This window comes from Carex rostrata, chromosome 8 (genome assembly GCF_964058835.1).
Source record: "Carex rostrata chromosome 8, lpCarRost1.2, whole genome shotgun sequence".
Lineage (NCBI taxonomy): Eukaryota > Viridiplantae > Streptophyta > Magnoliopsida > Poales > Cyperaceae > Carex > Carex rostrata.
Genome location: NC_135925.1, coordinates 858,580 through 919,527, shown reverse-complemented (window position 1 = coordinate 919,527; position 60,948 = coordinate 858,580). Strand labels below are relative to the sequence as shown.

Sequence of the window (60,948 nt, the reverse complement as noted above, 5' to 3'; positions counted from 1 at the left end):
AGTATAATAGATTCATTCTTTTTTGCAATTTAAAAGTTAATTATAATATTAATTAAAGACTAATTTATAGTATTTACAGACTGCGGGTATAATAATTATTAATTAAAAATTAAACTGAAAATAATTAAATAAAAAATAAAATACCTGTAGCAATCGCCTCTAAATCGTCTAAAATCGCTTCAAAATCGCCAAAATCGCTCTCTCTTTCTTCTCTGTGGTTTAACAAATGAATACACTGTGTGCTGGAGAGAGAAAGCATGTGTATAAGACAGCTAGTGGACCGCCAGGGACACCAGCGGTCTGGTCCCTAGTAGACCGCCCAGGTTCCTGGCGGTCTGCTATGGAACAGGACCGCCCGTAATCCTGGCGGTTTGGTTATTTTTCGAAAAATTCTGATTTTGTGGTTATTTTGGTAAATACCTTTTTTTTTTTTTTTGGGTTATTAATAAAAATGGCCGTCCTCCAAACATCCATTTCTGAGCAGTTCTTCAACTAATTCAACTCCTAAATTGTTTTTGTTCTTAATTTGTCTCAAAAAAAAAATTCCTTTAATTGAAATAGGTGTGAACGAGTGCGGTATAGGTCGGGTGGAAATATTTTCATACATGTACCTGTTATGATAACGAAAAAAAAATCTTTATCTTTATCTGTCTTTTCGAATAGAGTACGAGTCAGGTAAATTGATCAAAAAGTGTCATTGACATCTTAATTTGTATTTTCAATATAATATTTTTTAAAACAAGAAAAAAAAATAATAAATACAACTAATTTATATTATGAAAATTTAATAAAATACAAAATTTTATTGTATCATGTATCATCTTCATACAAATATATATTTATCTTATACAATAACGGACGAAAAAAATCATTATTCTTATTCGTACCCAATAAAATAATAAAAAAAAGTCTTATTTTTATTTGTATTTACCCGATAAACTAATAAGAAAAAATCTTACCTTTATTCGTATTTTCAAATACGATATAAATCGGATAAACAAATAAAAAAATATCATTGACACCTCTACATAAAAACAATGCGTGCGAAATACGGAGATGTGAATTTAGGAAACTAGAGTGGATATGTGGGAAATTTTTTTTTGATAGAAATTAATAAAAATGTTGAGAGAGAAATAGAAAGAGTACATGTGTTATAATATTGATAGAAAGATCGGTACAAATTTTACCGATCTTAAAATCAAAAGAGTTTAAATTGGTAAGAATTCCACCGGTCTAAACAATCTCTTTTCTTATATTAAAATATTGTCTGTTGTCAGAGGTACGAAACTTTTTCATGCATAGTTATTGGCCGAAACTTTCTCTTTTGTTATATTAAAATATTGTTTTGTATTAAAATAATGATTGTTACATTTTAAATGTCTCGTGCCGGTCAAAACAATCTCATGCATAGTTTCACCATGGACCAATTAGAATGTTTGAGTGTTTGAATGTTCACACGAAAAGCCTTTCACATGAGTAAAGCATTTCATTTCGACACAAAATGTTTGATGTTTAGATCGATGCAATTCTTACCAATCTAAACTCTTTTGATTTTAGGATCGGTAAAATTTGTACCGATCTTTCTATCAATATTACAACTTTTGTACTCTTTCTGTTTCTCTCTGAACTTTTTTATTAATTTCTATCAAAATTTTTTTTCCGGATATGTGACCACTAGAAAAAGGTTTTATGTGCCGTCTGACTCGAAGTTTGACTTCAAAAGTCTAGAACCGATAAGTGCCGCATAAACAACATGAGAAATAATTTTTTACTAGATTATCTTTAGTTGGTGGATTTGTAAAGTTTCAAATTCAGGAATTAAATACTCACAAATTAAAATTAAAGTTAAATTATAAATCACGTTGATAACTAAAGAATTAGTATCCCCTGCATTAACGGAATGTGCGTTAATAGATCTAGACCGTCTGATTGAGATCTGCACTAAAATTAAAGGGCTCCATGTTTATATATGTGAACCAGATTAACTCTAATTCTGATTAGACAGTCGAGTTGTAGTTAACTCAAAAGATTCGCATCAAGATTCACACAAACAAATCATTGGATATCTAATAAAATTCTATAATATATCGTTTCCTACGGCTACGGCTGCTTGAGAATTATTAGCAAAAATAGTTAGTTAACAACTTAATTGCCCACATAATTCCGGCTTCAAAAGAGGACAGAAAGCCTGCTTTAAACCTTCTTACAGAGTTTTCAAGTTAAAGCCCTTTACCAAAGTTCCTGACTCTTTTTATTCTCGGCCTAGGAAGCCCATTATCAATTTATCCTTTTCTCCTTTATTTTGTGCAAAAGTGAAGTGAAATGTAGAGCAAGTCGAGCAATTTCGGGAATTTATTTATTTATTTTTGCACCAATTAACTGAACTGAGGATAGGTGAGAGAGATAGGGACTACACGTCAGCTTGTGTCAGCTCTGTTAGGTTGTGGTTGTGGTTGTGGCGCATGTTGCTACAGATCTGCTGTGAATAATTCTATTGGTCAACCCATCATGGATTGTCTGTCACTAATTCGTTCGCTCTATTTCTAGCCCGTTACAACTGTTGTGCATAGTCAGCGTTATATAAGATCTTATGGAAGTTCATTTAACTTCTGTACAAAAATTAGAGGAAAAAAGTCTGCTGCTAATAAAAGAATGCTTTTTTTTTTTCCAAAGACAATAAACACGTGTCATTTCATTTTCTAACAATGCGCCTTCTTTTCTCCGAAAGAAATTCAAACGCATGTTCTTATCCTACCAATTCCTATTTCAATGGCAATTTTCACATGGGCATGGTGAAACTATAGAATAAAGAATAAATGAATATTCTATTTTATTCGTAAGAATGTGGAAGAAACTTTGGATCATTCGCAAGATATAATGTTTTTTTAGTTTGATTATTGAAATACGCATGTCCGAGATAAATTTTCGAAAAATAAGGGAAAAAGTGGAATTTACTTATTGATATTATATAAATATTTTGTTTTTCATTCACTCTCCTATATTGATCATCAAATAAATCGTTCTTTTCCATTGGAGGCAAAACAAAGAAAAAATATACATATATCATAAGAAAGGCCGAATTTGATAAAAGAAAGTAAAATTTAGCAAGATATAATTATGAAAAAAATATATTAACTGCACTAATTAAATTAATTCTACATAATAAAAGGATAAACTATACAAATATGCAATGAGTAAGGCTTGGGGTGCTATAGATAGCATAAGGTCATCCCTGCTACGGGCTCAAAAACCTATCGTATAAACTTCAAACTTCGGTTTAAGTAGCTCAATAAATTAGTTATACAATAAACATGTAGAATACTAATTTTTACTATTTTTGAATTTTTTTTCTTACTATTTTTTATGATTTATGTGAAAGATATGTGTTTTAAAAGTTATATTTTTTGTAATGATTTATGTCTTGTTCATGATTTTGAATATTATTATTATGTATTCATGTTCCTTGAGATTAATATGTTATATTTTAGAAGTGTTCAAGAAGATGCACTTGGTCTTGAACCATAGAACTCTTAAAAATGAGAAACATATAATCCTAAAAAAATATGTTCACAATCGTGGTAATTAAGAAGGAACATTAATTACCGTGAAAGATTATCATGTCGATTAAAAGTACATTGTAGTTCTATAAATGTTGATAAGAAATTATCATTTAATGACATGAATATATAAAATGTGTATTTTATATATTGAACATGACCTAATTGAATGAAATATTATATGGATTGTGTTTTGTGTCATTAATGTTTCCATCGTGTCTTTTGAATCTTAGATATGAGATATATAGATTTTTCACATGAGAAGTATATAATGTGATTACTGTTCAAAACTATCTTATGATAGGAATAAAATAGTAATTCATTTTATATAAATTGTGCGGGAGAAATTTATATGTCAACATTATCATTGTCCCTCGATTATGTGAGTTATGATATTACTGGGCCCCTTGATAAAGTGAAATTATATCGCATGCAATATAACTGATGTAGTTATAAATATAATTCACTTGAGAGACCAAGAAAATGAATATAATGCAAAAATGACATGATTCTATTGTGCATATTATTCATAACATCATATAACAGTGATAAACACAAATTAAATAGATCAAGTAAATAATTAGTATGTCGTTTGGATAACTATAATGTAATGATAGAACATTTTATAGTCAATAATATAAAATTTTATATTATTGCCAAGATGACATAGATTCTCTATACGGTCACACCAATTGAATAGAAACAACGAGTATTTTACATTTTGTATGATGTATTTAATCTCATGGAATATGAGATAAAATACATGAGATCCCCTCATTGAGCAACCACGTTTTTCTCTTTTTCCTTGGCCAAAATTTGTGAGGATTGCTTCTAGGCTGAAAATTGTGAACTCTCATCTCTCATCTCATCTTGTTAGGTTTAGCCACCAAGAAATCAAATAGTTTATTGATTTGAAGATCAAGAGGTGGTTGGATCTAAGCTTTGAACTTCACATCCATCTATCTAAAAGGTATGTTAGTTCGTTGTTTAGGTTCAAGGTGAATCAAGATGTGCTTCCAAGAATAACAAGAGATCTAGAAGGGAAACCGGCTTGTCTCCATCAAGAGGTTTGACAATCTTTTTAGGTAAAAGATCTCTATCATCTCTAACAATAAGTTATATGAGATTTATTTATTTTATTTAGTGCACATTAGGTGTTTGATGAAACTCTTAAGAGATAATCTTGCTTGCGATTGTCATATAAATAAAGTCATTTGTGTATTGAGGCAAGTGGTGATAGGAAAAATTTTAAATTCTCACCATATAGGCATACACATGAAATCCTACATTATGAAAGATGACAAAAAAATAGCCTAAAATATTAACATTTTTCTTTTATTTTTAGATCATTTTTGGCCATCTTTTATAAATCATTAAAAGTAGTAAAAAAAAAAATCCAAAAATGATAAAAATTAATATTTTACAAGTTTATTATATAAACAATTTATTAAGCTACTTAAATCGAAGTTTGAAGTTTATACGATAGGTTTTTGAGACCGTAGCACAAATGATCCTATGTTATCCATAGCACCCAAACCTTACTCATATACAATATATTAAAAATAAAAAAAAGTACAACTTGTTATATCATAAAGAGGACAGTAAGCCCTTGCCTCCTTAAAGATTATTGTATGAAAAATGTGGTCGCAGACTACTTGTACTCTTCAAGTTTGTCGCAAACTAATACAAATATTGTCGCAGACTAATTGCACCGTTCAAGTTTGTTTGTGCCAGACTCTTTGAATATTTACGCATTTGACATACAACTTTTCAAACTCGAGGCAGACTCTTTGAATATTATGCATTTGACATTCAAATTTTCTGGAGGACCACATCAATTAAAGATTTTAGCTGAGCATGCTCTGACCCTTCCAACTTGCTTGAAGGCTTGAAGCTACCTACCTTAAGACTTAGAGTCAATTGATTTAGCGTTCCATATGTTTTATGACACCGCATCGTCTCCATTAACTCAAAAGAGATCTTTTGAGTTAACAGATATCCGCTGTCTAATTGTAAATGAAGTTCATCTGGCTTCTGCCTAAAACATAGGGGGTTTTTTATATTAGTGCGGATCTAATTTGCATGGATTTTAAAATTTATTGGACGGTTCATATGCATTTAACTCAAAAGATTCCCTTTTTAGTTAATGCAGAGGATACAAATTCCTATTTTATTGCTAAAATATATTCACGCTCACTGGGTTGCTAGAAGAATAGGATATAAATATGTTGTTATTTCAAAGAGATCACTGGACTATGTTATTCTCATATCAACCATTCAAAGGATTTTATGTGCGAATCTCAAGAAAAAAAGTTTTCCGAATCCAAATCTCGACAGAGGTGGACAATTGGGATTGGAATAACAGGGTCCTGTTATCCCTTTAGAATAACAATAGATTTATTTCCAAAATAATATCGTCTTATTAGCATGTTTACCATGTACAGAGGTTTGTGTGTATTCCGCTTTGTGGTTCCACACAGCGCGTGACATTTGAATTATGAAAAAAAAAAAAAGATCACCAGTGCTCTACTATCCTATCTCGGACCCGTAATTTTTATTGATAAGAAAAAAAATATTAAAAATATTAAAAATAAGAAGTGTTGCGGAGAAATTTTAAAAACAGGAAGGCAGTATCGTGTCATGGCGTCCCTGCGGGATGCCATGCCATACTTTGGTTCTGCGGAAAAAAAAAACCAATTAATTTGCTAGGGAGACGCCATGCGCTACATCAACCCAACAAACAAACAAAAAAAACAAAAACAAAAAAACTGGAACGTCATGCCCTACATCAACCAAAAAAAAAACAAAAAAGAAAGGGACGCCATGCCCTACTCTAGACCTCGAATTTTCTAGAAAAAGTTTGAAAATAATAGTGGCCCTAGTCGTAAATTAAATGAAGTATAAATGAATTAGGATACCTACGTACATATATGTTTAGTTATATTTGTTCATAATTTATACACTAAATGTTTCAATTCTCTGCAATATTTTTTTTTTTTGAGAAACAAGCAGAGGCTGCTAGTTTTATTAGAATGAAAGTATTTACAAGTAAGCATCAACTATGCTTTAAATGCTATGTTTTCTTTCCCTATACACAGCTAAACCCATCTCTGCAATATTAATGGCGCTATAAATTAAGCTGGTATATCCACCTTTAAATCAAACTTCTCATATTATTAGGAACACCAATTAACAACCATAAATCCTTCTGACCAACAATTCTCCAAAAAATATATTAAATAAAATGAATACAAATAATTAAAAAGTAAAAAAAATGCAATAGAGTACGTACGAAATTGTAAATTATTCCAACCAAAATTACTAATCAAATAACTCTTTATTACAAATAAAATGAGGGCCACTATAATTTACAACATTTTTTTTTTGGGTCTAGAGTAGGGCATGGCGTCCCTTTTTTTTTGTTTTTTTTTTGGGTTGATGTAGGACATGGCGTCCCATTTTTTTTTTTTTTTTTTTTTTGTTTGTTGGGTTGATGTAGCGCATGGCGTCCCTAGCAAATTAATTGGTTTTTTTTTTTTCCCCAGAACCAAAATATGGCATGGCGTCCCGCAGGGACGCCATGGCACGATACTGCCTTCCTGTTTTTAAAATTTATCCGCAACGCTTCTTATTTTTAATATTTTTAATATTTTTTTTCTTATCAATAAAAATTACGGATCTCGGACGGACCAAAAGAAATTCAATGCTTATTGTAAATATAGGATGTTTGTTTTGAGATTCATGTAAGAGTGAAAGAACGATCTGAATTTTCTAACTGTACTCTCATGTTAGAGCATACAAATTCATCTTTACTTGATTGCTTGCCACATATAAAGATAAGTATCTCTTAAGGCAGAGACAGTCTAAACAGGGTCAATTGACCTCATTTAATTATTTAAAAAAATTGTATTATCAATGAATTTTTATATAAAATTAGTACAAAATACTATAGAACTATCAAATTGACTCCCATTTCTGCATAAAAATTTTATATACTTTATCTCTATTTACATTTTATCCTCATAGTTTGACTATAATTTGAAGGTCTGAGTCCGCTGTACAGATCGGCTGCACATTACCCTTCAATATTTATGCTAATACGAATTCAACGGTCCGAATTCGTGGTGCATATGATACAAATTTCTTAATCTGCCCCTGTTTTCAATTGGTGTCTTCTATGCGGAGGGCATGGCGATATTGACGCAGCGTGATTGCGGTGCTCAAATTTGTTTGTGCTAGACTGTTTGCATAGCTATGCATTTTGACATTCAATTTTTCTGAACCCCTACACCAATTAAATATTTTTGACTTCATAGTTTATAGCAGCCAACTAAATATTTTTCTCAAACTCTGACCTTTCCGACTTCCTTTTTGTGTTTTTACTTTTTAGTGACCCTTCCGATCGAGTTGCTTGAAGCACGAGACATCCATATGGTAATATTTTTAAAGTCAAACAGTTTATTTTAATTATTTATTACGATATCCATATGGTAATTCTTTTCTTTTCCTAAAAAAATAAATAACCCAATAGTACTGATCTCAGGATAACAATATAATAGAGGTACACAATTATTGTATTAATTAATTAATACATGTGATGGGTTTTGATACAACAAGTGGTACTGTTACGTAACAATCTCGATCATATTCAAACTTTCCATGTTTGTTGGGTGTCTGTTGGTATATGTAATATGTCACACTGTACCAATAACTTGTTAATTATATCAAGCGTGCGCTGGACTTTCTTAATTATAAATTAATTATTAATTAATTTAGATCACCAAATGCTTAATTAGTAATTATCAATTAATTCCTTATATAATTTTTCCTCTTACACGAATAATATCCATAATTTGATACATGATTTTGTTAATCCATTCTTTTGTTGTAATCATGGATTTCTATAATAACCATGAAACAAATGTATTGTTAATTTTGTAAAATTTACTTCATTTTTTTTCCTTCTTCAAGTATCTTAAATATATGTTTATTAAATTAACATATTTTCTTATTTATTGTATTGATTATAATGTGCTAGATTGTTTTAACAATACATAATTACTTACAAAAAAACATTTAATAATAAAAGAGAATAAAATAATGTGAGCTGTCAATTCCTGAAAAAAAAAAAAAACTGTTGTGGAGGATCAGAACCAAAATCTGTTTTAGAGGATCCGAACCAAAATCTGCGGTCTTACTCTATCCCAATTTATTTATTAGTCCAACTAGCGCCTTTTTGAATTAATTGTATCATAAATCATAAATTCTCTATGTTGATTGTCAACTACATTTCGATCTATCTACCACCGCAACTTTAATAATAGTTTTGTGACTTTTGTCGTGCATACAGATTTTAGCTGCTATAAATTATAAAATAAAATGTAAAATTTCCATGGTCATTTAATTCAGTCTCACGGTGCAAAAGAAAATAAAAATGAAAGTCCTAATGAAAATTATCCGCCACTATTATATTAATAGAAAGTTCAAGAAAAAAACAAGGTGCATACAAATACGGCTGATCTAGTAAGGACCAGGGGCAATATATTGTTCTTTTCTGAATTTTAAATTTTATAGAATTTACAAGTTATGACCAACTTTCTCCTCCCTCTTTGGAATTTTCATTTGTCTCATTTCTGAAATTTTGATTTATAATTAGAGTTAAAATCTAAATAAATTTCTTGAATTCTAATTGATAATTAAAATTAATTAAAAGTTCAAACATTGAAAATTAAAAGTTAATTTTTTTTTTTTTTATCCAGTACTCGATTCAATTTGCTATTTTTTTTAATAAAATTTCTAGATTTGCCACCTTATAATTTTTGATTTTTTTTTTATTTTGGATTCTATATAAAATAGAAACGATGATTCTAGTAGACCTCTAAGAATATTTACACACTTCAGAAAAAATAAAAATAAATAGACAGTTGTAGAAACAAAGATTCTATCATTTTTTTACTTAATTATAACAAACTATTTTGACTTTTGAGTAAAGAGTGGATGTGAAGTAACTCAACTATTTAATATCTATAAATAATTATTTTTTCTGAATTTCAAACTTATAAGCTCTCATACAGAGAACATTGTCTTTATGGATAGGCTGATTCTTAATTGTAACAAACTTTGCAGAGGATCCGAACGTACTCTATCCTGATTAATTTAGTGGTCAGGTCTAGCTCCAGCCAGCACCTTTTTCTATTAATTGTATCATAAATGCTTTATGTTGATATTTTTGTCCATTTCCACCTACATTTCGATACCAAATTTTATTTTACTAGATCTTATGCAGTTTTCTTTAGTAGTTTTGGTGTTGATCGATCGGGCAACACGAAAATATTAGGTAAATATACACCTGAAATATTTTATTTTGTTTTTCGATTTTAAAATAGAAACATGAATTTTAGTATATTTCTAAGATTATTCACACAGTTCAGAAAAAAAAAAGAAGAAAGAATATACAGTTTTATATTAGTTTCTTTGCTTGACAATTAACATTTTTTGTCTCATTTTTTAACAAGTAAAGACCAATACAAAATATAAAAAAATGTGAATAAAATAACAAAATTGCTCGAACTCGTAGGATTAAGAATGAAGTTTTAATGTGAATATAATATATATTATAGATGCAAATACCAAATTACCCTTTACAGTAATATTATATTGTTGTCATTTACCGTTCACATTCCTAAATCCTAGTTGGTTCCGACTGGTACGAGCGATTCACCTTAAATTAGCAACCGATATTAATCTCACATTAGAAATGATTTTGAGTCTCTAAATTAGCAGTTGAGGTGAATCATTTTACACAACAAAAAATTTCAAGCTAACTCAACAACTCAATGATTCAAGAGGAATGCAAGCCTCAGTTGAATTCACAATCAACAATACAAATAAAACTTGCCCCTACACTTTTTAATCAAATCAGAGTATACATGAATAGGAGCTGTGAATCAAATATATCCAACAGTTTCAAAGCATACTGCAAGAGAAAAGTCAAAGTGTCCAACTATGCATGCCATTTTTCCCAATTGATTCATTCAGCGGTTCAACATAGAGCATTTCAAATTTAATTGACGGGCCCCATAGCTTCCTAGCCGACGACTCTTACGCACAAATTCTCCTTCTCCGAAATTTCCTGTCGTATGGAACTAACTATTCAAGAGACAACCTTATGCGGGTGCCAGCAAGCACAATGCACATATCATATCAAGCACTAGCTAGCAATTAGCATTTCCTTGTCAATATTCAACGAGGACTTTCTGTCTTTCTTCTCAACCTTCCCCTGCACACCTACGCACTATGGCTATAAATACCCCCCTACGCACCTTGCACATGCTCTCATAACTCATCCTAAGTTTGAACACTTCAACATCTCCACAATTAAGCATACAAACTAGCAACTGATCAGTGACACTGGGTCTATGGGTTACCAATCGATGAGGGGAAACAACAGCCAGCTTCTCTCTCGCATTGCAGCCGGTGATGGTCACGGCGAGAATTCGTCGTATTTCGACGGGTGGAAGGCCTATGACAGCAATCCCTTCAATCCTTCTAGTAATCTAGACGGCGTGATTCAAATGGGTCTTGCTGAAAACCTGGTAGGTTGCTTTCCCCACCATAGATCAACTCAATTCTATAGGAAATTAAATTATCTCTATATTTATTAATAGATTGTGCTAACATCGTGGTTTTATAATTTTTAAATTTTTTGTAGCTTTGCTTGGATATGATTAAAGATTGGATTAAAAAACACCAGGAAGCCTCCATTTGCACAGAGCAAGGTCTGACTGATTTTGAAGCTGTTGCAAATTTTCAAGATTATCACGGGCTACCTGCTTTTAGACAGGTAATTATTAATTATATAATACCCAATAGCGTTCTCTATTCTAAGTTCTAACTACCCAAAATAATGTAACGTGTCTGATGGCAACAGATTTTGGTAACAATTTGATGTCTAATTAATTGTCTAAATGTACAGGCTCTAGCCAAGTTCATGGGGAAAGCTAGAGGTGGAAAGGTCAAATTTGATCCCGATCGCATTGTAATGAGCGGTGGAGGTACCGGCGCGCAAGAGACGCTTGCCTTCTGTCTTGCTAACCCTGGCGATGCCTTCCTTGTCCCGACACCATACTATCCAGCGTACGTATCATGATACCATCATTACATACCTCATCAGTCTTCATTTTTCTAAATTTTAGTCTTAATGTCAATAAAGCAGAGTCAACATTATCCACATGATCTCTTCAGAAAAGTTTTGCGCCAAAGTTGAAAAATATGGAAATGTAATAAAGAAAAGTATACACAAGCAAGGTCCCTTTCATGCTATTTAATTAAATGACTGTTGTTGTACTTTAGTTAATTACGATCTGTATTGTATTAGGAGGCAATAAGGAACTTTGCTTTTTAAGTTTTACTGGGTCAAATCTCTTTGGTCTTTTCCTAAAATAATTTTAGCTAATAGAATTATTTATATTTTATATTACAGATTTGATAGAGACTTTTGCTGGAGAACAGGGGCCAGGCTACTACCAATCAACTGCTACAGTTCTGACAATTTCAAGCTGACCAAAGCCGAACTCGAGTTGGCTTACGAGAATGCTCAAAGAGATAACATTACAGTTAAAGGTGTGCTCATGACGAACCCATCTAATCCACTCGGCACAACCATGGACCGGGACACTTTTAAGACCCTCCTTTCATTTGTTAATCAGAAAAGAATTCATCTAATCTGTGATGAAATCTTCTCTGGAAGTGTTTTCAACCAATCCGAATTCCTCAGTGTCAGCGAATTGCTCGAAGAAGAACCAAGCTACGACAGGAGTCTATTCCACATCGCATATAGCCTCTCGAAGGATATGGGGCTTCCTGGATTCCGGGTCGGCGTAATCTACTCATACAATGATGCAGTTGTGAGATGTGCCCGAAGAATGTCAAGTTTTGGACTCGTGTCGTCACAAACACAACACTTGTTATCTCACATGCTAAGCGATGATGATTTCACCTCCGAATACCTGGCCGAAAACAAGAGAAGGTTAAATAAAAGACACGGGGAGTTCACATCAGGTCTAGAGAAATTGGGCATCAAGTGCTTACCGAGCACTGCGGGGTTATTTGTCTGGATGGATTTGAGACAATTCCTGAAGGAGAGTACCGAAAACGGAGAGCTTGAGCTGTGGCATGTCATAATAAACGATGTCAAATTGAATGTCTCCCCTGGTTCATCGTTTCGTTGTACTGAACCCGGGTGGTTTCGGGTTTGTTTCGCGAATATGGATGATGCGACTATGCACATCGCTCTGAGAAGGATTGGAGACTTTGCTGACAAGTTGAAGGAGGATACAGCACAGATGCAGAACAAGAAGAGATTTAATAAGAAACTGAGATTGAGTTTTTGCCGTTTGAATGACGGGGCAATCGCACAACATTTGATGTCACCTCATTTATTATCGCCGCGATCCCCTCTAGTTAAAGCTTCCAACTGAGATATTTGTTAGCATGTCCAGGCCTGAGCTAACAGGCGATGTACTGATAAAGTTCATTTTTTGGTTCTTGTTGAGAATAATTGAATAATAGAAGAGTAGAAATGTAAAATAGAAAAAATGATAAAAGTGTAAATTAGAAGAATTAAGTGAAGTTACTGTTAGGTGCTAATATTGAGTACCAACGGTACAATAGTAAATAGAATATATAAAAGAGTCAATCTTCTCTCTCGTAAGATACACAATATAAAAATATAAAGAAAATTATCTCCTCAGATTTGCATCTCATTACAAAAATCAACATGGTATCAGAGCACTAAGTTCTGTGACCGCGAAAAATCATTGTGTACTTGTGAACTGGTATCCACAAAAAAAAAAAAAAACCCATAAATCGAAAAATCAGCAAAGAGCAAATGACTCAAGAGGGGCAACACAAGACTACCAACAATACCTCCAAGTTTACAAATACTTTGCTCAATGGAAGAAATTATCTCACATGGGCAAAGGCTGCAGCGAGAGCGCTCAACAGTCGAGAGATGCGAGAATACATCACGGAAGACAATAAAGATCCCGAAGTCGCAAATCTGCTTTCACTGACTGAAGCGGAAAAAAAGGCAATGCGAAAATGCAGAACTCAAAATGACAAAATCACAACTTGGTTCACGAATTTCATAAAGCCATCCGTTTGAGAGCTATTTCTCCTTGCCGACACAGCTTTTGAAGGGCCTCATGAATATTACCTGGAGCCGGATTCTAATTGAATGGTCCGGATCTAAACTCACATTTTGAGTTACTTTAGCGATCTGAATCTCAATAGTTCTGCATAATAAATGATTAACTGAACCCTTTACCATCTCATACCAGCAGGCATGAACAATCTTATCAGCTGTAATTCAACAAACAAATAAAAAAAGAGAAAATTTCTGGTGTGCCCATACAGAATTTTGAAATAGCCAATATACCCATAAATCCATTATAATTTAGCATTCTTATTTCTATCCTCTTTTAATTATTTAACATTTTATTTAATTGTTTTATAAACTAAACTGGCCAATATATCCTTTGTTTTAAAATGAAGACTTGTGTTTTTTCCTAAAAGATTTAATCTGCCATGATATCAAGACGGTTCTCTCTAAATAGACTCCAGCTTGAATCTGGCTGACGTTCTGTACTATCTGCCCTCTCTTTCTCGTAACTTCCGTAGTTCCAACATTCTCCTTTATGAATTCAGAAATTAGGATAGATATGGCAGAATCATCTCATTCGAGAGGAAAGAAATTAATTAAAATCATTTAATACCAATTGGATAGAGATTGGCGGAATCATCTTATCCAATTATTGAATTGAGATTGTAACATTTGTATGACTATTAGGCACATAAGCTAAGCTTCTAGATAAGCACTTAAGAAAGAATCTCCAGGTTGTCAGGATGCTGAACCAGCACGTCAATCAGAATTGTTCAAAAAATTGAAACAAAAATTGAATAAAAGAATCTTCTCTGTTCCCTTTATTCCCTGTGGGCTATGGCACACCTATAATTGCAACCTCCCTTTCTCGGACATAAGATGGATTCAATTTTGATGCATCATGAATGTTGATCAGATTTAAATATTGTATTGTGCAAAACAAGAGCTAGACCAACATTCTACCTGGAGAGGAGACTGACAAGAAATCATAGAAAGCCTATATCTTTGCATTTAGTTTGTTCTTATATACAAGCTAGTGTTGATTTTTTTTAGATTGGTTGTTTGTGTAATCAAGAATGAAAAAAAAAAAAATATTTCTGTTAGATTTGTTCCCCATGGACCTGGTGCTGGCAGGGACGAAAAAGATTTTTCTTTTGGGGTTTTTGTGCTGATGAGTTTTTTTTTTTTTTTTTTTGAAAATCTTCGCAGAAGCTACGAAGTCGTGAGGGGGAATCGAACTCTCGACTTTTGAATACAACAACTCTAAGACTTTTTCTTATTTCGCAAATTGCCGTATTGGCATTTAAATACCTTTTCTTGCCTATTGAATGATATAATTGTACCATCTCTATCCTAATTTCAGAATTTGAGAGAGGGGATTTGGGACTACGGAATCTTTGAGTGAGAAAGAAGGCAGATAGGTGCGAAACTTAGAAAGATTCACAGCCTATTTAGAAATTCTAAAGAGATTTTTTTTTTTTATCGTGCCAGATTAAAACGAAGGAAAAAACAGAAGCCTTCATTTTAAAACAAAGGATATATTGGTCATTTAGTTTATAAAACAATTAAATAAAATGTTAAATAATTAAGAGGGGATAAAGAATGTTTAATTTTGATGAGATTATTGGATATTATGATGGTTTTATGAGAATATTGGCTATTTTAAAATTTTATATGAGCACACCGAAAATTTTCCCTAAAAAAAAGGCCTATTAAAGATAAAAACACAGCTCAGATTAGGAAGTGAGTAATAATGTAACGGTTCAAAATATTTTGGCACTTGATCGGTGACTGACAATATTGTGTAATTATAGTAAATTTGTGATATACAACAAATGTGAAATACAAAACCATATCGATAATTTTATTTTTATTATTTTATTAAGTGTGACAGTTGTCTATATGCCTTTCCTCAGCACGACTTGCACTTCGATTGGGCTGAAGTAGCTGATTGGGTCGGATTCACGCAGCGCAAAATGAGATGTCTGATGGGCCCCAATTTGTCTTCATCGGGCCGGGTCGGGTAAGTAAGAATCCACATATCACCAAGCACTTCTTCTCTCACGGAGTCACGGCTAAATACATTGACAGAGCTTTTATGGATTAACGCAGCGCACGACTTATAGAGAGGAAACAAACTAAAATATGACTGGTGTCGTGGTGCGCTGCGAAAAAAAAAAATAACTCTGTTGATATCTTTACCCTGACACTCACCGTCTTCAATTCTCCAACCTCTCTCTGGCTTACTGCTTTCGCTCTTAGCAAAATCCACCTCGCGCAAGTCGGCAGCAATGTTAACCTCTCTCTCACTCCATTCTTCCATCCTCCCCTGCTTCCCTTTCTACTCAGTCTCCAGCCAATGCTTAGGTAGTCACCGTCTCTCCACAGGCCACCTCAGTCTCACTACGAGAATAGACAAGACCGTACGAACTCGAGCACAGAGACACCGATGCCACGCAAATTTGCTTGCGGACTTCGCTCCCACCGCCTCCGCCGCCTATGGAACACTCCTCCTTGGAGGCGGCCTATTTGCCTGTTCGTATTTTTAATTTGATTTTCTTATTCTGTTCATTGCTTTTGTATCATCAGTTTCACCTAATGTATCTTTTATTTTTCTCAGATTTGAGATCGGGGAGTAAAGGCTCCATTTTCGGAGGACTTTCTGGTGGTGCTCTTATGGCTGCTGTAAGTACAACAAACTGTGACTTCTGTGATTGAAATTAGGAGAACCCAAACTCGTACGCTTGAATGTATTAATTGGATTTGGACCTCATTATTTGTCCCTTGAGGTAGGTGAATGCTTTAGGTGGATGCAATTAGATGGATTTTGTAATTCGAGGTTTTAGGTAAAAAGTTTTGAGGTCTTACTCTGTCTGAAATATTACAATTTTTCCCCTGAACACTTTGAATAGTGTTATCATTGCAATGCAAGATGCTGGTAACTAAATTGGGTGGTAAACAATATATTGGACCTCAAGCTATATGCTCTCTTATTTTGGGTTTGTAGCTATGTAATTTACTTTCCTACATTTGTTTCACTTAGCACTGAGTTTCAAATTATACATGGGAGACTAAAGAGTGATATTACTGAAGACTCTACATCAAACATCACCTAGCTGATTGACTTGTTGAATTTATATTTTCATGCAATTACGAATCATGGATCTTAATAACTTCGGCTAACTAACTCATAGCTTGTGTGTTGTAATATTAATATATAATAGTAGTACTAATGGATAGATGTAATGTACAGAATGCTTTTTTTCTGGTTATTAATACAAATGTCAATGAGCTATTTGCTCACTGATCTATACTCCTAGCTTGTGTTTATTTAATATTGCTTAAGATAGAATATTTTATTGGTTTACTTGAAGACATTATCTAATCCAATCGGCTGAAACAAAGGGTATTATATTTTTATGCAATTATAAATCATCGATCTTAATCTGATTTACTGAACTTCTAGCTTATGTTTATTTTTTTCTGCTTGAGATGAAATCTTTTGTTGCTTTAATTGAAGGCATATTATCTAATCCAATCAGCGGAAACAAAGGGAGCTGGTGATGCCATTGGATTCGGCTCTGCTTTCCTCTTTGCTTGTGTTTTTGGTATGTGGTTGTCTAAAGTATTCCATCTACTGTCATCTGAAACTAGATTATAGAAGTTATTCTTTTGTGTAGGTATTCGGTTGTATAATACAAAAAAATTGGTACCATCTGGACTTCTCTTGGCACTCTCTATTGGTGCTTTGACGGTGTTCTTCTCTGCTTATATGCAAGATAAGATCTGATAGATGGTAAGTGGTGTAGATTTTAGTTGTAATAATTTTGGATGCTTATTAGTTTAGGTGAGATTGTCCTTTTGAGTTGTTTAAATTGTAGACCAGATTTCCATATTTTCAAGAGGCACGCTAAATAAATGTATTTTACTTCCTTTTTGAAAAATGTTTGCGCTTCTTTTTTCTCTACTTGATGAACATTCGCCATAAAGAAAATATGTCTATTAACACATAAAAACACACAAACTAATTGTAAAGCATTAATTGTAGCTGTGACTATCTTATGAAATGTATGGTTAGAAAGAAATAGAGTTATTTTTAATAATAATACTACTCCTATTTCTGCTAAATCATTAGGGTTTAAGATAATCTCTTTAGCTACTTTTTGGTGTAAGTCTAGATCTAATAATTCATACTTGAAATTAAGTCTAATGCTTCTATGTGATGTTAAGGACTTTTCATATCAGATACTGGAGAAGGAAGAGGAGTCCACCCAAGCTCTTGGAGCCGGTAACCCCCCAGATCATATGTCTGGAGACGAGATGTCGGATGAGGATTTATTGGATTACTAGTCTCCTAGGACATGATTGTTTTTTGAGACTTTTTACTTAGCTTAGTATTCATTTTGTTTTCAATTTAGCTTTTGCTGCGGTACTATCTCTACTACTTGTATGCTTTTATATTTGTTGATGGTGACTTGATGTAAGACTTTTCATATTTGATTTTGATACCTATTTTAGATACCATATCAGATATGCTTGATTTCTATGAAATCGGTGGTAATACCACTATTTTTCAAAAATTGTAGATGTAACTATAAAGCATCTCACAGAAGATCCATTCTGTACAATCAAAATACAAGAATTTAATTTATAGTCTACAAAAGAAAATCAAGTATTCTAATACAGTTCCAAGAGCAATTTTTTTGTCTAATATATTAGCTAAGAATCCATATTTTTTGCACAAAAAATAAAAGAAAAACAGTTAGTGTTGGCTTTGCTGACGTGAATTCTGCTGAGCTTCTTATCGTGTTTCTTTGCTTATCAGAACCTGCATAAGATTCGAGTTAATTATTTGTTTTCAACTTTTTTTGACTGAAATCATTTAGATTGCAAATTTGCAAGTGCCACATGGATATTAGAATGACCAATGTTTTAAAATGTGATTTTTATGTGGTATGCAGAAGACCACCGCATATGCAGATTTTTATGCGAACTTATATATGCAGATTTTAAATAAAAATTTATATGTATATAAACAAGTATGTAGTAACATGTGATATCTTACATAGTTTCTATTCAGATTGCAACCGAATAAGAAGATGTGGCCGCATAGACCGAATTTTAATACATTGAGAATGACAATAAATTCATTAAGTGTACAAATTTGTAATGAAAAGGCAAAAAATTCAGCTGGACATTAAAATGAGCAATGCAAGAAAATTCTTGCTCTCCTATAGGAAAAAAAAAATATGGTTTCTGGCTGAATTGGCTAGGTTTTCTTGTTACTCTACTAGTATGGTTCATCAAAGGGTGGAACCAATAAATAAGTGTTTTGTAATTTTATTTTATAAGAGAGACTAATAATATATTTTTTTGTAGAATATAAAATTCTTAAAAGACAAAACTAAAAAGTTTCAATTTATTATAAGCACCCCTTTCCCTCTATCTACTTCAGCCCCTATTCATCATTCTAAAAACTTGAAACTATTCTTATGGAGACCATGACACTAGCTAGGTTGATGAATCCACTACTGAACAATTTGATTTATTGACTCTAGCATTGTTTTTTTCTCTTTTGGACAAGAATGGGCAATCACTGCATGTGCAGCTGCTTGAGATTTGAGACTTACGTTTGCACAAGCCGGCGTCCACTTTTTCCCCACACCTTTTGGGAAGCTGGAGGGCCTGGTTTGCATTGGCACCAGCCTGTTTTGTCACAGTAGTGCCACTGAGTAAGCTACAGAGGCATCCCGGGTCCGAATTAATCAGTGACCTCAGTGGGGTGCAACAACTGCTTGACGGGATATGCGATGAATTTATGTACTGCAAACACGGTACTAACTGGTTCAAACAAGCTGTATCCTGCTGGCCTTTTGAAACTGAAACCAGCACATACAAACAACTAAAAATGATAAACTTTCTAAGTACTTTCTCCATGATACCACTTTTTTGATGTGCTATTTGACTAGGATGTTATATTTATACCACTTTGCTTAGTCGATTTTCTTAGTTTGATGACATAATCTAAGGTTAGGGTTGGTGATCAGAAAAGAGTGGGGTTTGGCTGTCCCATGGATAGATTGAAAAAATATTCAGGGATTGTTGAATCATTGTTGTAGTATATCACCTAATTGGAGTCCGCATCGTCTGCATTAACTCAAAAGAGCATCTTTTGAGTTAATACATATCGGTCGTCCGATTGTAAACGGAGCCCATCCGGCTCCCACCTAAAACATAGGGGTGTCTTTAACATTAGTGTGGATCTAATTCGCACAAATCTTGAAGCTGATCGAATGATCCATATGCATTAACTCAAAAGATTTATTTTTGAGTTAATGCAGATACGAATACACCTAATTGGGGATGATTTCAAGCTGCTTATATTATTCAGATCAGCAAGGTGTTTATTTAAATTATCTGAAAGTTTTTTTGTTCCTAACAGCATGACCAAAATTTGTAGCTGGTTTATTATTTACTTGCCATACCATTGCTATATTAAATTATTACTTGCCATACCAGTGCAGTGCTATATTAAATTACAGGTGCATTGGATTAGAGGGGAAGCTGTTCTCACTCTACAGTTAATTGGGAAAAATGCCAGGAATCACTGGCCTCAGGGGTGGGCCCGATTTTATGGGTGAGTGGGTCTAATTTTTTTTTTTTTTTTATCTGAAATATGGGCACTGTTTAGACACAGCCACATTTCTAAAATCTGAAAAGAGAACAAAAGTGGTCCTTAACCTACTATCTCCTGGTCTGATCCACAAGTTGCAAAACTAATTTTGGTTTCTGTTGTACCATATACTCAATACCTTACCATCATATCTTATTCAAGAAAAGTGAACTAATGCATTTTTCTTTTCTTCATCTTAATGCAAACAAGCAAGCTCTACTCTATGATCAGAAGAATGCAATATAGAGTCCAAATTTATTACAAGTGAGAACGTTTAGGCGTGAAATGAAATTTGTAAATTAATTTTCAAAGTGAAAAAAAGAAAGAGGATGGTATTTAATTTTATTTCTCTAGAAGCAAGCTCCATCCTAGAAGAGGTTTTTTGTTGGTTCCTTTCAAGCTGGTAACTGCCAGTAGGCAGCAACCAATCACTACTGTTGCTATCCTTCTCCATCCTTGTCCAGAATCTCTACGATCGGTAGGAAGAAGCCACATATTTCCTTTTGCGTCTCACTATCATACATGCTTTGCGGGAGAAAACTTAGAGATGTTAAAGAGTCGCGCCGTGACTAGATACATCATGGCACGACACGATTCCGTCACAACACGTGAGTTAGTCACATGTTATGACTCGCATATTTTGTGTCATGATCATCTTATGAAAAATTGGCACAACACAGAAACTAGTCACAGTACGACACGTGATCAGAATCGTTATGTAATGGTGAATTTTGAATAAACTAATTTAAATCACGAAAAAAATAGTTAAATCTGAGAAACATTGCCAATTATGTTTGAAAATGACACCGTACATAAAAATCTAAATTAATCACAACGAAGTGACTATCAGCACATGTATTTACATCCCTATCCTACGCTTCACTTCTACCACAGTATAATTGTACTAAACTACAGCTGAAATAGTTTTCTAATTTTTTGTTGATTGGTACCAATATTTGATACTTAATTACTGGTAATTAAATACCTGTTTCAAGGGCTGAAAATAAAAGGATAAGTCTTGTTGTTTCTTATTGTCTATATTAGATCCTTATTTTTTTAAAATAAAAATCTTTGTTTCTAAAAGAAATTGTCAAAAATAAAAAAAGAACTAACAAAAAAGGGACATAATATTTTGCAGAAACGAACTAGATTTAAGAGAAAAATTAATACATGAATTTGAGCAATTGATCCATGTTGTTGCAATTGACTTCATCAGAGAAATCTCTCATTTACATACATCAACAAAAATGAAAACACTGTTAGTGCACTTGCCTAGAGTTCCGGAGCGGGCGGCCCCCTTGCCGGCTCGGTAGCAATTTTCGTGTCTCCTCAACTTCAGAAAAAACCTCCTCCCATAACTCCGTAAACGCCCGAACAATGACATCGTGATTTTCTATCGAATTCAATAGAAGAAACTTTTGCAAAAGCTCCTCCATCTCATCTTTGCCCTCGATCTCATTCTCGACAATCATCTGCAGCATCGACTTCTTAAAATCATCAAGCGGGTCATCTGATTCCTTGACTATTACAATACTCTTCTCAAGTCTACCCGTTCCGGGTCTCTCCTTGCTCTTATCAGTAGAAGAGAACAAAGGGGGAGTAGGAGGGGAGGTATATATATTTTTCCTTCCCCAATCCTTTACACTTTGCTCTAGTTCATTGAGTTCATGTAAAAGACCGGCGAAACTTGGCGTGCTAGCCAAGCTGTCCCGTCTCTCTGTCTCGTCAACAGCTCTTTCCCAAGAGGATGTCGATATATTATTATTGTTTTTGCGAAATGCTGACTTGTTTATCATCTCGGTTGCGGGGACGCATACCGAGACTGACTTCATATCCTTGCAACCGCAGCCAAGGGGAAAGAGGGAATGAGATTTGCGTCCCTTCTTCCCATTACCATGCTCGCTCATTCTATTATCTAGGTTTTGCAATGGAGGCTGTAAGTATTATATATATTGAAATGGAAGAGAATATCTGATGAGGTAATGAAAGGAGGCACTAGCTAGTCTTTCTCTTTCGCGGAAATTAATGAAGTATGGTGGATCTATTCATTTTTAATCTTGTATAGTTGTATAGATGAACCTAACTTTCCGTTTTGCCTAGACGGATGGACCCGCTCATTCGTGCGGATGCTATGGATATAAATGGAATATAAAAAAATGCAACATTTTCATCTTCACCACATTGTATTGAGAAAATTATGTGGGAGGTAGAGCAACACTATTCTTTATGTTGGTAGCATCATTCTAGAGTTCTTAAGTTTGAAATAAACTAATTAATGACATGCATAAGAGAACTTGTCTTTAATCTAGTAGCAAAGGCAAATAGTTCACATGTGAAAGGTCATGAGTTCGAAATTCACAAAATAAAAAAATATTCTATATTATACATAGGAGTTTGACAGTGTGTTAAGTGGCTTGATTTCCAATTCATGATTTTTAAAAAAAATGACATGCATCAAATACATAATAACTAGAGCAAAGTTAGGGTGTGATGTGCTCACCAAGATGATTTGGTGAGCACAACTCCAAAATCATATTAGATCAGTTTCTTATGGAGAATCAAAACCGTTGAAATCTATGTACTTCATGAGTGATGCATGTACATGCAAAATTTTGAAAGTTTGGAATTGATTTGCTCCAAGGTCAAGCGGTCAAAGATATGAGAAAAAATGAATATGTATATAAAACAACTTATAAAAATGTTCATTTCTTTGACCGCTTGATCTTATATCAAATGAATTCGTAACTTTCATTTTTTTCATTTACATACATCACTCATGAAATACATAGATTTCAATGGTTTGAATTTGTCGTTTGAAGCTGATTCAATATATGTTTGGAGTTGTGCTTACTAAATCCTCTTGGTGAGCACAGCACACCCTAGCTTTGCTGTAATAACTATACATGTTTGCACGAAAACTTTCATACAATTTATAATTTTTTGCATCAAAATCTGTACCAAAATATCAAAATTCGTGCTAACGAGAGAAAAGGCGATAATTAGCAGACCCTTTAAGATAGGACCAGGAGTGCAAACGGATCGAATATGGATCGGATAGTGATGAAACTATATCCGTATCTGCTTTAATTTTTCAGATACGGATATGGATAGGATATTAGACGGATACGGACCGAATATCGGATATCAGATATCTGTAAATATATACATCAATATTTTCATAATATATATTAAACAATATGGCATATATCTACTATTTGGATACGGATAATTAAAATTCAAAATCATATCCGTATCCACACGGATATTCGGATATCGGATATCCATATTTAATTTTCGGATACATATCGAAATATGATCGAATATTATCCGATCTGTTTGCACCTTTAAGATGGATACAAAATCACTGTTTTTTACTATAAAATACATGAGTTTCTACCTATTTAAAATAATAGTAAAAGAATTTTAAAAATTATAAAATTTCATCCCTAAGCATTAGAATATCATGTTGGACAGTTCGAATCAATAGTTTGAACTTTAAAAACAAATATATAAAATATGATGAGATATAAAAGACACGATGTATTCGCTCTTTTATATAAATTTGTTATGAGGCGTATCGCAAATATATCGCCTTTTGTTTTTATCTTAATCCCATTTCTGTAGATTTACATCTTTGGGGGCCCATATAGCAACTTTTTGTATTTGTTTTTGTTTTATTAATTTCGACCTTTTTGATTAGAAAGCAAGAGAAAGTGGCTTTTGTGGGAATCACTGAATCATTCCATCCAGCTGGTTTCAATTTCCTAGATATGCTGCTTGGATTAGTATTCAACTATTCTTTCATGCCTATAAATATAATTGCTGGTTATTATCTGGTATTAATTTGGATGGGATTGGGACCTATAGTACTGTTAGACTGAACTATCCAAGTCATCAACCTCATCTAATATTCCAAAATATGTTACCAGCTAGCTAACTACCAACTATTTGAGCTAGCTACTGTAATTGTATTCACAGAATTTCTGTAGCGTACCGGAAATTGGATTAAAAACTAAGGACGGAATTATAAATTTTGAATTGGGAGGTTGAAACGTAAAATTCAAAATCCAAAATGCATAATGTATGGTAAATGAGATTTGAACTCAAGTTTTCACAATTATAAAATAAAACCGCTAAGTTATAAGCTTACATCTAACAGTGTATGAATGAGGTTGAACAAAATAAAATCTGTAAAAAAAAAAAAACCAATTAAATTTTAATATACATAATTAAAATTTATCAAAGTATGGAGTAGCTAAAAACCCTCTGGCTTACCTGTAGATTCGCCTATGTAAAATATAGAAGCGAAGCCACAAAATAGAATATGATGAAACCAAATTTCAAAATAGGACATAATTGTATAATTATTTTAATTAAACAAAAATCATTTTATTGTTTTTCTTTTAAAAAAAATTATGATAAAAGAAGTATATTTTGAGAAAATAATTGGATCGAAAATAGGCAAATGTCCTCGTTTGAATCTGCAATTCTGCATGTTCGAAATAAAACAGCGTAACCAAAATATAGCCATAATTATGCCGATAGAAAAGATCATTCTTGTAACATTTTATATTCATACAGGTATTGAACGCCATCTTTTATATGGCATGATATACGCACTCACATGTGCAATAATATTATCCATAGTAAAAATATTAATATTATAATCCATGATTTTAACGGATAACGCCCGTTTCATTTTTCAATTCCAATCACATATTAAGTGCTACAGAGAAGCTGCGCATCAAGACATGCAAATGGCACCAAAATTAATTTCTCTAATCAAAACAATGACAGCTGGAATACTTGAGATTACAAGGATGCTGATGTCTTACCAGTTATCATACCAGTGTGGCAGTGTGTAGGTGCTGATTGCCTCCAATCGGAAGTTCTTATTGAAGGAGAGCTTTCATTGATCTGGACCCTTCATCGCTAATTTAATGACTGATCTACCACCTACCTCTTCAACATCAACATCAAGCAGATATTTCATATTTTTCTTCTTCTTTTTTTCTATCCGAAAAATACTTCATGTTCATTCTTTTCAAAGGGAATATATGTGAAGTTTATATGGAACTGAGAAATATATCGCTTGAGGAGCCATATATATCAAGAATTTATGTATTCTATTTTTTATTTATTTAAAGGATGGAGGTTTAGCTAGCCTTTTAAATTTTAATATTTATCAAGAATATATCTCTTATCCGTATATATAAATTTTGATGCATTGAAAATGATGTACTCTTTATAAGTTTAACTTTATACATGGTTTACAATCTTTAGTGTATTAAAATTTTATATAAAATTCAAACTTATCTTTATCAAGAGAAGTCAAATACCAGTATTGTTTTTTATACAGTGCCCATCAACTTTAATGAATCCAAACAAAAATATTTTGTGCAAATATTTAATACTCCTAAAAATATAAACCTGTACAAATTTAATATATACATAATTTATCATTTCCGATACATCAAAATTTAATAACTTAGAAAAAAACAGGGTATATGGACCGTAGGTAAACCAGGTAAATGAAGCATAAATGGGCTGTGGGCCTTGGTGGATGGTTTTAATTAAAGGCCGTTCTTTTGGGCTTTTAATGTCTCTCTAAAATTGACTCACTCCAGAAGGGGTGATCCCATGCGAGGGGAAGAAAAGGAAGCGGAGGGTACCGATCTGAGTGTATTTAGTTTGTGCTCAATTATTCTCTCTATCTCTACAAGACTACAACTATATTATATATCATCTGAACTCTGAAGGGGAGCGGACAGGAGGAGAGCGAAACGGATCGATGTCTTTTAGCGAACTTTTTACATCAGTATTTTTTATTTTTTATCTCTGCCTCCGCCTTCTTTTCTTTATACGCTCTGTTCTGCCATGGCAACCCTTTCAAGTCATGGAGCGCCAAATCTAAATTCTAAAAGTGTCATATGTTGTCCCAAATATTTTAATTAATTAATTTTGAAAGCAATATTAATTAATAACCCTGAATTTGGCAACAATACAAAACAAACCTTAAATTAATAGAACAGTGCCAGAAACAAATCTAAATGGTTAAATTCAAAATGCAAATGGTCCATATCAAACTTGATGTGTAAGTGTAATAGATAGGAACAAATATACAGTCAGAAAGTTACATGGCAACATTATATTGACACAAGCTAAAAATAAACAATTAATGATGCATTCGCTCTACTTGGTATAATTTTCGTTTTTGTGTTGGTTCTAGAAGCAACAAGTTAGCTCGAGATTAATTCAAAAATAATTCTATCTCCACTGAAGAAATTGGCGGGCATGCATAACTTTATTCCTAAAATATTCCTTTCCAATTAAGTTCTATTATGATACATCCATTTCGTATAATTGACAGGACCTTCCAAATGAAAATTGATAGTTCTAGTCTTCTAGATGAGTCCATTGTTTTTTATTATGTGTTAATTTTTTTGGAATTTAATTGTTTTTCTATGAATAACTAAGCAAATTTTAAATTGCACTATATTGAATTGGGTCTTGAAATTTTTTATTTATTTTATTTTGTCAATGTAGGCCTGTAGGGTGACTATCTGTCAATAACTTTTATCAAGGAAGTGGTTGATTTGCATATAAAACAATCCAACAACTAAGATATATCTTTTTTTTGTACTCAAAATATCAACAATAAAATCAATAGGTAGTAATATTTTATTGCAACAAAAAATATTATAATAAATTGACATACGAATTATTTTTATGCACAAGGGGAGATCTATTCATTATCTGCTAACATAATATGAAGATTTATATATATATATATTTTTCAAATTTTGTTATACTATCTCTAGCAACAATTTTAATTATCTAATAGAAAATAAATTGCTGATCAAGTCAAAAGCCAGAACTAAACTATATTTTATCTGTAAAAATATATTTGACTTATGTTGTATTTAGATATATTAAAGTACCAATAATATATAGTTGCTTATAAACTTTTGAATTTGTATATATGCTTAATTTTTATTTTAGATCAAGTTAAATCTTTACTAGATGAACACCTCAAATCACTTAATTTAATGATAATATTGCGCTATTATATATACTGGTTCGAGTAACTTCCCACCAAATCTAACACTTGTACCAAAATAACATTTTCAATTTGTGCATACGTAAGTGACTATAGCGGTATAGCCCTACCACAAAAGGACTTGAATTTTTGCTCGAGGACAAAAGGATAGAATATATATCAATTTTCTGAGCAGTCAAGTGTCGAGAGAGAAGAAAAAGGAAAGATGGAAGAAAATAATTGGGTTGCGTGTGTAAAACAATTTGACCCTCATAAAAGAGAGAATCCGGATGGGCTCGCCAACTTTCTCTCGGATCAATCCATTCAGACAAAAATTATTGTATATTTCCGACATTTTTATTTTTACTCCATTAAAAAAATATTTTAATAATAATAATCAAAGTTTAGTAACAATTTTAAAAATACCCCACCCGTGGAATTTTTTCACGGGCTGAATTTTTTTTTTTTTTATAAAACAGAAATTTGTTTTTATTTTTTATTTTTTGTATTGAAATATTAGAAATGTTAGATATATTTCTTTGAAAATAGATGGAATACATTATAATTTGATTTATTAGAAAGACTGTAACAAATAACCCGGATCAATATTTTTCAGGCCGGATTTTTCGCGGCTGTAAGAAAAATTAATATATTTCTTTATGTGTTATTGGAAAAAAAAATAAAAATGCTTAGATTCTGAGTTATTGATCCCGGTTCAAAAGTCACTTCTATGTAATCTAGAAAATATTGTGATCCTTCTAGGACATTTAATTTATGAAAAGTTGTATCTATTTTGAGAATTCTTTTTGAATAATAATGATTAAATAACTTAAAGTTTTTATTTTTTTTCAAAAATAGATACAATTTTTCATAAATTAAATGTCCTTGAATAGACTAGATCCACACTAATATTAAAGAGCCCTTGAATAGACTAGATCCACACTAATATTAAAGAGCCCTTGAATTATAGGTTGTAGCCAGATTGACTCTGTTTAAAATCAGATGGCCTAGATGCGTTAACTCAAACGATGCTCTTTTGAGTTAATGCAGACGATGCGGACTCCTATTCTTAGGGGACCTCATATTGATTTGGAGGCTCCTCAAAAATATAAATATATTTAATATTACAGTGTATTTTTTGAGTTTTTGAGGGGCCACTAAGTTAATTTGCAACCTTTCAAGAATGGAGACGTATATTAGCTTGGATGCCCTGGTATTTTTCGAGATCCTCCGAAACATGATTTTTTGAATATGGCATAAATAAAAATTTGGGGTCTCTAGTTAACCCAACCCCCCAAAAAAAACAAAAAAAAAAATCATGAAATTTTTGAAGTTGGAGAGTCCATATTTGTTTTGTCTAAAAGTCATTAGTGGTACAAGTGATAGCCACCCGTCAACTATTTGCTTACGCAAATTGAATCCATTTAAAGATTTATTGGACCACTAAAGTTTATTCTCATCCAAAAAAGCATACGGTAACAAAGTGAAAACGCAAAAGCAAATGACATTTTATTAACTAAATGAAAAGAAGTCAAACAAGAAGATAATGGAGATGCTTTATTTAGGAGGGGATTTAATTTATGATGATTCTAGTCCGCGAGTTATTTCCTAATTTTAAGTATCATTTAATTTAGTGGCTCTGCTCATTACAAGTGAAAGCTATGGCATTGAGAGATTCGGTTCTGAGTTCTGACAGTGGCTGGACTAGGGATTGCTTGGAGCTAGTGAATATTTGCTTAAGACAACAACCTCCAATAAATGCAGATTGGCGAGCGTTCGATGAAATTCTACAAGTATGGAGTTTGATGCAGGAGAATAAATCTTTTATTTTTGTTTATGTTCAAAGAAGTCAGAATGATATGGCTGATAAACTGACGAAATAAGGAAGGATTAATGGTTGAAATTGCGTCGGGCATACCCTTCCTTGTTAAACAGTGAAGTCTCTGCATCAAAAAGATAGAGATTGGAACTAAACTGAGTTTCTTTTGATTGAATTCTCTATTAAAGTGTAATGCGCCTACGGGCTTTGAAGAAAAAAAAAAAAAAAAAAAAACTCATAGCTTGTAGTTTGTTGGAGATTGGTTTGAACATGGGAGGACCTGAGATTATTTTAGGAGGTAAAAAAAATATTGAATTGGATTTAAATAACTAATTGAGTTTAAACTTATTAATTATTTGAGTACTCCATAAAAGATAATACTTTAACTTATATTTTTTTAATACTTTGACTGGTAATTTTTGATATTCTAACTTATAATTCTCATTAACAATCAAAATTCAAAAAAAAAAAAAATTCTAATTCTAACCTTAGATGTAATCCGAATTACAAATATTTTAAAATAGTAAATAAAAAAATGTATATATGTAGAACTTTTCTCGATAGAGTTGAAATATTATAATATGTTTTATCACTGTGTGGGTGTTCGTGGTAATAAAACTGTCGGAGTTAATCATTATTTCGGAAATGACTATTTCTGTGAATTTATACACGGTATTAATTAGTCATTATTTTATTCACAGTTAAACGCAGATTTTAGTGGTGTACAATGTATAATAGAAAGTAAATACAAATTTTCTTTAGTTTAATAATGATATTATTAAGAATCATATCTACTTTAGGATTTGGCTAATATGCTATGGGTAGCTAAGAGGCCTCCCGTGCTACGGCTCAATATTCGACTTTTCAAAATCCTAACGGTCGATCTGAACCGTTCATCTTGTTCTCCATATTAATATGTGTTTGGAGACCAAATTTTACATTTTTTGGAAATTTTTTACTATTTTTTTAGATTGATTGAATATCGCTGTTTTTTATGGTTCAGATTTGTCTGAAAAACAGCGATTTTCAATAAATCTAAAAAAATAGTAAAAAATTTTTCAAAAAATGTAAAATTTGGTCTCCAAGCACATATTAATATGAAGAACAAGATGAACGGTTCGGATCGACCGTTAGAATTTTGAAAAGTCGAATATTGAGCCATAGCACGGGAGGCCTCTTAGCTACCCATAGCACCGTAGCCAAGTCCATCTACTTTAAGTTAATGTTCTTTGTGTGAATGCACATTCAAATTTAGCAGTCGTTAAATTAACAAAAGAAGGAAGATTTTTTTTAGGAGAGATTGGTGGTTCAATCCGTCCAACTCCAATATTAAAAAAAAAAAATCACATTTAGAAGTCTCAAATTATTTCTCCTTTTTAATTTATTGCTAATGTGGCCCTTAGTTTTTGGGGCCGCAGGAAACGAATCTGAGATTGTTTTTTTTATTAATCAGGGTCCGCAAATTCATTTAGCGGCCCTCTGTTTTTGGGACCGCAGATTGGCTTGGCAGCCTGTATAGTTTTGGATATCTCCCAAAATCAAGGTGTTTTGGTTTATTTTATTTTATTTTGTTGAGAATTAGACCATAAATTAAATTTTGTATGCAATGCCAAAGCCAATTATTAGTCTTAAGTACGCAAAGTGAATTAATATTTATGACTTGTCATTTAATGAATTAGATAGATTATTAACTTAAAAGTAAATTAATGTCATGATATGTCATTGACAAATGACAATATGTATGTATATTATATGCATTGCTCTTCATGCAGCATTAATCCTCTTCTTTTTTATTAGTGGGCAGTATGATTATTGGTTGGACTAATGCATAATTTTAAAATTATATATGCATGTAAAAGAAGTCCAAGATGAAGAATATATATATATATATATACACACACACACATTAAAACTAATAAATAATAAGCACGCAACTAGGAAACAGTCATTGAACAATTGATTTGGCCGTATGATTTAATATCTAATAATAAAAAATAGCAAGTGCTGATGAAGAAATTGAAAAAGGTGACGGATGACATCTGGATGACTGGATCTGGACAACAAAAACCGCTCCTATTAATATTCTTCACGCCTCATGATTCATAGGCTGATTCATAGTCTTTCTCCCTGACCAATCATGATTGAAACTTTTATAAACGATCGATAGAATTTAATTCCTGCGCCAGAAACAACCCAACTGTGAACTATAGCTGCCTTCCTTTTGAGTTTTGAATAGCAATTAAGCTGTGCTAATGAAAACGACTTGTCTCTGATTGGAATGTCATGGAAAGATAAGTACCCGCTAGCTAGGTGGCGATCACCATTTTCTGAACTCAAGCTTTCGGTCTGACTCCTGCATGCGCTCTCAGCCTCTCACCTCTCAGCGTGCGGTTCAATTAAATTAACACATCACTCGTATAATCAATCATTTTCAATGATTTTCATTCATTATTTGAAACTAATCTGATATGTTTTCAAATTAAACTCACCAAAAATATTAGTGAGCTTAGGAACATCGATCCTAGCTCTATTCCATTACTTATTCTTTCTTTCTATCACTAATTTAATTACACAAATCCAAACAACACGAAATTAGTATTAATGGTATTCTGGAACTAATTCGAATGATCCCTTTTTCTTTGTGCTATTCTGTCATTCACTAACACAAATAATATTGTTCTTATATATGCAAACTAACTAATATATATACAGGGGCGGACTCAGAATTTTCATCAGAAATAGCACAAAAATATTGAATCGGGTTTTATAGCTAATCAGATTTAAACTCATTAACTAATTAAGTACTCGATAAAAAATAATACTTTAACTTACTTTCCAATACTTTGATTTGTAATTTCTAATTCTTTACCTATAATTCTAATTATCAATCATAATTCAAAAAATATATTTTAATTTTGATTCAAAATTTAACCTAAATTACAAATAAAAAATTTAGAGGGTAAAAGAAATTTCGAATAAGACAAAATTGATTGAAACATTATGATCTTTACTAAAATTCAAAATTCAGATAGAATAGTTCCCCCCAAGACCTTGTGGGTCCGCCCCTGCCAATATATGGTTATATTGGAACGTGTAAACTTTCTCGGAGCAATGCGAAATTTGAAAATTATACAAGCAAAAGAAGTGACAACAATATAATAAACATGGAGATGTATATCCATTGTACGATTGATTTGCACGTATGTATGATAATTTTGTAATAGAAAAGTAACAAGTGGTCATTAAAAAATTGAGAAAGGTGATGGGTTGGAATAATGGATGGCTCAGGATCACACATCCGAACAACACAAACCGGCTCCTATCAATTATTAATTATGAGTAGAACTAGGTTGGAATAATGGATCGACTTCAAACGCCGAATTCAAATCGTTGAAATCCATGTGCTTCATGAGTGATGCATGTGCATGCCAAATTTTGAAAGTTTTGAGTTCATTTGCTACACGGTCAAGCGGTCAAATAAATGAACATTTTATTAAGTTAATTTATAAGTTGTTTTATATAGTCAATTTTTATTATTTCTTTGACCGCTTGACCGTGTAGCAAATAAACTCAAAACTTTCAAAATTTTGCATGCACATGCATCACTCATGAAGCATATGGATTTCAACGGTTTAGATTTGACATTTGAAGTCGATCTGATGAATTTTTGGAGTTGTGCTCACCAAACTCTCTTGGTGAGCACATCACACCCTAACTTTACTCTAATTAGTCATTCTCTGTCAGGACTCAGGAGGCGAGAAGAATATATATAATTAATGAGTAGAACTAGGGTGCTCTTAATCTCACCAAAGTTTTGGTGAGCTTAATTCTAAAACTTATCAAATCGATTTTAAATGATGAATCCGAACCGTTGAAACCCGCCTACCTTACGCGTGATGCATCTACATATGAAATTTTTAAACATTCGAATTAATTTAGTATAAAGTCAAGCGGTCAAAAAACGTTCAAAAATGAATGCACTAAAATTAATTTATTAACCTTCTAATTTTGACCGCTTGACTTTATACTAAATTAATTCGAATGTTTAAAATTTTCATATGTAGATGCATCACACGTAAGGTAGGCGGGTTTCAACAGTTCGGATTCGTCATTTGAAATTGATTTGATAAGTTTTAGAGTTAAGCTCACCAAAACTTTGGTGAGATTAAGAGCACCCTAGTTCTACTCATTAATTATATATATTCTTCTCGCCTCCTGAGTCCTGACAGAGAATGACTAATTAGAGTAAAGTTAGGGTGTGATGTGCTCACCAAGAGAGTTTGGTGAGCACAACTCCAAAAATTCATCAGATCGACTTCAAATGTCAAATCTAAACCGTTGAAATCCATATGCTTCATGAGTGATGCATGTGCATGCAAAATTTTGAAAGTTTTGAGTTTATTTGCTACACGGTCAAGCGGTCAAAGAAATAATAAAAATTGACTATATAAAACAACTTATAAATTAACTTAATAAAATGTTCATTTATTTGACCGCTTGACCGCTTGACCGTGTAGCAAATGAACTCAAAACTTTCAAAATTTTGCATGCACATGCATCACTCATGAAACACATGGATTTCAACGGTTTGAATTCGGCGTTTGAAGTCGATCCGATGAATTTTTAGAGTTGTGCTCACCAAACTCTCTTGGTGAGCACATCATACCCTAGCTTTACTCAACTAATTAATTATTCTTTAATTAAGAAAAAAGAAAAGAAGACATCGTGGCCCATATCTCACGTGCTTAGTCCTTCTCCACGTGACCACGTACAATGTCTCTGCAGATGATTAATTATATCTGAAATTTTACATCATATACTTATCCTCTCCTCTCCAAACACTGGAGCTAGCACTGCTGTGAGGTGTTTAAAATTGAACTCTCTGATATATAAAATTCAATTATGACATGTTTATATTTTAGTTATCTGATGTTTAGTTGAATTATTAATGGTATTTTTGAACTTGTAAAATTATTTGTTCGTTCTTCAAGTTTTTTATGTTTAAATTTGAAATCTCAAGTATTTAAATATATAATTAAATATTTATACTAATGCTATCCATGAGTATCTTTGTGTGGAATTTATGTAATAATGTGTATATTTTGGATATAAAAGTCTTACACAAAAGAAACGAACGATATCGATATGGCTTTGGAATTTTATCAAATTGATAAGAACAAGGTATACAGGCTTGTGATCCAAAAGTCTTTGTTCCTGACGAATGATGATGGAACGATCGATTTTAATTTAATTAATTCCTTGCCGCCAGAAATAGCACAACCAAACAATACGCAAAGCTGCCTTTAAAAAGAAATATGCATGAAAGAGTAGTTGTAATTAATTGAAATCGACTCGTTTGGTTGTTATGTCATGTCATGTAAGCATGCCGGCTTTCACCATTTTCTGAACTGCAGCTTTCAATCTGACTGTGAGCGTGCGGTTTGATTAATATATTGAAGCTTTAATTTACATGTGCTTCACTGCTTCTACATGTAACATGACATCAAACCAAATTAGTTCTTTTAGGGTTTAGGGTTTAGGGTGCGGTTTGATTAATATGCGAACATGCCGGCTTTAAGAGTAGTCGTTGTTTTACACTTTAAGATTCATGCACAGTGATAGGCGCAGATCACAAAGCTAACAACACGAATTTTGATGTGAATCGAGCAACTCTGATATGGTTTCGCACATGATCCGCGCATATCTTAAAACTGACCGTGCGGATTTTAATTCAGTTGACAGTTGGCACAGCTTTAATAAGACATTAAATCAAATTTTATATATCCAATAGATGATCTATTAGAGATTTAGAGTTAGAGTTAGACCACCCCACCCCGGTTTTTAAAGTATCTATAATTCTATATTGGTCCGAAATGTTTGGACATAAAAGATCTGGGTTGCTTATCCGGTCAGGTAAAGTGCATCTGAGTTGTCAAATCTGAATTGCACGATCAAGATGCGCATCGATCATCATTGAAGCCCGCCAGCCCGGGCAACTGCAACTGGAGAGGAGCGTAACGGAGTCGATAAGAGCAACAGACTGCGTGGTACGGGGACTTCAATTCGAATATAAAGCCAACAGTCTAAAATACCATCAGCTGGAGGAATTCGTATCCTCTGCATTAACTTAAAAAGCAATCTTTTGAGTTAATGAATCCTGACCATCCAATCTATTTTAAGATTAGTGTAATTAGATTCGCACTAATATTAAAAGCCCCCTATATCATAAGCAGGGACCGGATTGGCTCCGTTTAAAATCAAACGGTTGAAATTCATTAGCTGGAAAGATTCTCTTTTGAGTTAATGCAGAGGATCCGCATTCCAGCTGGAGCAGCCATCCCTCGTAAGTTGCACCTAAAGACCGTGGTCACATTATACCAATGTACTATATCACCTGTGAAGTCGTCTGGTAGGCTGGTAGCTGGTCGAGTTGTCTTCTCTGTTCTTCTCAGTACACAATCCATCTGGATTCTCTGTTACAAATTAATATTCTAGTCAAAACACATGCTACATATCAATATTCTTTTTAAAACCAATTTTCTTTCTTAAAACAACCAACCGAATCAACTTGATTAATTGTACCGTTGCATTGATTGGAAGAGAGTATTATTTTCATAATTGTTGTCACAAACTCAATTATATAAAACTAATTGATTAAAAAAAACATGCATAACATAATTGATTAAGCCATTGCTATTTGTGTAGGGATCTCTATTTATATAAAGGGAGATGTCTTCATCCCTTCCATCACCTTTAAAAAAATGTTTTAATTCATATTTATGAGTGTTGATTGAATACCACATCTCTAGTTAAGTTCAACAAAATATTTGTTAGTTCAACTAAGAAAATATATCGAATGAATTTCAAAAAGTATATGCAATTATTGAATTTAGTTTACTTAATAGTTAACATTCAACATTTAAATCTTTTGTTTCCAAATTTTTTATTTTTACCATCTTAAAAAAAACAAATAACTCTTTTTTTTTTTCTTCTAGAAATTCCTTTTATCAGGATCGCATATTCAATCTTCGACATCTATTCCTTACCTTAAAATGAGTTGATTACATAACAAAAAAAAGTTAGCATATCAACATTAACAATTTGAATTTGTGATTCCAAATTAAATTTGATAGTTTTGAGATTAGGTTCCCAAAATTCCTTCCTAAGATGCCAATATTAACACAATTAATGAAAAAAAATGAAAGATACTTGGATCCTAATTCCACAAGGAAATAAATTAGGAAATAACGATTAAAGTAGTTAACCTTTTGCGCGAGATTGATTTCTATTTAAATACATGTATATTCCATTAAAAAGCTACTTTAGTTAACCTGAATGTCTATTTTATTATTTTTCTAATTTGGCAGGTTAGCTTGAAAAAGAGGCTAACCTTTTCCTTTCCTGTATCAGTTCCACTATTTATACAGAAAAGGATCATAGTGGGCCCTACACTGAGAGACCCAAGGGAGTGAGGGACGGTGGCTACAGAGTACAGACCAACAGTCTACAAAGAAACCGGGATTGTCTCCTCTCAAATATTTATGAAATCATAGTCTCAGGTATATCTCACCGTTTATTTAACATCATAACTCAGATAGCTCTTGCCCGATTCTGAAGTCGGGTACCTAGAAATCTAGAATTACCCACGTTTTTATGATGTATAATGGACGGTGGATATTTGCTTACTTCAATTCAATGTATTTAATACAACGGCAGAAGGGATTGTGGAAGTCCGATGGGTATCGGTATAAATTCTATCCTTTACCCTATCCTAACCGTCTGATTATCATCAAGATCTGTGTGTACAACTTAAAGAGTTGCGGGGATAATATTACACGCATCTCTGTGCCGATTAAACGGTATGTACTGGGCGCCGGACCAAATTTGTTCCAATGTCCATTGAGCCATTCCCAGACGAACTTGGGATCCGATCTCGGTCCTGTCCCATTCACTGCCACGTCAGACCAAACACCCACTCTCTGTCTCTTAAATATTTCTTGTACCAAGATCGTCAGATCATTATTCAGAGGTGTATTGCTTCTTCATACCTCCGCCTAACTTCTCTTACTGCCTTCTTACTCCATCCCTCCTTCTCTCCTACTACTAACCTCCATTGCATATATATTTGCAATCTACTCCTGCCTCTATTTGATTTCAAACTTAAAAATCTGTGTGCTAACTGGATCTCAGTGGAATCTCCCAAAATGAAGGTTCGATTTTTCATTTTATCTTTGTTTTAATTCTTTTTTCGTACTTGGCTTTTTTTTTTAAAAGTTCGAAGATTATACTGATTCTCGTAATTAGGCGGCACTGAAGTTAATCTAGAACCCTCGACTAGGTCTATTATCATGTTGACTAGGTGGGATCTACCTAAGACAGGTCCATCTGTCAGTCACTGTTAGGGTTAGAGTTAGAGCTAATTTATTTGGATTATCAAATTATTATATCTTTCATTAAAAAATTCAATCCGGTATTGCAATGCCCGATTCTGTTTTGTCTTAGCATGTGATCAGATCTCTTCGATTTTGCTCTATCTTTTGTCGATTAGATCTCAGCGAGCAATTCAGAGTATTGTTTATTTCGAGTAGAAAACACTTGGGTAGTTGCATGTAGGCATTTCTAAAAAAGATACGGGCATTAATTATTCCCTTCTATAATGGATAAAATATAATAATTATTTATCTTAAATATTTAGAAAGAATTTTTATGTTATAATTGGGCTAATTGTTTCTTAGGCCCATAGTTATTATGATTGTAATTTGATTGAGGCTCTCTATAAAATCAAATTATATGTGGAATTCATCAAGTCTCGCAGTGTTATCTGGAAAATTCATTTGAAACATATTTCTTTCTCATGAATTAGTTTTACAAACTACATGGCCTTGGCCCTTGGCCCTTGGGTTGATTTACTTGTAATTATTGATTAACTAGTGATGATTCTGACAATTAATTAACCTCTTTAGTTTATGAATTATGGACTTGGTTGATTTATTTATTTATGTGGGTGATGCAAGAGTACTTTTTAAAAAGTTTAAGAAAGTAATTAAACAACCGACCTTTTTTTTATTTTGACAGAAAATTGTTGTCCACTTGGATTTGCATGACAACAAGGAAAAGCAGAAGGCTTTAAAGGCTGTAGCCACCCTTCATGGTACCGTTTCACTTTTTGCTTGAATTTTTGAAATTCCCCTTGGTTTTGTTGTACACATTAAATTATTCAAAATGACATGTGATGACATAAATCCGCTTTACCTAATAAGAGTAGTTTTTATGCCCTTCATTTATTTAACAGGCATTGATTCTATTGAGATGAACATGAAGGATAAAAAATTGATCGTGATCGGACCAGTTGACCCTGTTGCCGTTGTCAGTAAATTAAGGAAATTCTGGCCTGCTAGTATCGTCTCGATTGGACCCGCTAAAGAACCTGAGAAAAAAGAAGAGAAAAAAGAAGAAAAAAAGGAAGAGAAAAAGGAAGAGAAGAAGGAAGAACCCAAAAAAGAAGAGGGAAAGAAGGAAGAAGAAAAGAAAGAAGAGCCCAAGAAAGAAGAGGAGCCCAAAAAAGGAGAAGAGCCCAAAAAGGAAGAGGCTAAAAAGGAAGAAGAAAAGAAAGACGAGCCCAAAAAGGAAGCCGAGGAGAAAAAGAAAGTGATCGATCCGAATGAGCTTATGTACCAGAATTACCAGCATCTGATGAATGCGTACCGGTCATACAATCCTTACGTGACTGCTCAGTACAACCCTTACATGAACAGTCAGTACTTTGTGAGAAGTGTGGAGGAGAACCCGAATTCTTGTTCCATCTTGTAAGTTTTTATAATATAGGTTGGTATATACTTCTTGCATGGAAAGCACGAGACTCAGCACGAGACTGAGTCTCGTGCAGTGTTGCAGGTGGTTTTGTACAATGTGCATTGTTAGGTTTCATATTTTCTTCTCTGTTATAGTTCAGAACTTGAGATAGATATTGGCTTTCATTGGCAGAGCTTTTATGTAATATAAATCCGGCATAAGGCCTACTGTGACTGTGAATGACTATTTGCATGGAAAAAATCTATGACAATTTTTGGCATTATAATGTTACATTAAATTGTTAATGAGGAAATCATTTTCCATATCTTTCCCTTCCATAATGTCAAATTGTAGCACGATTTGCATGTTTGCCATTTATCCAGCGTACTTTCCTGACTCCAAATAAAGGAAGAGAAGTCGAATCCTCCGACATAAATTGCAATAATGAGAAGATTCATTTGTTTAATTAGTTTGTCTATGCTTAATCTTTTCTTTAAAATTTTTGTGTTGAGAGGTGCTTATAATTACGGGGATCCTCCTTGCTCCTAGATCTTTCACCAATATAAATCTCTGTCATGTTTATGATTTCTTTTTTAAGATATCATATCATGTACAAAATTGTAATTTGAATAAAATTTATGATACAACAAGCAAAGTTTAAACTCAACGACCATCCGAATCCGGACCAAGACGTTCCATATCTTAAAAGAAATATTCTGTTACCTAATTAGGTGATACGAATTCTCGATGAGTGAGCTCAGACAGAGTCCGATTGTGCAAAAATCATTTTTTCTTTTCTTTTCTATCCAAACAGAAACCTAGTCTTACCTAACTATGACAGGCCTACATGCTTAGGAAACCTATTCAATTGAAACTTTGCAAAAGCGATTTCACTTGTCACCAGTAAATTAATTGTTGCAAGTGTTTAGTAAAATAGTAAAGTTGGTCTAGACTCTAGTGAGCCTTCAAATTGAATTAGAGAATTTAGAGTAGAGTCAGATATACATCAAATACTGAAATGTATGTGCCTTAAATGATGCCCGACAAAATGTAACAGAATAAAGAAGAAGAAAAAATGAAAAAGGAGAGAAATGGCGACCTGCCAACTAAAATTCTTGTCTTTCTCCAATGAGATTATGAGGCAATGAATTCAAATTCCAATGAGTAGGATGATTTGACATGGAAGCAGAAACGTCTGGAACTAATATCCTACGTGGAATACCTAACTTTTCTAAGGATCAGTCGTTATCTAAGAATGCAAATACTGGTTTTAATTCCATTGCTTTGCTTGTAACCTAATTCGGATCAAGTATTCAATTCAAGATTTCGCCTGCGGTTTCTTTGCATGTTGATGGTTTGTGGTATAATTATGTCTATTGGGTTGGTTGTCTACTCCCCTTCAATTACCAGCCAAGATTTTTTATCATTTAGTCATACTTGAACCCAACCAAATAAATTGAGGCAGTGGAGATTTCAAATGCCCATTATATTTTTATTTTTAAAACGTTAATAACTCAAAATTTAAATCATAAACATTAAAATAAAACTGTTATATGTGTTCTATGTTATTTTTTCTCTGTACTCATAAAAAATTATCACATTTTGATTTTGTTTATATTTGAATCAATGTTTATAAATTATCCGCATTAGTATGTTTTTACAAGTTCTTGATGACAACCAAAATAAAATTGAAATGTCATAATTTTTTACACGTGCATAGATAAAATAATGTAGATCATATCCAATGGTTTTATTTTGACTTTTAAGTTTCAAATTTTCAGTTATTAAACTTTTTTTAAAAATAAAGACATGATGGAGACACAAAAAATAGAGGCATTTGATCCCTCCTCATAATTTAATCGTATTCATATCTATTTCTAATTTTTTTTGATATGGATATAAATACATATACAAACCATATACTAAATTAATGTAGATACATATTGAATCTTAAACGAGTACGGGTACAAATATAAATATAATTCGGGTATGAAAATAAAATTACGACATATTTCATGAAAAGGGTATATTATATGCATGTTTGTAAAAGTTAATCACATTATATTTGTTCTTAAATATATTAGATAATAATTTATTTATTAATAAGAAAATTACCTCACTAATATCAATATATTGTTAGTCGAAATGTATCAAAAAATTGTAATCCTTAATAAAGATGTAACATGTGTATATATAGTTGAATAATTACAGCTATGATTAATTTTGTCCAATCATTTATAATATAATTCAAAGTTCAAATCAAAATGATATATCAACATCTAAAACAGATATACTAGAATCTGGATAATTAATCAAATTAATGTCTGTATCCATTTAAGAAATCAAATATCATATATGTATGTGTATTAGTATCCGCTTGAAAATATACATGCCCATATTAACTAGATACGGTATAGTCGGTCAGATGAAACTAGACAAAATATATACGGAGGAACAAATCACTAAAAGTCTAAACTCTTATTATTTCAATCAAGCAAGAATAATCAAATTTGTGTTCACGTGATGACCATATCTCTATATCTTTTTTTAGTTTCTTTATAGCTGAATGTTTTCAAAAACGCTTCTTGTCTAATATTATATCTCAACTTTGTACTTTAGTAGTACATATTGTAAACATTAGGTTGTAATTTTTATTACTTTTTTGATGTACTACTCTTATGTGTTTAATGAAATATATGTTTATGGGCACTTTGACAAAAGAAACATGGGTACCCATATATGTTAGAAGCAGGGTTCTAAATGACACACTACAATGCTACTATATCACTTTCGGACTATAAAAACTATGACGTTATTGGCACTATAATGCGTTATAATGTGCTGTAAGGATACAATAATAGTATAGCTGTTCTGTTATGACACAATAAACACTATTTAAACATTCAATTAGAAATATCTGAATTTGTATCTATTTTGTATTCATCAAACATCCGCAGATAGATCCGGATTTGAACGAAAAATATCCTATTAGTTTATATCCCTATCTACAGAGCTAAGTCAATATTATTTTGTATAAATGACGGTAGTTCGAAACTGATGAGATTATTTCATTTGAATACAAAAGGAGGGTACGAGTTTTTTTGTGACTAATTAAAAAAAAGGATAATCAACGACATATATTATATATTGAATATTAATTTGGAATATATATTATTGATAATGGATTAACATTATTCATATACTGTCGATCGCACAACATAAATCTCGGATGAAATGTATTTCATATTTGATTGGTTAATTACATATTGAAAATTCTATAACCTAAACATGATAAATTGGTTAATTTCAAGAGAGAGGAGTCAGGAGTGATTGATTGGGAAAGATAAAAGGAAATTCCTCAGCTGAACCTTGCGAACGGGCCTGATTCGGCAATACAGGCCTAATTGGGCTTGTCTAATATGAATCAGGCAAATATCATATTTTCAGGGATTCACTTCTTTTTCTTTTTTCTTTTTCCTATCCTCCATGCCGCTAAAACAGCATCATTCCCAATTTCTCGTTTAGTTTTTAGGTTTATTTGATTTGATCTTGTTTTTGAATTCATCTTATTTTTATCAGAGTTTTATATAGTTCGCTATAGCTGAATTATTGATTTTTTTTATATACTATAGCATTTATTGAAGAAAAGTAGGAGCATGCATCTATCACCGTGCAATTAAGTTTTCTCATTTGTTTTCGAATTCTAAAATATTGCCCACATTCTTCGATATTCCTTTTTTTTATTTTTTTTGAATGACTTTTTTTTCTTTTTATGTTTTTTCACTTGTAATTTAGAAGTTGATACATTTCATCTTTTGATTCTTTTCTTTATGATCGCTTTTGGTGGTCGCCTAGACGTAATATTAAAGGGAACAACTAACAATACCTCATTCGGTCTCCTATTTGTCCCCTGCGCTAAAAGACAAAAAAAAAATATAAAGGGGGACCACTTGTCACACCCCGAGGCCCACGAGGCGTGACAGATGCTCCTGCCGTAGGCATACGGTTGCCCGTATACCTACTAGGCAATTACGATATGATAGAAAGTAAAACATAACGCGCAAACAAAACCAATAAATAACATAAACAGATCACAAATCCCAGCTGGTCAGGTTACAGTATACAAAACCCGTATCTCGATGGATACGCATCACAAAATGACATAGAGAATATATATATATAACCAAAACATAACTATATACATAATCTCTAATGTCACAATACCAGACAAGCTAGGCAGCGGTGAAACCAGGGCCTACCGACCTCGTGCCTCTCCCGGATCAGCCGAACCAGCACCTGAAAAATTTACCCAAAAGAGGGGATGAGAAATAAATTCTCAGTGCGATAAATTGCCACAAATCGTTCCTGGACTTGCAATCACAGATTATATTCAAAAATAAAACAAAAATAAAACTCCTATCAGTTTATAACCATATATAAACAAGAATGCATAAATCCAACAACATACATCCAAATGAAATCACAATTCAGAATTGTCAAGATGAAATTCAATCACACAATATTTGGTTTAACTCGGTTTCAGAATATCTGGTAGTAACTACAAATGTTCCACCAATCTGGACCCCAATTCGTTCCCTCTCATCTGTAGGGTTACAGACACCTACAGACGGCTGCGCCAGGTAAAACCTTTTCTCATGACACTCATCTGTAGTTACAGGCCTAACCGTTTAATTAAAAGTCTGGTTTCAATTCACATCCAGAAAATCCATATAAAGCAAATTGACCATCCAAATGCATTACCCCCTGGGTAATGCCTCTGATGCACAAGTCACATATAACCACAATCATAATACAAAGTCACTTACCCCTCGTCCCAACCGGTACTGGGAACTGCCGAGGGCCAGACGATCTAAAGCTTTAGAACACTGGGCATCAAAGTCTCTGCAGAGACTTTGACAAATCCGATTTCACCCCCTGGGTAACGTCATCACGGTGGATAACAATAATACCATATCCACCAACCAATGGTGATATGAAGCACGGTGACTTTAATTCCAAAATCAGATCATTCAGATCAACACAATTAATAACCATACCAGCATGCAAATCAATCAGATAAAACAATTCAAGTTTCACTTATTTGGGCAATGCAATGCATATGCAACACAATCCGATAATGCAATTCAATCAATAATCAACATGTCAATCGAAACACAGTTTAATTCTGAATATAAAATATCAAACAAGTCCAGAAACCCCGCACCTGGTTATGAAAAGCGTATCTCGCACTTATAGTTCGGACGTCTCGAAAGATCCCGCAAAATCTTGCTCAACCGAGCCTACACCTATATTAACATATATACTTAATTCAATATTTGTTCGACGATTGATATGCTTACTTGAGTGATATTATTTTCTATATACTTTCCTTAAGATAATCCATTTTGGAATAAGTGATCAAGCCTTTCTCAATAAATATTAAGCCTTTCGAAGACAATATTAGCACTTCATCAAAATATTATGACTTTGTTTAATTATCACCATACACAATAAATATTAAGCCTTTCGGAGACAATATTAGCACTTCCTCAAAAATATTATGACTTTGTTTAATTATCACCATACTCAATAAATATTAAGCCTTTCAGAGACAATATTAGCACTTCCTCAAAAATATTATGACTTTGTTTAACTATCACCATACACAAAAGAGGGAACAAAGAAAAGAGATCAACACCAAATTAATTTCAGATATTAAGAGAGTGAGAGAAGAACTTACCAATCAACACCTTTGTTTGTTGGATTAGACTAGACAAATCAAAATATTTCTCTAATTTTCGGATTTGAACCAAACCCTAGATAGAAAATCAAGATTAAGATAGAATTGAGAAGAGAATCACTAAATTAACAACCTAGAAGCATAATGGAGATAGATTACTCATCATTTATACAAACATTTTAGATTTGAGCAAAACCCTAGCAATAGAGATAAAATTCAGATTTTTGATGAGAGAGGAGAGAAAGGGAGTACCAATGGGGAAGCTAGATGGCCACTAGAATGAGAGATTCTCAACAATTTCCATTCTTTTCTTCAATTTCTCAAGGTTTCTTGGTGGATTTTTGAGAGAGAAGAGATGATCTCTCCTTCTCTTTCTTTTGGCAGCAAACACACAAGGGAGCAAGGAAGGGAGAGAGAGGGTTGAATTGTTTACATGCATTTTGGACATTTTTCAAAATAGACCCTCCACTTGTTTGATATTACTAAAAGAAGAATATACATATATAGATATGTATATAAAAATCTCCATATTTCTTAATAAATCTTTAATTTATGTAAGGTATAAATTTCAAGATTTGATTAAGTCTGACTGTTTCGAAATTTCAGACTAATGTTATGTTATAATTGTTTTAATCTTCAACTCCTAGTTCAACAACAAAATATATATATATTTTTTTATTATGTTTTAAACATTCTCATTATTATTATTATTTTTCTATTATAAAAATTTTCTTAACGTAACACCACTAACTGACACGCACGTGATAACTACCGCTAATGAACAGGATTAATGCAACATAATATTCATACTTACGATTTTATAATATTTATACTTATTATCTATAATATTCGTCATATGCAAATACAAACCGGAGGTGATCATTAATCTTGGAGACTAGTAACGACTAGGGGGGACTGTTGACGACGTCTGACAGCCTGTATTGGGGACCGCAACCGTCTGAAGTGACATTTGCCAAGATTGGGGACCACTACAGCGAATCTATATAATGAAATATTCATATCTAACTAATGAAGTATCCATATCTAAATAATGAAGTATCCATATCTAACAAATGAAGTATTCATATATATATGTATTTATATCTAACTAATGAAGTTTCATATTTAACTAATGAAGTATTCACACCTGACACTAACAAATATTCACATCTGACACTAACAATATTAATACTAAAGATTACGAAGTATTCATACATGTACGAAATAATTTATACAATTCAAAATCAAATACCTCTTCTGGGACACCTCTTTATTTCACTTAAAAAGTTTTTTTTTTTTTTTTTTTTATAATAAGTATGTTGTGTTCATATCTAACAAATGAAGTGTTCATATCTAACTAATGAAGTGTTCATATCTAACTAATGAAGTGTTTATAACTAATTAATATAAATATGAAGTATTCATATCTAACAACATCAAGTATGCATATCTAACTAATGAAATATTCATATATAACTAATAAAGTGTTTATATGTTGCACTCTGACAATCTTCGCTAGGATAGCATTGTTAGTTTGTAATAATCTAGAAGTCAATAATACGATAATTTATCATAAAGCTTTGTTCATGAATTGAATGTTTATTTATATATCATTTTGTTGCCATGAGTATTATTGAATTTATGGATCATTTCGAGTTCATGACTAAAATTGTGAAACTCCATAATATAGATGATATATACTCTTAAAAGTCACTGACCAAGGTAATTAGCAGGAACACTAATTATCGCGATAAGGTTAGTATGTGGATTAAAAGATTGTTAAGTTTTACAAACCACCTGACACGAGATGTCATTTTAATCACATAGATACATGTTCTCGGAACATGGTATTTGACAGACCCCGAATGAAACATTAAATAGAATTGTGTTCGTGTCATTAATGTTTTCATTCAGTGTTAAGTTTTGAAGTATGAGGTATTCATCTTTCCTACTAAGAAATGTATATGTGTGATTGTTATCAAACGCTGTCGGTAAAATGCAGTTATAACGGTAGCTCTTCGGTATACATGGCTTAGCTGAGGTAGTGATGGTTTACCAAAAGTACTATTGTCCCTCGTATCTCTATACGAGCTATAGCATCACTGGGCCCCTTGATAGAGTAGGATTATCTGCTAGCAGTATAATTACAAAAGTAATTATATTTGATAATCTGCTCAAGATCAAGAAAATATTAAGTTTGCAAGGATGACACACATCTACCTTGAAACTAATCTGATAGCTATGAGACAAAAGAACTGACACAAGTAAATAGTTTACTAGATCGTGATATTGTACAGTACAGCATCATCTGTGTAATTGGATGGTCATGATGTGTTGCCAGATACCACTCATGATTATAGAAGTTAAAACAGTTTTAACTCTGTTTACCAACATAACACAGATCCTATTGGGTCACACCATATAGGAGCTACTCGGAGAATCTTACTGATTAATTATAAATTGATTATAATTAATATTAAGATGGTTATAATTAATTATACGTGATATAATTAAATTATAAATGTCATTTAGAATGACAAGCAGAAACAAATGGTTAATTTATAAACGTACACGTTACGTTGTATAAAAGTTACCGAACAACAACCGAAAAGAAATATAATTGTATATGACAATTATATATATTTGATTTGGATTTTAATTTGTTAATTATGGATTTGAATTATGGGTTTAAAAGCCCAAAATAATCAAAGCCTTAATTAAAATTAAAAGCCCAAAGTCAAAGTCCAAAATCAAAGCCTTTTACTATTCATGCCTTAATGGGCCAAGGGCAAAATGGTCATTTCACATCTATGCCACCTTGCATGACACCTTAGGGTGTAGAACCATGGAGAAGAGTGTGGAAGGGTGTGGAAGGGGTATTTTGGTCTTTTCACATATTAAATGATGAGGTGTCAAGGGTTTTTGGTAAATAGATTTGTTTTGAGGGGTATTTCGGTCTTTTGCGAACCTCCTCAAAACACTATAAATAGAGGGGTGAGGGTAGAGATAAAACTTACTAATTCACATGTTAATCTGATTACTTCGTTAATCGGAATTTCTCTCTTCCCCGGTTTCGGTTATTACGAGATTCGAAAAAATATATTTTTGCAAACTCTGCGGTATTTCTTGTTTTGCTTTTAAGTGAAACAGAATAACTTGGAGTCTTAAATATATTTAATCTGTCCCTATTTTGGTGAATAGTGTTTCTACAGAATTCCGCGGTTTATAGTATTTCTGGCAGAAGAAATAAACCGCTCTCCGGTTAGTCCTGGTGGATAACTAATAGAGGTATCACACGTGTGATACTCCGAGTCGATTCCTTCCCTGGTGAGGCTCTACTCGCTCGGTCTGCATTCCAACTGTGATTTGGAAACAAGGTATAAATATGTTATATTAATCTATTTAATTGGTAAGTAGATTAAAGTTTTAGAAATCAATCATGGAGTAGATATGTAAATAGGATTAAACAGATCTTCTTGATTCATTTAATCCGTAGCTTAAGGTAGATGTAAAAAATTTTGTTTTACTCTTTCCGCACCTTAAGCTAAATCAATGGGTTTGAATCGTTAAAACCCAACAAGCATGAACCCCCTCCGACGGTGCACCACGCTCTCTCTGTCGGATCTCAATGGAGATGAGGTAAGATTGTGCCAGATCGCACCGGATCTCGACGGTGCACCACACTCTCCTCGTCAGATCTCGACGGTGCACCACGCTCTTCTCACCGGATCTCAACGGTGCACCATGCTCTTTGACGGTGCATCACGCTCTCCTGTGGTCGACGATCGCAATTGAATGAGCGAAAGAGCGGTGATGTGTGAGGGAACAATATTAGAGAAGATAGCATGAGGTGGGGGGGGGGGGGTGAGAGACGCGTTATTTTTTTTGGATATGAATAAAGATGGTTAGTTAGTTGGAGAGACTAATATTAGGGGACAAAAGTTAGGAGGATAATATCTTTACTCAATATTAAATATTGAATAAAGATAACATTTCAGAATTTGTTAATTAACTTGAATCACCATATCGTGAGATTAATCCAATAAATTAATTACAAACTATAATGAGATATATCTTCAATCAAGAGCACACTCGTAACTGCTTTTGGATGGTCTAGAATTTTTAAATCAAGTGATTTTTTTTTCTTATATATATTATAGTAAAAATTATAAAAAATATAAAATTTGGTTTACAAGTAAATTTTCTTATGAAGATTTAATTGAATAGTTCATATTGACTGTTTGAATTTTAAAAATAGAAATATGAGTCCAGAGCAAGAATCATTTTATAATATGCATATTACAATAGCATCACTCTTCCAATAATATTTTTATTAATTTTTTTGTCCTTACGAGGCATAAAAACAATAATTATGGACTGATATTTATACCAATTAACTGTAGTTTCAGATTTAATGATTAAATTTTACCAAAACTTAAGTAACTTTTGATGCAATAAATTCAAATTGTACTAGATTTTTTATTATTTTTATGGAGTAACTAGAACAATAATTGCTAGATATGAGAACATATCTAGGTTTCTAGAATTTTTAATGCAGGTGTCTGTAATATGTATTATTAACTTTTAGGTGGTGTTTGGTTGTGGATTAATGTTAATCGGATTTAATTTGATTATTCCAACTTAGATCAACTTAATTATTCATGTTTGGTTGATTCTAAAGTTATACTTTGACTTTAGTTATTCTTTGTTCGGTAGAAATTCGGTGGCTTAAGGCATGATTTGATATTACAATTTTTTAGTCTTACAAATTTTGTAATATCAATAATAAAACTCTTCTTCATAATTTTTTCATTTTGATTGAAAGAAACTCTAAAGAAAATGAATTATATACAAATTAATTCTTCATTCGGTAGAAATTTAGCGAATCTTATTAACTTAGCAAATCTTGTTTAATTAAACTTATATGTATACCTATTTATGTTGTCAAAAATATATTGGATTGTTGAATATTTTATTTATTTATTTGTTGTACATTTTCATGAATTATTTTATTAATTACTTTTTAGAATGTATATTTTGTTAAATTAGAAAGTTACGCCTTAAAAAAATTGGTTGGTTATGTTTCGACAAAGTTATAAGTTTCTTTATGCTATTTAAAAAAATAATTGCTCACTTTACTTTCCTTAAAAAATGATTGAAAATAGTAAAATAATGAAAAGTTAGACCTCAGTCCTGACACTTAATTACAATTAAACTATCTGAAAAAGTGAGTTAGTTTAGATCAATTTAGGCCAACCTAAAGACCGACTTATTTCATTTTAATCTGGCTCAATTAAATCGCATTTGACAAAAATAACAGAGGTCAAAGGCCCTAATTTCACTGTTTAGTAAATGTGATTGCATGAATTTTCTTAAAAGAACTTGACACAACAAATAGAAAACTCCTATTAAGAACATTAATTCTGGCATGTTAAAGAACAAGCAAAAGGAAAACTCAATGAAATATTGAAATTTGAAAAATACTTTTATCGAGTTGATCTATCATCTATGTCATCCAAAACTTTATTCCAGAGCAAGAAAAATTCTAATCTAAAGGTCCATGACTCTATTTCTTCGATATCTGTCACATGGGCCCAGTTATACATGACCTCTGTACGTTGATTGTTACTTTCTCTCTCTCTCTCAAACTGCAAAGCCCAATTATTATTACTGGATGTTATCAGCTTTTCCTTCAGAAAAAGGCTGAGCCTTTAAAAATGTCGTTTTGCCTGGTCGATTGCGCGCCTCTTTTTGTTTTGTTTTTGACTTAAAAGCATGTGATCATCTAATGGTCCTCTTCTAAAAATAATTACATATCTCAAAATTTGAGTTGATTTTTTAAAATATGAACCGTGTAAATTTTAAAGTATGAATATGAGAACGACCCATTATACATTACAATAACTTAAAAAAATATAATGAAGAGGAAATTCATGATTGAGAATTCACACATATATATAGATTTTGAAATTTTGCAAAAAGAACCAACGTTAGGATTAATGTAATTAAGCTCCATGCATGAATAACATAATGAATAGCTAATTTATGTTCTCTTCGTGCAACTTTTCTCTGTTAATTGTTTAAGAATTAATTAATGTCGTATTATTATGAAATATATACACGGCATTTGTATTTTTTTTTATTATTTATTAAATTAATTTATATGTATGATAAGGAAGCATAACCATGCTGATACATATTAACACAATTTGTTTTTGGATGATCAAATGTCAATAGAGAGCACACAAAAAAGATACATCAATATTAATTGTTTTATTGATTTTTTTTTTATTTCCATTTTTAAAAAAAAATTGTGATATAGCTCTGCAGCAAGTCAAATTTGAATTTAAAGATGAGGACCCCGCATCAGCTAGCTGTCTGGTGTCTTTTCTTTGTCTAAGATATGATGAAACACCTCTTTTACATCATGACAGTATACACAGGTTAATAATTAGGGTTTTGTTACTGTACCCTAGTTTATAATGATTCCAAATTAAGTTTTCTGAAAAGAGACAACAAATTGCCAAGTGCTGTCAAACCAGTTGGTTAACAAGAAATTTTGACATGGACATTTTGGACTTGCTCTATTTTTGCATGACTACTGTCACTTTTCAGAAATGCTTACACCTTTTAAACTATTAATGGCGTAAAAGTTTTGGGGCAGAGTTCATCTGGGGATAACAGTCTTCTCTACAGCTAGCTAGCCTAGCCTAGGCCATATATATTTTCTGCTCGTTATATAGTAACCATACATGCATATATAGGATCTCATCTTATCTCAAATTCGGAGTTTGCTTGTTTGCAAGCCATTGGTTTTTTCCTGTGTACTTGATTCAAAATTTTAATTTGGCCTTTGAGCATCTGGTAAGGTCCCTAGCCACTACTACACAATGAGATCTTTGGGTCAGAATCTGGATTCTCTGCATATCTCTCACCGTTTTGAGTTTGAATCTTGAATCAGGATTGTACAAACCAATCTAGTTCAAGCTTGTAATGCACCCGGCTCTTTAAGATTCGTGTAAATATATAATGAATGGATCAGATTCAAACTTGAGAAATTTTAACTTTGAAATTTGTATGGAACAAATGTGCATGAATCTTGATACAGTTCAAACTGCTCCGTTCGAACATTAAACCAAATTTAATTTGATATCCATCGAACATTAAACTTCATCAGTAGCTAGCTAACATATATATCTTGTTCAGCAACAAATTAAGGAGATTGATTCGGTTTGATATATGGTTGGTTTCATTATTGAATACTGTATGTTGGTTGGAGCGTATGAGCAACTAGCTTGAATAATTCATATTTCAGAAATGGAGTATATATATATTAATTAATTAGCTTTTGTTAGAACACTTGTGTTCAGAAGTTAACAAAATGTTGGTCAAATATATATAGAACTAATGAATGATAGTCCGAGCTGTTTAATATAATTTTAAGTATAATAATACGTAAGAAAATGATCCCAAAGATTATTATTTTTCATGCACATGTTGATTTAGTGAAATAATAATAGAAATAATTAAGCAATAATTGTACTTACACATAAAGTTAATTACTCAAAATTAAATGGTTAGTACGTTCAATGTGTGATGAAGTTGATGTGATTTTTAATTATCATAACTTAAAGGAACATTTGAAACGATTTGAATGTTCTCTATTGGCATGTGTTGCAGAAGATCACGCCCTGGATCAGATGCAATGCCATGAGGCGATAAGGGCAAGTTTGAATCAAAATTGGAAATAAATCTTGGCTGTTTGAGGCAAGCCGTGTAGTGCATTGTTGGAAAGGAATAAGCTGTAATTTGTTTCCATGAGTAGAATTATTGTGCAAGATTGTAATTTCGTTTTTTCTATTTAATCTCCCAAGAGTGTCTCCTGTTGAGATAACTCAAAAATATTATTGTAAGAGAAACCATTCGGTTATGAATAAAAGAGAAAGAAGAGGGTTTGAGTTGAGGACGTAGGTACTAAACTGGTACCGAACCTCGTTAAATTTGTGTGTTTGAATCTTATTTCTGTGATTGTTAGTATTTTAAGACATGGTATCAGAGCATGGTGATCAATCTGATGGAGAATCCTCAAATACAGCAACCCTTCTCGAACGACTAACTCAATTAGTAACCATGCAACAAACACAAATGAACCAACTCATGTCTCTCCAAACTTCCCAACACACAACCACACCTGCCCTACCCATGGTGACAACTGAAGGTCCTTCTTCTCCAATTTCAGTGAAATTGGATGGTTCCAACTACTCCATCTGGTCTCAGGTGGTGAAGGTGTATTTAAAAGGGCGTGACAAGACGAGGCATATTACTAGTGATCCACCTTTACCATCGAATCCAACATATCAGAAGTGGAGTATCGATGACTCGGTGGTTAAAGGTTGGTTACTCAACTCGCTTGAATCAAAACTTATGGTTAACTACATCCATTATGAAACTGCCTTTGAGATGTGGAAGGCTCTTGCAACCACTTTTTATGATGGAAATGATGAAGCCTTTGTGTTCGACCTAAATAGAAAAGTGACTTGACTCAAGCAGTCGGGTAAGCCGGTAGAAGACTACTATAATGCTTTGCAAGGTCTTTGGCGTGAAATTGACTTTCGACGTCCTAATCCCATGACAAGTGCTACGGATATCGAACAGTTCAATAAGTACCTTGAGAAAACTCGGGTCTATACCTTCCTAGATGGTCTTGATGACCGTCTTGACAATATAAGGGCAAGTGTGTTACAGATGTTGCCATTTCCGACCGTTGAGCAAGCCTATGGGGTAGTAAGAAGAGAGGCAATTCGACAAAGTGTTATGCTGAAAGGGGAAGAAGATGTGGTTCAAAACTCTATGGCAATGGTGTCAAGGGGTTACAAGTCATATGAGGGTAATTCAACTCTGAACAAAAATTACCCTAGTCAGGAGAAGTCAAAGCTCAAGTGTTCAAACTGTGGAAAAACATGACATGTTAGAGAAAGGTGTTTCGATTTAGTTGGCTATCTTGACTGGTATAAAGGAAGTAAAGGAAGACAGCTAGGTGAAAAGGGAAGAAACTAGGCCTTTGCTGCGACTACTAAAGGAGATGGGTCAGGTTCACCTGATCCGCAAGGTGTAGGCCGAACAGGGCATGCTGAGCAGAAGCTGATCCGAACAGCTCCAACAGGCGGACCTAGTCAACCAAGCTGCTCAGGCCAAACTCCAGATATTGCATCCCTTGAGGGAAAAGGTACACAACTTGATGAAGGTATGTTATCTCTAAATCATGCTAGTTTGGGTGGTTGGTTAATTGATTCTGGTGCCACTGATCACATGACTTTCTCTGAGAAGGACATTAGTGACATTAAAAAACCAAGAACTAATATGGTCTTAAATGCAAATGGAATTGGGTATCCGGTTCAAGGTGCCGGGAATGTAAAAGTTACTCAATCTTTGGTATTAAATAATACACTCCTTGTACCTTCCTTGCAATCACGATTAGTCTCTGTTGGACAAATTACTGAGGAGTTGAATTGTGTGGTTCTCATGTTTCCTGATTTTTGTATTTTTCAGGATATCCTCACGAAGGAGATCATTGGGCGTGGTTCTAAAAAAGGTCGCTTGTATCACTTAGAAGACTTAAGAGTAGGCAGAACTAACTTGGCGAATAGATGTTCAAAGACAGAAAATAAAATATGGACATGGCATAGGCGGTTAGGGCATCCTTCTTTTGGTTATATGAAAAAAAATTTACCTGATTTATTTTCTGGTTTAGATATATCTATGTTTAAGTGTGAGACATGCATCAAGGCTAAAAGTCATCGTGTATCCTATAATATTAGTATGAATAAATGTGAGAAACCTTTTGATCTTATTCATTCGGATGTTTGGGGCCCATCCCCAGTTGATTCTGTATATGGATATAAGTGGTTTGTGTTATTTATTGATGATTGCACTTGAATGACATGGGTATACTTATTGAAAAGAAAAGAGGAAGTAGCAGAAGTGTTTAAAACTTTTTATAAAATGGTTCAAACTCAATTTGGGCGGGCCATTAAATTTTTCCGAAGTGACAATGGAGGTGAATTTGTTAATAAGGTTCTCAAAAGTTTTTTTTATTGACAAAGGGATTATTCATGAAACCTCATGTGTCGGAACACCTCAACAAAATGGGGTAGCTGAAAGGAAAAACAGACATATCTTAGAAACTGCTAGGGAATTACTCTTTGAGAATCAGGTGGAGAAAAGGTTCTAGGATTGTGCAATAACCATGGCAGTATATGTGATTAATAGACTACCATCCAAAACGAATGACTTTCAAACACCTCTGAAAAAACTTGCAAATTTCGTACCCATACCATCAGTTCTGAGCTTACCACCGAAAATATTTGGATGTGTAGCATATGTCCATATTCCAAAGAATCAAAGGTCCAAAATCGAACCATGTGCTGTTAAGTGTGTGTCATTGGGACTTGGTATGCACCAGAAAGGATACAAGTGCTATGATCTAGTGTCAAACAGGTGGTATGTTACAATGGACGTTACATTTCTGGAAAGTGAATCGTTCTTTCAAACGACCAAATATCTCTCTCAGGTGGAGAATGAAGATGAGAGAGTTCTTTGGTTCCAACCAAATTTAAATCAAGTAAGAGAAGCCGAAAATTCCACTGCTGCTATACAGGACCCAGTTCGGGTTAGAGAAGAAACTGGCCCAGTTCGGGTCAGAGAAGGAGAAACTGGCCCAGTTCGGGTCAGAGAAGCTGCTGGCCCAGTTCGGGTCAGAGAAAGGGCCGAAATTCCTGAAGAAGGTGATGGCCCAGTTCGGGTCAGAGAAGAGGTTGATACTGTGTGGACTGAGATAAATGAAGGAGATGGTGAAGAAGTGATACAAGAAGACCAAGAACCACAGATCCAAGAGTCTCCTGAGGATATCCCAGAGGTAAGTACTTCTCACTTTAGATATATTCTACCTCCTAGACAGAACCGTGGAAGGGCTCCAAAAAGGTATGTTCCTGAAGATGGAACCAGTAAAGAAATTGAATACCCAATTGCAAATTATGTTACCACCAAAAGATTACCAGAACCACTGAAAGTTTTTTGTGATACGATGCTTACCTTACGAATACCAGAAAATGTGAATGAAGCACTTAAGGATAAAACATGGACAAAAGCAATGGATGTGGAAATGGAAGCATTGTATAAAAATAACACATGGTCCTTAGTTGAACTTCCGAATGGAAAGAAGGCAGTAGGGTGTAAGTGGGTGTTTTCTATAAAATATGATTCGAATGGTAATGTTGAGAGATACAAAGCCAGGTTGGTAGCTAAGGGGTATACTCAGACGTATGAAATTGATTATCAGGAAACTTTTTCTCCTGTTGCTAAACTAAATACAGTTCGAGTTTTGTTGTCTCTTGCAGCTAATCTAGATTGGCCATTACACCAATTTGACGTGAAGAATGCTTTCTTACATGGGGATTTAGAAGAAGAAATCTACATGGAACTTCCTCCCGGGTATAATAATCCGGGGTCAAAGCGAATAGTGTGTAAGTTAAACAAAGCTCTATATGGACTCAAACAGTCCCCTCGAGCATGGTTTGGTAGATTCTGTCAGGCAATGAAGAAGTATGGGTTCAATCAAGGGGAATCTGATCATACACTCTTTTACAAAAGAAGACACGAGAAACTAACTGTTTTGATTATCTATGTGGATGACATGATTATTATAGGAGATGACACATAGGAAATTCGAGTCCTGGAAGAAAAACTTTCAAGAGAATTTGAAATGAAAAATTTGGGTGGTCTAAAATATTTTCTTGGGATTGAGGTAGCCCGGTCTAACCAAGGTATTATTTTGTCTCAAAGAAAGTATATTCTTGACTTATTGGCTGAGGTAGGGATGCTAGAGTGCAAATCGGTTGACACGCCAGTAGTCCAAAATTTAAAATTGGGAGAATTTTCGGATCAAGTACCCACCAATAAAGAGAGGTACCAGCGGTTAGTTGGAAAATTGATTTATTTATCACATACCAGACCCGATATTGCATACGCAGTAAGTTTGGTGAGCCAATTTATGCATAACCCAAGTGAGGATCATATGGAAGCAGTAATGAGAATTATTAAGTATCTAAAGGGAGCTCCAGGTAGGGGCATACATTTCAAGAGAAATGGGCATCTAGGTGTTATGGGTTATACTGATGCAGATTAGGCAGGAAGTGTTACAGATCGTAAGTCAACATCTGGATATTTCACTTTTGTTGGAGGTAACCTTGTCACATGGAGAAGCAAGAAGCAAGGTGTAGTTGCTCTCTCAAGTGCCGAAGCTGAACTTATTGGAGTAGTTAAAGGTTTGTGTGAACTTCTCTGGATAAAGAAACTACTAACTGAATTGGGTTTAGCTCAAGAAGAAGCCATGAAGTTGTATGTTGACAATAAGGCAGCAATTGACATGTCGCATAATCCAGTACAACATGATAGGACCAAACATGTTGGTGTAAACCGACACTTCATAAAACAAAATATTGACTCAAAGGTAGTTCAGATATTTTTTGTGAGATCTGAGAACCAACTGGCTGATATTTTGACGAAAGGTGTAACAGGAATAATGTTCAACAACACACTAGACAAGTTAGGCATGACAGACCTTTACATGCCAACTTGAGGTGGAGTATTGGCATGTGTTGCAGAAGATCACGCCCTGGATCAGATGCAATGCCATGAGGCCATAAGGGCAAGTTTGAATCAAGATTGGAAATAAATCTTGGCTGTTTGAGGCAAGCCGTGTAGTGCATTGTTGGAAAGGAATAAGCTGTAATTTGTTTCCATGAGTAGAATTATTGTGCAAGATTGTAATTTCGTTTTTTCTATTTAATCTCCCAAGAGTGTCTCCTGTTGAGATAACTCAAAAATATTATTGTAAGAGAAACCATTCGGTTATGAATAAAAGAGAAAGAAGAGGGTTTGAGTTGAGGACGTAGGTACTAAACTGGTACCGAACCTCGTTAAATTTGTGTGTTTGAATCTTATTTCTGTGATTGTTAGTATTTTAAGACATTCTCATCATATATAAAATTAGAAGAAAGCCATTTTAATTAGAATATACATAACAATTTGCTCTATTTCACCAAATATCCGTGTGGGGTCTCAAATTGGGTACTTAGGACTGGATTTCGGGTCATTCAATTTAGAATCATCTCGAGTTTTCGATAATTTTGGGACGGGTTGGATCCGGGTTCTTTTGGCCTTTTGAAATTATCGAGTCCGATTGGGTATCGTTCTACTTGGGTGGCCAGGTTGTTTCAGTGTAACAGGTTTCACAATACAAATTAAGATGATAATCAGAAAGATCGGGTATACGGGTATGTTCAGGTTGGTTCAAATAGGGTTCGAGCCAGCTTTATTTCGGATTATAATTGGGTATCGGGTCTTTGGTGGTTCGATTTGAGACCGAATCCTCTGTCCCGCTGGGGACAAGAAATTCTTGCCCCCAGAGTCACTGTCAGTGGACCCCAGTTCAAAAATTAACAGTGATTGGCCCCACCCAGCAGTGACTGAGGGGGTAGGATTTTCCTACACCCTGGAGGGCTGGTGATCTCCTGTGGTTCGATTTTGGATCGTATTGGGTTCCTTTCAGTGGAGTCAGGTTTTGCTACCTCTAATTAATTGTGCAAGTGTTATGAAGTCGCTTTATGATTTAATGCTTAAAACAGTTATGTATTTCTATCATTTATGAAATGGACTAGGAGAACTATATTGAAATAATCCAACTATTCTCTTAATTTCTTGACAAATTACAATAAAGAAACATAATTAAGGTGTTATATATATATATATACTGAATATTGAAGAGAGAAAGAAAGGTTTCTTCATGCAAACGACCCTTTTGTGATTTATTTGGTCTCAGACTTTACAAATCCCTCCAAAGGGAGAATATATAGCTCCTTATATAAATTCACAACCGGCAGTGTACGCTCATTGTTACACTTGTCATTTTAATGTGATTTTTTCTTTTTTTTATTATCTTTTGGTGATGATGAAGCTATATATATAAAAAAAATTAAAGAAGAGACATTTATCATCTTATACGGTGTGTAGAAGTTTTGATTCGATTTATATTTATTAATCATAACATCGATCGTCAAAAATAAATAATTTGATAGATGGTCAAATTAATTCTGAACTTGAGTGAATATACAAATCACATCTATAATTATTATTATTATTTTTATATGGCTATCGTCAATTAATTATTGATCCTTTTTTTTTTTGGTTCTCGACAAACAATATAATTGCGATAGAACATGTGGGCCGGTTTAATTTATTCTATCTTGCATTAATTATCTAGCTAGCTAGGGTTCGATCTGAAAATGACAATTGCTTGTCAGCATTTGGAACACAACAGATCCAATTTGTTTATTAATTAAGGCGTAACAATTAATTAATTGGGAAGTGAAAAAGTTATTGTTCATCTTTTAGATAGGATCTATAGCTAGATGTCAACACAGATATTGGATCAGGATATGGTACCTAACTGTTATAATATTAAATTATCTGGCAGTTTGAAATTATACACTAAATGCTGTGTCACTTACTGGTACATATTAAAAAATCAAAACTAGATATTATTGCCTGTTAGTACAAATGTTAAAATATGCAAACCTATGACATGGTACTAATTTGAAGATTTTAAACCACCTAAAGATGAACAGGTACAGCACGCGCGTACCGGCGTTACACATTGGTGCCGGTACTGTATATACTAAAATTAAATCAAAATTGCTGCAAAAAGCTGTACTATTTTGATATATAATCGGCAACAAGGCAATAACCCCTGTCAGGTTTCATCCAAAAGCCAAAGCTTTCTAATTCTCTTTTGATCAACATAATAACTGCTTCATTGAACATGCAGCTGTGTCATCACTCAATTTCATACCCTCATATTAATCTATTAGAGAATATCAAGGTAAAAGGTGAGAGGTAAGGAAGCATAGTGACCCTCATTATCTCTAGATATCATGTGCATCAGCAAATCTACAAAAGCAATTACAATCACCTTATGTGTTTTTCTCTCGTTCAACCTAAGGTAACAATGCAACAGTTCTTGCAACTGTGACCATTCCCTGAGCTCATACGCCGTTACCATCTCCTCCATCGACTTCCTGAAATCTCGGTACGGGTTGTACGATTCCATCGCCATTGTCGTATTCTCGGCTGAGAAGGATAACTTGGTTTTATGGCCGATTAAGGCGAGTTTTCTGAGAGATTTTCTCTCAGATTTGGATTCCTCCATTATGTCTTTGGTGTTGTGTGGTGAGAAGAAAAATCTCTCTGAGGCTATGGGATTCGATTCGCTTTTGGTTGAAGAAGTGGAAGAAGAGGAAGTAGTGCCAGAGTTGTATTGAAGTATTTCTCTGAAAGATAGAGTTCTTTCTTCTTGTAAACAGATGGGACTAATGGGGTTCAGATTTGTAATGGATTCTTGAACAGATTTCATGGATGACTTGAGCTTCTCCATTATTCTCAGCTATTGTTCTTTGCCAAGAATTAGAGGAAGAGAGAGAGAGAGAGAGAAATAGTTGGTATTTTCGGGTAGAGGTTCTAATCCTTATATAGAATCTGGTAAAATATTTGTGACAGCATAGTGACAAAATTCCATGCTTTTAAGGCTTTGAAACTACTTTATGAGCTTATCAGTTTAAAGCTCCTGTATGTACTGTGTTTTTTATGAGCTTATCAGTTTAAAGCTCCTGTAAGTACTGTGAGGTCGTGACAATTACTCAATTATATTAGCTAGGACTTAAAAGCAGCACCTGATCCAGGAGACCAGGACATTTTTTTTTCCCTTAACTAGCTATCTAGCTAGTCATGCAGGTGCTCTTCTTTGACCTAACTTACTAAATACCATTACCGTGACAAATTTTCTCTAAGCATTAATTAATTTGTATGTCTTTTCTTTGAGCAACTTTATATCAAATATATGTTGGGATAAACTCAGCAATACTGCACTGCTTTGTGCCAGTATGCAAATGATTGAAGAGAGAATAATATTTTTCTGAATAGAAACAACGCTTTATTTCCTTTCTCTCTTACTCAATTACATAAAGTTCTACAATATTTATGACAGTACAATGTTTCTAAAATAGACACCCACAACTCCCTAAATTAAGCACCCACTACACAACAGGCTAAAA

General features: G+C 33.2%; 4 protein-coding genes and 1 long non-coding RNA gene across 7 annotated transcripts; 3 read left to right on the top strand and 2 right to left on the bottom strand.

Annotated features, from left to right (window-relative positions):
- Positions 1 to 10,881: 10,881 nt before the first annotated feature.
- ACS6 (1-aminocyclopropane-1-carboxylic acid (acc) synthase 6) lies at positions 10,882 to 13,050 on the top strand. Its single transcript, XM_078307055.1, has 4 exons — positions 10,882 to 11,152; positions 11,269 to 11,400; positions 11,533 to 11,693; positions 12,040 to 13,050. The coding sequence occupies exons 1-4, from the start codon at positions 10,976 to 10,978 to the stop codon at positions 13,034 to 13,036; spliced, it is 1,467 nt and encodes a 488-aa protein (XP_078163181.1). The 5' UTR covers positions 10,882 to 10,975; the 3' UTR covers positions 13,037 to 13,050.
- Positions 13,051 to 15,829: 2,779 nt separating this feature from the next.
- On the top strand, positions 15,830 to 19,346 carry LOC144558766 (Transmembrane proteins 14C). Of its 3 annotated transcripts, none has more exons than XM_078307634.1 (5): positions 15,869 to 16,254; positions 16,340 to 16,404; positions 17,240 to 17,327; positions 17,400 to 17,515; positions 19,328 to 19,346. In XM_078307634.1, the coding sequence occupies exons 1-4, from the start codon at positions 16,011 to 16,013 to the stop codon at positions 17,507 to 17,509; spliced, it is 507 nt and encodes a 168-aa protein (XP_078163760.1). In that variant the 5' UTR covers positions 15,869 to 16,010; the 3' UTR covers positions 17,510 to 17,515; positions 19,328 to 19,346. The 3 variants fall into 3 exon arrangements, with proteins under 3 accessions (XP_078163758.1, XP_078163760.1, XP_078163759.1); XM_078307633.1 differs by lacking the exon at positions 19,328 to 19,346 and adding an exon at positions 17,950 to 18,191; XM_078307632.1 differs by lacking the exon at positions 19,328 to 19,346 and having other exon boundaries at positions 15,830 to 16,254; positions 17,400 to 17,678.
- A 2,176-nt stretch (positions 19,347 to 21,522) lies between these two features.
- On the bottom strand, positions 21,523 to 22,318 carry LOC144558412 (uncharacterized). The gene has a single exon (XM_078307262.1). The coding sequence runs from the start codon at positions 22,297 to 22,299 to the stop codon at positions 21,652 to 21,654; it is 648 nt and encodes a 215-aa protein (XP_078163388.1). The 5' UTR covers positions 22,300 to 22,318; the 3' UTR covers positions 21,523 to 21,651.
- Positions 22,319 to 37,249: 14,931 nt separating this feature from the next.
- On the top strand, positions 37,250 to 39,358 carry LOC144558215 (heavy metal-associated isoprenylated plant protein 39-like). Its single transcript, XM_078307000.1, has 3 exons — positions 37,250 to 37,460; positions 38,326 to 38,401; positions 38,543 to 39,358. The coding sequence occupies exons 1-3, from the start codon at positions 37,455 to 37,457 to the stop codon at positions 39,058 to 39,060; spliced, it is 600 nt and encodes a 199-aa protein (XP_078163126.1). The 5' UTR covers positions 37,250 to 37,454; the 3' UTR covers positions 39,061 to 39,358.
- Positions 39,359 to 43,109: 3,751 nt separating this feature from the next.
- On the bottom strand, positions 43,110 to 45,173 carry LOC144558465 (uncharacterized). The gene is made up of 4 exons (XR_013512921.1): positions 45,035 to 45,173; positions 44,783 to 44,858; positions 44,267 to 44,348; positions 43,110 to 43,338 (listed from the first exon to the last, which is right to left on the bottom strand). It is a non-coding gene; the product is annotated as an uncharacterized LOC144558465 (long non-coding RNA).
- Between the last annotated feature and the right edge of the window lie 15,775 nt (positions 45,174 to 60,948).

Excerpts from the sequence above, each read along its gene's own strand:
- ACS6 (XM_078307055.1), top strand. The coding sequence starts at position 10,976 with ATGGGTTACCAATCGATGAGGGGAAACAACAGCCAGCTTCTCTCTCGC. Across the intron at positions 11,401-11,532 it reads GGCTACCTGCTTTTAGACAG|GCTCTAGCCAAGTTCATGGG; the intron begins GTAATTATTAAT and ends CTAAATGTACAG. Across the intron at positions 11,694-12,039 it reads CCGACACCATACTATCCAGC|ATTTGATAGAGACTTTTGCT; the intron begins GTACGTATCATG and ends TTTATATTACAG.
- LOC144558766 (XM_078307634.1), top strand. The coding sequence starts at position 16,011 with ATGTTAACCTCTCTCTCACTCCATTCTTCCATCCTCCCCTGCTTCCCT. Across the intron at positions 16,255-16,339 it reads TGGAGGCGGCCTATTTGCCT|ATTTGAGATCGGGGAGTAAA; the intron begins GTTCGTATTTTT and ends TATTTTTCTCAG. Across the intron at positions 16,405-17,239 it reads GTGGTGCTCTTATGGCTGCT|GCATATTATCTAATCCAATC; the intron begins GTAAGTACAACA and ends CTTTAATTGAAG.
- LOC144558412 (XM_078307262.1), bottom strand. The coding sequence starts at position 22,299 with ATGAGCGAGCATGGTAATGGGAAGAAGGGACGCAAATCTCATTCCCTC.
- LOC144558215 (XM_078307000.1), top strand. Across the intron at positions 38,402-38,542 it reads GGCTGTAGCCACCCTTCATG|GCATTGATTCTATTGAGATG; the intron begins GTACCGTTTCAC and ends TTTATTTAACAG.